The 71149-nt window shown below is 37.7% G+C and overlaps 7 protein-coding genes across 7 annotated transcripts in view; 5 read left to right on the top strand and 2 right to left on the bottom strand.

Annotated features, from left to right (window-relative positions):
* The first annotated feature begins 2842 nt into the window (after nucleotides 1–2842).
* Nucleotides 2843–7890, top strand: LOC145765263 (zinc finger SWIM domain-containing protein 3-like). The gene is made up of 5 exons (XM_082577062.1): nucleotides 2843–3093; nucleotides 3730–3844; nucleotides 4412–4640; nucleotides 5857–7224; nucleotides 7497–7890. Exons 1-5 carry the CDS (start codon nucleotides 2843–2845, stop codon nucleotides 7682–7684), a joined length of 2151 nt encoding a protein of 716 aa, XP_082433188.1. The 3' UTR covers nucleotides 7685–7890.
* Nucleotides 7891–8188: 298 nt separating this feature from the next.
* Nucleotides 8189–9898, top strand: LOC145780889 (uncharacterized). Its single transcript, XM_082592546.1, has 3 exons — nucleotides 8189–8344; nucleotides 8500–8652; nucleotides 8811–9898. Exons 1-3 carry the CDS (start codon nucleotides 8305–8307, stop codon nucleotides 9185–9187), a joined length of 570 nt encoding a protein of 189 aa, XP_082448672.1. The 5' UTR covers nucleotides 8189–8304; the 3' UTR covers nucleotides 9188–9898.
* An 8815-nt stretch (nucleotides 9899–18713) lies between these two features.
* LOC145776800 (uncharacterized) lies at nucleotides 18714–21107 on the top strand. The gene is made up of 2 exons (XM_082588024.1): nucleotides 18714–20231; nucleotides 20506–21107. The coding sequence occupies exons 1-2, from the start codon at nucleotides 18859–18861 to the stop codon at nucleotides 20762–20764; spliced, it is 1632 nt and encodes a 543-aa protein (XP_082444150.1). The 5' UTR covers nucleotides 18714–18858; the 3' UTR covers nucleotides 20765–21107.
* Nucleotides 21108–25671: 4564 nt separating this feature from the next.
* LOC145776810 (uncharacterized) lies at nucleotides 25672–28617 on the top strand. Its single transcript, XM_082588034.1, has 4 exons — nucleotides 25672–25724; nucleotides 26378–26512; nucleotides 26608–26888; nucleotides 27005–28617. The coding sequence occupies exons 2-4, from the start codon at nucleotides 26488–26490 to the stop codon at nucleotides 27311–27313; spliced, it is 615 nt and encodes a 204-aa protein (XP_082444160.1). The 5' UTR covers nucleotides 25672–25724; nucleotides 26378–26487; the 3' UTR covers nucleotides 27314–28617.
* Nucleotides 28618–46373: 17756 nt separating this feature from the next.
* On the bottom strand, nucleotides 46374–56143 carry LOC145777232 (body wall muscle protein HR-29-like). Its single transcript, XM_082588562.1, has 4 exons — nucleotides 55841–56143; nucleotides 52076–52173; nucleotides 49482–49626; nucleotides 46374–47090 (listed from the first exon to the last, which is right to left on the bottom strand). Exons 1-4 carry the CDS (start codon nucleotides 56065–56067, stop codon nucleotides 46922–46924), a joined length of 639 nt encoding a protein of 212 aa, XP_082444688.1. The 5' UTR covers nucleotides 56068–56143; the 3' UTR covers nucleotides 46374–46921.
* Nucleotides 56144–58640: 2497 nt separating this feature from the next.
* Nucleotides 58641–61272, top strand: LOC145772767 (uncharacterized). Its single transcript, XM_082584646.1, has 5 exons — nucleotides 58641–59038; nucleotides 59582–59960; nucleotides 60210–60342; nucleotides 60425–60590; nucleotides 60863–61272. The coding sequence occupies exons 1-5, from the start codon at nucleotides 58748–58750 to the stop codon at nucleotides 61022–61024; spliced, it is 1131 nt and encodes a 376-aa protein (XP_082440772.1). The 5' UTR covers nucleotides 58641–58747; the 3' UTR covers nucleotides 61025–61272.
* A 3105-nt stretch (nucleotides 61273–64377) lies between these two features.
* The window catches only part of LOC145776827 (gap junction delta-2 protein-like), an 8294-nt gene continuing 1522 nt past the window's right edge, over nucleotides 64378–71149 (bottom strand). The window contains exons 3-5 of the mRNA XM_082588051.1: nucleotides 70519–70693; nucleotides 66401–66551; nucleotides 64378–65290 (exon numbers count right to left, since the gene is read on the bottom strand). Of these exons, the coding sequence (XP_082444177.1) occupies nucleotides 65013–65290; nucleotides 66401–66551; nucleotides 70519–70693 (604 nt within the window). The 3' untranslated portion in view covers nucleotides 64378–65012. The remainder of the gene's footprint in view (nucleotides 65291–66400; nucleotides 66552–70518; nucleotides 70694–71149) is intronic.

Raw genomic sequence — 71149 nt, forward strand, 5'->3', positions numbered from 1 at the left:
GTTGAATTTAGTTATATATTCAGCTTTTTTCAGCAACAGCGCGCATGCGCACTAAAAGCGACGTAAAGATAAGAAAAAAGGCATGGAACGGCTGTATTTACGGCGCCGTAAATGCAGCCACTTCCTTTAAAGACAAGCATAGTAGAAACTTCAGTTTGTGACTGGGTCTGTCACAGCCTCTGCAAGAATGTAAAATAAACTTTTTAAAAACCTTAGTCCAAGGGTAATGGTTTAATTAACCAGCCAACCAACACTTGACCGTTCAGCGTTTTTACTTTTAGTTTTAGTCTTTTAGAGTTTACTGAGTTTCAGTCAGACTTCAATCTTCAACCAGGGTTGCCAGATTGATAAAACAAAAAAGGCCAAATGCATCCCCAAAAAAGGCCAAATTATAGAAAAAAAGGCCAAACCTAAGGTTTTGTTCTCTTTGTTGAAATCAGTGGTGTTTTTGCACTTACTTTCAACAACAAATTAGATAATATTTACCCAGTTTCTATTGTTGTACATGTTATCTGTTAAAGAAGAATCGCTTAGTAAAATTCCTGAAAAAATACAATCCATAAAATACAAACAGATAGGTATGGAAACAATTACAATACAACTGAAATATGCATACAACATTAGGCTAAGCGTCATCCTGTAGACTAAAAAGCCATTAACGTCCACCAGTGAGACCCAGGTGACTAGTGAGAAGGAGTTAATATTGGCATATCACTTAATGCAATATGAAATAGTATATATCTACAATATTTATACCCAATATAATTACTTGTAGGTGTTCCCGACAATTTTCACCAAATCAAACGTCATATAAAAACCGTTCAAGTCTACTGAATATTACGTCATGGAAATTCCTAAAGCATGTGCCAAAATTGCACCAGCGTTCATAAGAATTGTGTCAAACCTGTTTGGGCCTGTTTGGGCCTGTTTAAACAGGAAATATTACATCAGCTTTAAACACCTGTTGGAATGACTTCATAATTGTCTTTCATTATTGCGTCACAGTACTGCATACGTGAATTTGAGATATTGCTATCTATTCTGGTCATTCGTAAAATGATTGTTTGAAAGTTGGCCGCACATTTAACTGTTGGCTTAGTGCTTGCTAGCTGGACAAAAGTTCCGTCTTTTATCCAAGTAATCTGTTCTGTAGTGACAGTTTTCAGTGGTGTACGCGTTGCACCCCCTCGTTTTCGGTAGCCGTGGGCTAATTTTTACAGAAATACACTTTTTGAAAAGAAGTTCAAGTGTGTGTTTCTTCGGTCATTATATGCAGACGAAAGGATCCGGGAACTTTAAGTTACAATTTTCCCACGAAGAAATTATGGTTTACCGCTGTGACCATAAAAAATAAAAGACGGAACCTTTGTCCAGCTAGCAAGCACTAAGCCAACAGTTAAATGTGCGGCCAACTTTCAAACAATCATTTTACGAATGACCAGAATAGATAGCAATATCTCAAATTCACGTATGCAGTACTGTGACGCAATAATGAAAGACAATTATGAAGTCATTCCAACAGGTGTTTAAAGCTGATGTAATATTTCCTGTTTAAACAGGCCCAAACAGGCCCAAACAGGTTTGACACAATTCTTATGAACGCTGGTGCAATTTTGGCACATGCTTTAGGAATTTCCATGACGTAATATTCAGTAGACTTGAACGGTTTTTATATGACGTTTGATTTGGTGAAAATTGTCGGGAACAGTAGGCTACATTAAACACCCAACACTGCAAAATCAGAGAAATCAATTGCATTTATGTCCAACATCTTTCCACAATGAACAGTTGAACACTCCTTATTATAGGAAAGCTAGCGCCTCTGCCATTTCGTTACTGCTAGTTTCACCATAAACAATATCAGATGTAAAACGTCTTATCATTATGGCACTGCCATCAAAGTTTGTGCAACATTTTCCATTCAGCAGCCTGTCCGTTTGTATTCGCAAAATCGTTTCCAAAAGCTCAGTCTGCATTTTGTTTCGTGTTTATTTTCACTGCAGTAAGCAATGAAAAAATCCTCTCTACTACTGCATTACTGACAGGGATGCAGAGACATGTTAAAGCATAGCTAGCAAGGTCTTTGAAATGGCCATGATGTAAAACGCTTCACCAAAACTTTTCACTGTTGCTAGGGATAACCAAAAGAACTATGAAAACCAAAAGAAAAAAAGGCCAAACAAATGCCAATCGTGAAACTAAAAAAGGCCAAAAAAAGGCCAAGCGGCCAAACAAAAATTGTCCAGCCAAACACTTTTTAAAAAGGCCAAATTTCTGACATTTGGCCGTAAAAAGGCCAATCTGGCAACCCTGTCTTCAACCATCATCATGGCTTTCAACCAAGCAAGCACACTTTTTATTTTTTTTAACAATGTTGCCAAATGCCACCAAATAAATTTTCCATCAGGAAATTTGTAAACTTTCCAATCGTAGCTACATTTTACTGAAACTTGTTTTTCTATGTATTTATTTCTTGAAACTTCAAAAATTTTCTAATCTCAATTTGTTTTCCCAACCTTCTTAAAATTTTCTCGAACAGACACAGAACTTTCTTGTCTGGCAACACTGTTTTTGGGGAAAAAGGGTTACTTAGAACGAAGTGGCTATTCTTACAACATATTGTAAAACTAGCCTCTGAAGCTATTCTTACAAGCACCACTCAAGCAAGACGTTGTTTACTCGAGCAAGACCTTAATGCGCTCAGGCGTTTCATCCGACGACGCTCATACGTAATTTCGCGCGCATGCGTATTGGCTTGTGCTGCACACTTGATCGCAGAGTGGACCGCGGTAGTTGCTGATTTTGCTGATCGAAACTACACGTCAATGAATCCATCGTCATCATGATTACGAAGGGAGCATTATATTACAGTTTTGAGACACTTTCTTCGGCTATTAAGCAATGGGAAAAAGAAAACTTTGTCAATGTTTATGTGAGAAATTCCATAACAATTGAACGCGCAAAACGACGTCTAGCACTTACATCCACAAAAACCTGGAATGAACAGTTGAAGTATCGTACAATACAGTATGCTTGTGTGCATGGAGGAAAAACACCCAAATCATGTAGTCAAGGAAAAAGACCAAATCAAAGGTAAGTAATGATGGTTTTGTCCTTGGTGCCCATAGGTTGAGCTACTCATGTAGCCTATATGCATAAGTTTTGCTAATAGATTGAGTTTTGCATAAGTGCAAATTGCCTACATTCCTTATGAATGCTGAGAACTTAGCAAAATGCATATATTCTGCTGAACCATTCCCGCATGCTGTCTATTGTAATTTCCATTGAATTGTCATGCCCAGAATTATTCCTAAGTTGCATTGAATTACCGTAGGCTACCCATTAGTTTTGTCAATTTCCCCATAAGTTACGTCGAATTTCTCATCAGCACAATTTGTCGAATTACCCGTAAGTCTCATGGAATTATCCATAAAGACATGTCTTATGGGTCTTCAACGCAGCTTTTTGGCAATTTGACGTGACTTGTGGGTAAATCGACTAGATTTATGAGAATGCTTGGCTGAACTTGTGGTAATTCAACGTGACTTTATGGGTAATCCAGCCGGACTTATGGGTAATTCAGGTGGGCTTATAGGTAATTGGATGCAACTTATGGGCAATTCGACATGACTTGCAGGTAGGCTACTTCAACGTGAGTTATGGCTAATTCAAGTGTACTTATGGGTGATTCAACACGGCCTATGTCACCTCATCTTTGTTGTTTTTCAGTACTTTTATAAAAGGTTGTCCATTTGGAATCAAAGTAAATGCGACGTCAGATGGAAAAGCGCTATGCATCACTGAGATTAGTAATGTCAATGATCATAATCATGATTTCAATGAAGTAAGTGGAAATAACCCTTTGTAGTAGTCATAGCCTTTGAGCTATGGTCACACTAGCTCTGTATATGATGAGGCTTTCATCAGAAATTATGTGAAGGATAAAAAAGAGCAATAACATTAGGGGGGGGGGGTTAATCGGCTTTTTTTTTTCAAATTCAATTTTAACCGAGGTTTTAGGATACAACAGTACATTCTAAGAACTCTAGTAAAAAAAATTTGAAATTTCCGTCCAAAACCCCCCTCTATCCAAAAAATTACTTTCCGTGTACAATTGCATTTTGATTATGACACTTGAAGTTCAAATATTGTTTGCTACTGTACTAAATCACGTTAAAAATGTTGCAAGACAGATTTTCTGATCTTGACTTCATCGTAAGACACGGTAAAGTGGTCATTTCACTTTGCGCGCATTACTACGCACATGCTGAATATGACCAGTTTGTGCGAAACTGGTCATATTCAAGCCGTCGATTCACCAAACCTGGTGATCTTGCCCATCTCTGTGGGTTGGACACCTGTCAAATGATATGTCGTTTTCTTGATTATGTGCATATAAATTATTTTTCAGAATGCATTTAATTTGATGCCTAAACAACGAAGATTAAATGAAACAGAAAGCAGTGTGATCGGAGAAATGCTTGCCACCAAAGCAAATAAAAAGTTGGTACAAAAGCACATTGCAGCTTCTACAGGAAAAACAGTTATTCTTAAAGATCTGCATAATATTGCCGCAAAACAGAGACCTTTGTATGAAAACACCTATGATGAACTTATTAATGAAATGAAGAAAGAAAAAGGTTAGTCGACAGACAAAACTTTTTTGTCTGTTATACAAGATATGTTCATGCTAAATAGTAGAGATGACTTTCCATGTGCAGTATGATAAGTAGTGATAGAATGAGCTCCGGTTCCGGTCAAATTCTGGCTCCGTGCTGGAGGTGATGTGACTCCGGCCTAGAGCCGGAGGTGTGTGTGCAAGCTGTGGTCAGGGTCATGACCTTGGATAAATCTTTTTTTTTTTGCATCATTGTAGTACTGCAGCAATGCAAGAATAGGCTACCAGGTTGCCTGTAACATTGGTCAACACCGCAGGCGTATTTGCAATCTATAGGTCGCTGCTGCAGATTCATTGTCACATGATATTGTGTGTGAGCATTCTTCTTGAACCATTTCAGATATAATGTCAATTAAGCAATTCGCGATTGACCTCTCGCTGTAATGGTTTAGACTGCAGATGAATTATTTCGATGACGTGGGTTCAATTCCCCCCATTGCTAGTTCAATTTAAAGTGTTGACCGCCTGGTTTACCGGTCAATAGACTTCGTCTACTGCAGCGAACTGCGGATTACCAGTACGCACATCATAGTAGGCTACACAAGAAAAATATCTAATTTTCAGACGTTTTTCTATTCAGAAAACGTTTGTCTAGTATAACCAACACAGAACCCTACAACGTGTGGAAAATTTGCAACATTGAGCTATAAAGGGTCAATTGAGAGTATTTTTTGCTTCATTTTCTTCACAAGAATTCATTCTACTTTCCCAACCTCATGCTCCAAAAATTTTTGTTGCAACATAAGGCGCTATGGGGATTGTAAGATTGAAAGCGGGATCAAGGAATTCAATCAAAGGTCTTCAATATCTTGAAACAATTCTACATTGAGTGGATAGAAATAGAAAACATTGCTAAATTTGAAATCTACGTAAAAGTTTACTCCTAATGGATCCTTTTAACGGACCCTAAGCATTGCCATGTGGCATCTGCCGCATCTTTTAGAGAATTGGGTGAGAGTGGTATACAACCGCTCAGTTGGAACATTGATTATATGATGTAAATATTACCAAAGGCATAAACATCCTTCCTCTGGCCAATAATTAGAATAACATAGAATAGAAAACAAATTTCACTAAAAGTTGATGTTTTTGCTTTTAAATCTGATGTAGTCTGGCCCAGGATTGCCAAGATTCTTGCTTTGTAGGGTATACTAATCCTCAGTTTATTTTCATTTTAGGTGTCGCAGTAGATGTGTTTGCAGATGATGACAAACAATTGCAGGCGATATACTTTCAAACGAAAGACATGCGGGAAACCTTTGCGGCATATCCCGAAATGCTGCTGATTGATGCAACCTACAAACTTAATGACTTGAGAATGCCATTATATGTTATGCTGAATGTTGATGGCTTAGGTCAGAGGGAAATTGTGTGTCTGTGGCTTGTAGCCACTGAAGACAAACTGACTATCAGCAAGCTGTTAACTCAGTTTAAACTCCACAATCCAGCTTGGGATAAAGTGGAGGTTGTAATGGCTGACAAAGACATGACAGAGCGGGATGCCATGATGAAAATGCTACCTACTGCAAAAATTTTAATTTGCTATTTTCATACCCTTTGCACTTTTCGTACAGAAGTTTCCATGGAAAAATTAGGCATTTCTTCAGCCCAAAGGCAGGTATCACTTGAAATTTTAGGAAAACTGGCAAATGCCAAAAATGAGTCAGCTTATAAGTTAATGTATAACCAATTCGTTGAAACAGTCCCAATTGCTGTCACAACATATTATAACGATAACTGGCATGCTATTCGACATCAATGGGTGGATGGACTGAGCAACTTAAAAGCTAATTTTTTGAACATAACTAATAATCGACTGGAATCCATCAATGGAAAGTTGAAAAGTGTCATAACAAGATACTCAGGAATGACCATGTTTTTTAAAGATCTGATGGCATGTATCCAATCTCTTTCCACCGAACGTGACCACAAAGCGTCAAATGCTTTCCTTAAGGTTCCAATGGATGCGATTTCAAGTGTGGCAGAGAGACAATACCAACAGCTACTGACACCATTTGCATATATTCATGTGCAACAACAATTCAAGTTAGCGGAAAAGGTTGTCATGTCAGAGATTTTGAATGATTCTGCCATAGTAAAATCTCGTGTCCATGGGGAATTGGCAGTCACAACAACAGCATGTCCTTGTGGATTCACATCATCAATGCTGCTACCTTGTAGGCATGTCTTGGCAGTTAGAAGGCAGCTCCATATGTCAGAGTACAATCCCAATCTTTGTTCAGAACGGTGGACAATGCAATATTTTCTTAAATCCCATCGCCTGACAAGAAACTCACTGGACAACGGTCCTGCATCCACATTACCAGCTGTTGAGATTCTTAACAAGCCTCAAAGAAGATGTGTTTTATCAGAACAGCAAAAGTATCGCCGGGTTCAAGATATTTCCCAGAAGATTGCGTTAATGATATCTGAACAAGGAATGGATGAATTCCAATACAACCTGGATAATTTACGACAAATTGCAGAGTTCTTGCAGGAAGGAAAGAAATTCCAAGTTGTGAACTTTTTGGGTCAAACTCAGAAAGGTAGGCCTATAATTATATGCTAGCACTATTTACTAAATCAGAAAAGCTAGACTACTTTTTCAAATATCTGAAGAGATATGGGTTAGTTACTGCAACTTGCGTCGTGATTTTGCACTTTTGCAGTCAATTCTTTTTTGAGCAATGATTTTTATGGCGTTGAGCTATCCAATAGGTGGGCTAATATGTACTGCATGCGCACTAATTTACGATTATACAAGGTTGCAGATGCTCAGTAATTCTGCTTTTGTGAACAACTGCATGATCCTTTTCAGGCACTGATACTGGAAGTGCTGCTGCAACATCTTCCAGCAATGATCCTGGAATTGCATTTCCTACGGTCTCAAACAGTACTTTACAGCACACACCCGGTGACGTCTTGTCGACCGTTGATACCAGTGCGATTATGATGCAGACTCCGTCCAGTTTTGTTCAGTCTTTTACAAGTATGTGCTGTTTCTGAAAGCTTCATTTCTGATTAGTTGTCTTTTTTTTCTTGCATTGCATGCTGCGCTTACACTACGTTTCATGTTTCTTAAGATTATAGCACGGTCTGCATTATTTGATAACTAATAAGTTTATTGACAGGTGATGCAGCATTCTGCAAATAATCATCGAGAAACACCTAGCAGATTTTGATAGATACTGGATTGGTTGGCATTCGGTAACCACGCCAGAAGCATGTTTTGGCTGCAACAAAATCTTGTTTTCAAAAGGTTAATGTAGATTTGTTGACACCTCAAGTGCTCGCTTCCAACTCAAAATACGGTATACCACAATATCTACTGCCAGTGCACGTATTTACGATTATACTACATTATGTTCCGCCCAGGACCGTAACCTCGTCAGTTTGGTCCCCATTGCAACAGTGCAACATATCCAATAATTGTCCAGTAAAGACTCGTGCAACGCTTCTATTGTTTCTTCATTGCTCAGAGGTGATCCTTTTCAGGCACTGATACTGGAAGTGCTGCTGCAACATCTTCCAGCAATGATCCTGGAATTGCACTTCCTACAGTCTCAAGTAGTAGTTCACAGCACACACCCGGTGACGTCTTGTCGACCGTTGATACCAGTGCGATTATGATGCAGACACCGTCCAGTTCTATTCAGTCTTTTACAAGTATGTGCTGTTTCTGAAACATTCATTTCTGATTAGTTGTTTTTTTCTTGCATTGCATAATGCACTATGTTTATTAATTTTTTAATAAAAACGTTGAAATAGTGATGTTTTCTACGTTGTAGCTTATATTCGATTCTCGTTGTGTTTATTAACAGATGATGCAGGATCAATTAAATTTCCACCAAAGATGACGAAACGTGGCAGGCCAAAAGGAGCTGGATTGACAGTCATTGGGTTACCACGCAAGAGACAAAAAAAGAGCGGACCAATTCCATTCAGACTGAAGTCGTCTTTTCAGAAAGAAGCAGGTTTGTTGCATTTATGTTTGTGTGACTTCATTTTTGTTATAGCCTACGTTAGTTTAAAAAACTACACTTTGACTTCTGTGGGCCTGCCTAGCCGATAGGCTACGTCAAAGCGTACGTAGGCTACATCAAACAAAGTCACCCATGGTCATATTTTTCAGCAATACTCAGTTGGTTTGTCGATTCTGAGGTAATAGAAGAGGTCTTGCGTCCATTCAGCGATCGACTGATCGAAGAAAATGAAATTGAAACATTGCCCGAAAGAATTCCAATGAAGTGTTTAGATGAAAACATTGCCATTGCTTCTGTGCGAAGACATTTTTCTTTTGACGGTTGGAAGTTGATGGAGAACCTACTGACCACTTTGCGAAATAAAGGCCGCTGGTTGTGCACCTCCTGTTTTTTAGATCTTGATGCAGGCGACAGCAGCATGTGCGACTCGTGTCTGGATTGGCACCATCTGAGATGTCTTGGTAGAACAATGCCGCCAAAAACGAAGTCTTGGTTCTGCAGGAAATGCAACCTTATGGAGAAGTGACATTGAATGTTCAGGTGATACTGCAATCTCGGTTTGTCAATCAAACCAAGGATATGTAAACCGTGACCTACGAAAAGACTTATTGGCCTTGACGCGTTATGCTTGAAACTTGTAACATTTGATAAAAATCGTTTCTTCAATGGTCCTCACATAAAACGCTAACGATGTGTTCTTGAATGACTAATGAGTCCAATCCTGGCATTAAAAGTTCTGATTCATTAGGACATTTAACATTCTTTGGGAGAGCTGGCTGAAAGTCATGGACTAGTACAGGTTTGTAATGTAGTTGCTGCAATATACTACGGTCCAACAAGACCTTCAACAGTTCACCAATATTCAACTATTTTACTGTTTCCAACTTCACACAATTAGTATATGTTGAACTCTTTCATAGCAAATGGTAATACAGAACTTGAAAATAGCAAGTAAAAGGTAGCTCGAAGCTGCAGTTGTTTTTTTTGACTGACTCACCAGGAGCTGTCATCAGAATAAAACAAACCTAAATGTGGTGAAATAGTCTATTTATAGTAGAAGGAAAGAAGAAAAACTGGAGCTTCAAACTATCAGCTACCTTATACTCGCTAAATCCAGATTTGTTGCATGTGTGTAGTATTTACATTTCTTCACTGTAATCTTAGGCTATGGCATAAATGCTTTGATTTCTTATGGCAAAAAATGGGTGATGAAGATCCATAAGTTTATAACAATAAAAAATCAATTGTTTATTGTTGAAGTGGTTGGCTTCAGTTGAAGATGCCATGAGATCCATTGAAGAGTACGAAGCAAAAGCAGGAACGAAGCTTGTTGTTCAGAAACGAGCATACGCTGTTAATGTTGATTTTTAACATCCTGTCATTGTAATTCACTAGTGTAATAAGTGTTGATATTCATACTACAATAATAAGCCTTTTCTTTGTTGACAAAGATTCTGAAAAGGTTTCTGCAAAGCACAGTGTTTTCACCAAAGTAGAGGTTAGGCATCATAAAAGAGGAAACGGTTTACTAACTGCAAAAAATGCTATAAACATATGTAAATGTGTTCTGTTTCATCAACTTTTCATCTCGTTTCTTAAAGACACGCAGTTTTCAGGTGTAAAAGCTTTGTTGATTCAAAGTTAGCCTAGCCTACTTCACTGACCTCTTTTGTATTTTTTCCATCTAGTTTGCCAAATCCATACGCCTATGTGGTGTTATTGATTGGACCAAGTGACATGTCCAGCAGTAACCAAAGGCAGGGTTTGGGTCACAACCAATGTTTGTTTTGAGACAATTTATTTTTTACCATATTCACGTAGTAGGCTTGGTGGTTTTCAATGTTACGTAGTCTACAGTACCGTATATTATTTCTGTAGGCTACTATCATAAGATGGGATGATCATAAGATCATAAGATGATCATAAGATCTCCGACACCAGCCACCATCCAACCGGAATGCATTTGCCCAGGAAGGCCTGGGTGCGGCTCAACCGCCTTCGTACTGGCGTCGGACTATTTCGCTTCAACATGCACAAATGGGGGATGGCTCCATCCGCGATCTGTGAGTGTGGCATGGAGGAACAAACCGCAGACCACACCATCTGTAACTGCGCCATCTACCATGCGCCAAATGGTGTGCGTGGACTGCGTGAACTGGATGACGAATCAATTCAATGGCTGCTCGACACCTGCCCAAACATTTAAACCGCGTCGCCGCCACTGCCCAAGGGTGGTAAAAGGCAGAGCCCCTCGACCCTTGAAGTGGCGAAGAACAAGGTTCAAACGAAGAAGAAGAAGAAGATAAGATGAAAATTTAGTTGATTGTAACTCATCTTAGATGAAGAGAATACGATTGTTGCATCGTTACGGCCAAGGCATTTGCCTCTTGGATGCAACTTACAAGACGTCCAAGTATTCCCTTCCTCTATTTTTTCTTTGCGTCAGAACGAATGTTGGTTACCAGGTTGTTGCTACGTTTATTATCCAAAATGAACAAGCTTCGGACATAGCAGAAGCACTTTCTGTTGTAAAAGGGTGGTCAGAAAACTGGAACTCTTCGTTTTTCATGACCGATAAATGTGAGGCGGAAATCAAGGCCATCGAAAGCGTTTTTTCAAGTTAGTGAATTGCATTAACATTTTCGTTGCTTGTGTGCTGTCTCCATTGCTCACGCATTTGTGTCGTCACTGTTAAGTTGCTACTGTACTTTACCACTCAGTGCCCACGACTTCTTGTTCCGCAGATTGCTACGTGTTACTCTGTGCCTTTCATCGCGAACAAGCCTGGGAAAGGTGGATGAGGAAAAGTGACAATGGCGTTCGCGATGATAAAGCAATTGTGCTGACATACTGGACGCAATGAAGAAAGCAACTACATAGAACAGACTTGTTTGCAATCAAACCAGGCGACAATGAGCGATTGGCAAACGCGATACCCCCCTATTCAGGGATAATATGCGTGTCTGTGACCGCAGGGGACCTGGAGCCGAGTTGTTTTGCACGTTGATAGCACCATGCAGTTGCAAGCAAAGTGGGGCGTGTTGTCACAGCACGATTTCCATGTGATAACCTAAGCGTATAACCACAAGTTTTCAATGGAAGGCATAGTTTTCAGTTCTCTTTCGTACAAGCAGTGAAGGTTAATAAATTTGTCACCACAGCAGAAATTATGAGGAGTACCATTGAATTTTGGGCAAAATCAGGTTTTATAACTAAACTAAAAAATGGTCTGGCAAACTAAGGGCTATGATCATAACTGATCAGAAAAGGTACCATTCGTTAGCTTTAAGCCTGTTCTTTTCATCATACCAAACAGATAAGACATGCAAGTAGAGATGTACACATGGTTGTTGAAACCACGTGATTTCATACCACGGGGCGTGTTGTCACAGCTGTGACTACACGCCCCGTGGTGTGCATTTTTAATATTAAGAAACATAAAAATTATTTATGCTTATACAACGAGGTAATATGCGTATTTGTTAAAATACAACGCTTTTTTAGGTAATAAAAATTAATATTAGATAATGATACACACATATATTCGATAGTGACAAATAATTCTCAAGATGACATTTTTATTGTTTTTGACAATGGGCATAAAATTTTTACCAATATGTTGAAATTAAATTTTTTTGCATTTCGTATATTTTTTTTATTCGTTCAGCCTGTATTAAAACCATTTTTTGTTGGTTTCTGTCATATTTTAGTCATAAAGCATGTGCAGAAATTTTGTGACAACACGCCCCATGCTCTGTGACAACACGCCCCGGGGTGGGGCGTGTTGTCACAGCCCATTCACTTGCATTAAACAATTAAACATGCATTTACGTAAAAACGAAATAATCCAGAAAAACTTTAGCTGTAGCAAAAAGAAGTCGAATGATACCTCTCTCAATTGCACTATCTAGCATCTCGATACTATTGGTAGCCTACAGAACGAGATATATGCTGATTTGTAAAAATTGTGACAACACGCCCCACTTTGCCCTAATAGGCTACTGAGCTCACATTTTGAACAATTCTGTGATCTTCACACCAAGGTTTTTTTCAGTTTCTAACACGACCACAAATCGCAGCGCATATGCGTGCTTAGTGTTAAGTAACAGCCTTGTGGAAAGTGTTGTGGATTGAATTTGCTAGTTCAAATATATTGATTCCGGTACCCAAAGCCTCAAATGAATTCACGAATATCGCAATTGTTAACAATGGCATATAAATTAGGATGTTAGTGCACACAAAGTAGGGAAAGTATTGCTTGAAAAGTTGATTCCTGGGACAAAAATTGAACACTGTAGGCTATGTCGAGCAGAAACTGGTTTAGTGTTTTAAGGTGGTCAAAAATGTAAGCATGCGTCTATTTGCATCCAACAAATAACGAAACTCTAAACTTCTCAGTTTGGTCGGGAAACAAAAAGGGTTGCGAGGACAAATGGCAGGTCTCATCTAGGCAAGGAGAGGAGGGACACATGGGTGATGATCTGGCCTAACAATTACTGTGCTGTGCTCAAAATATGTACAGTTTTTGTTTAACATGTGCGGTATTCACTTTTTGTAAATAGTCAATGCACTATGGTACTTCCACTATTATAGTGGAAATACCATAGTGCATTGGTTATTTAAGAGTCTGGCTTACCTTTATCTGGGTAGACGATAGCTTGTGCTTTCCAGCAATGGTTCAATTGTTAAAATCGAAGATGAAACAAGCAACTTACAACTAATTTAATAAAGACATATAATCATCGCAGACCGGGGAGACTTGTATACTTGCTTCGATTCGGAAATGCAACGAGTCATCGGGCGCTATTTGCTTGTGTTTGAAGCCCGGTTGCTCGCTTTGTGAAAAAGCTATCAACCTCAACTTTTACTTGTCAATAGACAGAGATGTGTTCTTTAGATTAGCGTTTATTAAATGCTGGTATATTTAAAAGGTATTTTTGGAATAAATGGTTAAAGTCGGTCAAGTTCAACTCTTTACCTAAGAAATATTTTTTTTAACTTTTAGAGTCTGGCTTACCTTTATCTGGGTAGACGATAGCTTGTGCTTTCCAGCAACGGTTCAATTGTTAAAATCGAAGATGAAACAAGCAACTTACAACTAATTTAATAAAGACATATAATGATTGCAGACCGGGGAGACTTGTAGCCTATACTTGCTTCGATTCGGAAATGCAACGAGTCATCGGGCGCTATTTGCTTGTGTTTGAAGCCCGGTTGCTCGCTTCGTGAAAAAGCTATCAACCTCAACTTTTGCTTGTAAATAGACAGAGATATGTTCTTTAGATTAGCGTTTATTAAATGCTGGTATCTCTAAATGTATTTTTGGGATAAATGGTTAAACTCGGTCAAGTTTAACTCTTTACCTAGGAAATATTTTTAACTTTTAGAGTCTGGCTGACCTTCATTTGGATAAACGATAGCTTGTGCTTTCCAGCAATGGTTCAATTGTAAAAATCGAAGCAGAAACGACAGAGATATGTTCTTGATTAAATGCTGGTATCTTTAGAAGTATTCTTCGGATAAATAGTTAAACTTGGTCAAGTTTAACTCTTTTCCAAGTAAAGGCGGACACCTGCATGCTTTTTTTTGTCATAGTTGACTGATTTCACCCCACTTTTACACCATTTTTTGGTGGATTCCTCCTCTGTGACGTCATCGCCTTTTTAACCAGGTTGGCGACTTGTATACCAGCTCCAGATCACGCATGAGCGCATATTGATGTCAAACGTAATGCTTGAGTGGTGCTTGTAAGAATAGCCTCTGAGGCTATTTTTACAATATGTTGTAAGAATAGCCACAGCCTACTTAGAAATATGAGATATGAAAAGCGGAAATTGGTTGATTGTTGAAATGTTTATCTTTGAACAGGAAAAGTTCAGTTTATTTATTTATTTTCAAAAAATCTGCTTTGAAAGCTTAATCCTGGCATTTTTTTATGCTTGTAGACTCATGTAGAGGCTTTGAACTACGTCTACAGACCCAGTTCTGATCATCGAGATCAACAAAGTAAAGTTTGCGCTTGTTGAAGTCAGGGATATCTACAACTACGGGATTGCTAACTCACGTTTAATGACTCAGCAATTTTGTCATAAGCGGGCCTACGGTATTTTTGAACTTTGAAGTGTTTCCACAATTCCTTTGCAAGTTTGCAGTGTGCTGACCAGAGAATTCATAACTCTGTGCTTATTAGATTGTCACTGCAGAATTAGTTTTGTTTCTTGGTTATGATTTAAGTAAAGGGAGTAAATGTAAAGCTTTGTAGTGGTTCTTTGCTTAGATTGGCTGGCTACTAAAATGGTGTGCTAGGCTAGGGGTTCAGCAGAAGCAATATATGCAAGTTAGGATATAAACTTTCCTGCTAACTAGTCAAAAATTTTAAAAACTTGAGTTTAGGCTATTTATAACTATATAGAAACATCTATTTTTGTAATCTGACAATTCAAATAGACTTTCCCCCTTGTCTTTTATGCGGCATTAAATGCCATTAACTTTTTGTATGGTACCGTAGCCTACTACTACAACAATCCTATGCCTGCCCTGCATGTACTAATCGTAGGCTACTCTGCAAAGTTGATGGCAGGTTGCATCAGTACATGCTCACACTATGGGGTTATTAGGCTTACCAGTACCAACATTGTTGCTGATTCTCACCAGCTACGGTACGTTGATAATCAAGTGGCTAGGCAAGTTTCACTGAAGGTGCTGACCTGATCACAAGTTTGATTCATGGCAGTAGGTATCACTTGTTTTTATGAATGAGCAGACAGGAAAGGCCAGTTCAGCTTCTGGAGTAGGCCTGGTTAAACTAGACTTCAAGAATTTTGTGTGGCAGTCACCAGTAAAGTGAAACTGTCACTTTACTAAAATTACCGGTAGCCAGTAAAAATATTTCATGACAGCCTACCTTAAAAATATTTACACTGCTTGTACCATTATCGATCCATGTATATTGCTTTCAGCTAAATTGCAGTGTTAACCCTTTGCTTTTCAACGTTTTTTTGGAAGTTAACTGCTCAAGGGGGGGCCATTTTTGGATCAAATTCAATCAGCTGTTACGTGTTATCCGCTGGTGCTATTTCAACAGAAGTTGCACTGGTGTGAGAGCAAATCATTTGTCTATAAGTTTGAAAAGTCATTATTTTAAAATTTTATATGTTAAACTTGATATTTCAATTTTTGCAAAGGTACCCAAAAACGACAATTTTGATTTAACTTGCCGCTATTTAATTACCGTGCTAATCCGATTTCATGCAAACTTCTGAATAACAAAGAGCTCGATCGAACGCACGAAGTGTGTGTGCGGTGTGCCGAATCATTGCATTGATTAGAATTTACGACTTGCGAGCAAATCTTATTGTAAGCTACTCACTGATTCTAAAATAGTTACAATCAGAGTAACATTGTTACACGAATTTGAAAAAAAACAAAACTGCGTTTGTGGTCTTACATTTTTATCCTAAACTAATGCATTCCGAAACTCATGGCTGGCTTCTAGTTTTATGGAACCAAATTTCTCATAAGTAGCCTAACACCTTAGCCTGCCTGAATAGCTGTTTACATCTTCGTTTGTGTATTTTATGTCTACAATTGAGTTTGTAGTATGAATATTTTTAGTAGAGAGAAGACAATTGAGCAAGTTGTTGAAATTATCTGAAATTTCTAAGTTCAAATTAGGTGCTTTTGAAATTGTGGAGTTGTGTCAAGTCGCAACACAAATATCATGCAGGCTACATCATAAGTCATTTCGCTTACGGGTGTTTATAAACATGACTCATAAATTACATCCACAAAAAATACAGCATTTACATCAACAAAGCTAAGTTCGAAGCTCACTTTTTATTGAAGATTGTGTCAATCAATTTGAAAAAACATTTTTAGTCCGCCAGCGTCGAAACAATGCAACAGCGAATCGAGGAACATGCGTAAACAAAGGAAATGTGAAATAACCCACAGTCAGCAAATCTACATAAATTTAACGTTTACAAATGTTGAATCAATGTAAAAGGACTGGATTGCTGACTGGGTTCTTATTGTTTGAAGCACAAAAAATACGCGTAAAGGCGACAACATCAGCAAGGCAGCGATTATGTTTCTGGCCAAAAAAAAAATTAACTTTTGACTTCAAAGATAAAAATGATTATAACGAAGCTTCAAAGTTTGTCCTAAAAAATATTGCAGAGATACAATGAACATAATCATTTTGTGCCAGATTGTGAGAAGACTTCCTAGATTCTTTCCAAACATTTGCATGATTGCAAATTATTTTCTATAACTTTATATTGCCAAAAATGGCTTCTTTGTTGAAACAACGTGGCTACAATTCTATAAAAAATTCTTAGGCCTACTACATTGAAGTAATGAAATTTTTTTGTGATTTTGCTGATGACGTTTTACAATATCCGAGAAGTAAAAAAAATAATAATGATGAATTATTTTACAAAACCGTGGTTTGCAAGCGCTATACAAAAAATTGTTGGGGGAAAATTTACTATTAGACGTAAAATGTTTGTAAAAGAAAATTGTCGGTTTACGTATTTATAATGTTTATTGCGCTGTTATCGAATTATAAACTGCCTGTATTGTCTACCTTTGTGGTTGCCGGCCAGCTTAGACCAGCATGCAAACTACGCGTTTTTGGTATTTGCATCGTGTTATGATTCTCGAAAATTTCCCACAAGGTCTTTATTTTTATCGTGATATTTTTGTGCCTTTTCTGTCCTAAACTTGAAGTCATTGTGAAGCACAATCCACATCGGTTTTTAGACTCAGTCTTCATTGAAAATCTTCTGTGTGGTGCATCATTTCAAGTAGTGTCTTCCCCTAAGCTGTTACACAAACCGCCCAGAACCAGGTTGATTATTATGTATCTTACAGCCGTTGAGAGCCCGTTATTGTATGTATGGAATTATTACTGTAGATGTCTGACTAAATTCATGCCAAAGTCGAGCGAATTCTGCTTTCGGGATCCTTGCCGTTATTTACTGTATTTTTTGTTGATAAGTTTAGGCAGCATTTTTCCAAGATAAATGAAGAAATCGGTATTGTTCGTCACTTAGATTTAGTTTCCTCAGCATTGTTTGTTCATTCTTTGATCCACTAGTTTGTCTCACTTTTGGTATAATCGGATCGTTTATAAATGGCGGGTCTTCACAATAGCCGGCCTCTTATACTGTACATTGGCGCAACGTATTCAGATGTTGAATCAATGATCAAGAAAGCTGATGTGTTTTTGATCTAATGTGACGCCTAACTTTATGCCTTGTCTACATTACAAAATATTTTGTAATGTACATGAGGCATTATCATCTTTATTTTGCGCTCTTTGGAACAACACACAGTGCACGGTGAAACAAAAATGCAGGACATAAGAACAAGCGACATAAAGCAGGGAAGGGACGCCATCGAGTTATCTGCTACGTGTAAATGGAGCCTATCTCATAATTTTGAGTGTATCTCACAATTACTGTTTGCAAAAACGCTATTTCTCTACGGCTTCTCCCAAAAGCATTTGCAGTCATACATTTCCGCAATTGCAATGCTTGTCAATGAGAGTATTTCCATAGAACATTTATTTCGAAACCAGGTTTTCGTGCCTTTACCCAAGATTTCATTTTGTAACGTTTTTTATTCGTCAATGAATATTATCTGCTTGAAACAACTGTTTTGAATAGTTTGTGGCCTACATAGCCAACTATTTTGATCATGGATTGCTATTCTTCTTTGTAGAGCTGATAACGCAAAAAACGTTTGCTATTATTTTTTCTAATTAACAGCTTTGTGATCACTGGCTTTTCTTTTGTAGCGTAAGAAATAACGCGCTTTGTATTATTGAGGTCAAACCAAACAAAGGAAAACAAGAGGACGTTTCTCTCTGCTCGCGCATGTCGATGCACGAAGCAATTATGAGCTTATGGCTTGTTATCGCAATGTAATCCATTTCACGCTTTGCTGGAAGTTAGCTAGAAATAGCAAAAATTCACCAAAATCTTGAATTTACAAGAAAACTACACAACTTTTAGCATCAAATTTAATATCATCACATCCGCCTGGCAATTTTAGGAAAAGTCAAGAAAAACCAAGTGCATGGCGTTACTGTGCTTCAAATAATCAAAGGAAATATGAGGGGGGGGCCAAATCTGGCCTCCCTTTGAGGAGCAAAGTGTTAAGTTTCTATCTGTATTTAATGTAAACTGAAAGATGGTGTATAAATGTTGTGTACCAGGTTGTAAAACTGGTTATAAAACGAATGACAGTAAAGAGAAAATTGCTTTATATAGGTTTCCTAAAGAACATGAGCTAAAACAAAAATGGATAAAAGTAATTCCGAGGAAAGATTGGATTGTCACAGAGTCATCCAGAGTATGTTCCCTGCATTTTCATGAGAATGACTTTGTAACGGATTCTTGTGATACAAGAATTGATCGAATGGAAGTACGGGGTTCAAGTACATTGCAAAGAAAGCGATTAAAATCTGTTGCAGTTCCTCGTGTTTTTTTGGCTTTACCCCAGTATCTGACAAAGGCAAGTTCTGTGCCTCGCAAAACTGCATCATCTGCATCTGCCAGGTTGAAAAAAGAAAATTCTGTCATTGAACAACAAAATCAAAATCTGTTCCAACAAGAGGTGATCAAAAATTTTGCTTCATTTAAGACAAATATTCAGAATGAAGTATTACCAAGTGGTTATGTCGTTATTTTCAAAGAATCAAATATCCAGTTTCATTATATTGCCATTTCTGAAGACTTCACATTTGCACCCAAACTTCTATCCTCTGTTGTTGTTACTGATGCTTTGGAAGTTCAAGCATATGTGTGTTCTGCAGTCCTGCCTCGCATAGTTTATAAACATCTCTTCGCTTCTCAATGTTTAACAACCATTTCTGAGCTTACAAATTTACTGGCATTATGTAAATCACTATGCAGCAAGTCATTTGATAGTATAAGTCATACTCAGTTGTTGGAGTTAGCTGCATCATGTCTAGAGCAATGTGCATCCATAGATTTGACCATTTGCAATGAAAACACATGTGTGCCTTTATTAAAATTTATTGTAGAACAAATATCTTTACTCCAAGTACCAAAAAATGCTCGTCGCTATTCCACCAATACTATCACTACTGCATTTTTATGGCAACTGACCAGTTCATCCCTTTATAAAAAACTACGAAATTTTTTTGTATTGCCTTGTCGAAGCCGTCTTCGTCAGCTTTCTACTGGAATGACTGTTGACTTTGCAAAACTGGATTTGGAATATTTAAGATTACGAACATCTGAATTATCTCAACAGGAACGAATTGTCGTTTTAATGATGGACGAAGTGTATACTGCTCAGCGTGTTGAATATACTAGTGGCTCTTTCATTGGTTTAACTGAAGAAGGTCAGCCTGCAAAAACTGTATTGACATTTATGGTCCAATCAATAAGTGGAAAGTACAAAGATGTTGTTTGTCTCATTCCTGTAGAAAAACTTGACACTAATTTGTTGAAGAGTTGGTTTGAACGTGTGATGCTTGCACTCAATGATATCTTTTTTGTAGTTGCTGTATCTGCAGACAATCATGTCTGTAACAGGTAAGATAACATTTTTCTAATTACATCATAGTACCGGTAGTTTGTTTGGGTACTTACTGCGTAAGCTGTTCATATATATAATTGTTTAAATAAAATATTTTATTATGCTTTCATTCTCATATGCTCGATAGTCTCTTAGATCTCAATGAAATAAAAACTCAAACTTTTGCCTGTTGCATTTGCAACTTTTTATAAACATTGTTTAAAAACAAAGTGACATCTATTGCTGTATATACCATTTTCACCACTTTAAGCTGTACTTTTTGTTTTATAGGAAATTGTTTGTTGATCTGTGTGGTGGAAAGCTTTCGCACAGCATAGAGCATCCATTGAGAAAAGAGGAAAAACTGTTTTTATTTTTTGATTTTACTCATAACCTGAAGAATATTTACAACAATTTTGTAAAAAGGAAAAGGATGCATCTCCCTTGTACTGGCCATGAGCACCTGCTTGGTCAGTCATGTATTGCAGAATTTCATCATTTGTCTCGCCTGTATGCTATGGAAGAAGACAAGGCATTAAAGTGCCTCTGACAGATAAATAAATTTGCGAAATTTACCTAAGATACCAAAAAGGTGACACTAACAAACTTCCCTGACCAGAAAATTGTAAAAAATATCAACAGGCTACTAAGTTACACGCTTGCAAACTTTCGTTGACATCGGCGAATCTGACACTCATTCTATTGCGAAAATAAAAACGGCAACATCGCTGTGACGTCACCGTAAGCTGTAAGGATACAACAATCTGTGGTGACTGGTGACTTGGTTAGGTGTAGTACGGCTACTGCAAAACGTGAATGTGTTGGGCTCTGTTGGTCTAAAGCAGGGCTTCTCAAACTATGGGTCGCGACCCCAAATGGGGTCGCGTAATGAAATTTTGGGGTCGTAATGAAATTCTAGTGCCGGTGGGTTGTAGTCTTGCCATGATGTCAATTGACCGCAACCGTCGGTGCGAAATGTCGAACGATAAAATATAATCAATCGTAACAATTGATGCATTGTTACGCTATCATTGCTGTAACGTGCTGACCAAAAGTAACCTTATCGCTCGCATTATGATTTCAGAGTAGCTTATCAACTAGTTTCTGAAGGAACCAGTTACAAGATTAATTGACTATGGATCAGTGGTTAGGTTCCGTAGATTCATGCGGTAACAATTGCAAGCACAAAGAAAACAATTGAAAAGTCAGAAAGAAAAAGAAAATATAATGATCAAAATGATCCGTTTTAATGTCATTAACGTGGATGTCCCCATAATGCAACAAAACTTTAATTGCAACAAAACTGTTGGTGTTTTATTTAAATCCAAGATGTTGAAACTTGACTTTAATTCGATCATATATTTAAATGAAAAACGTATCTGCTTTGAGACCTAGTGAAATATTTAGGAGTAATAATTAACGACTTGCTATCCGATGATGAAGACACGAAACGACAATTACGGTCGTTGTATTGTGCTGGAAACATGTTAAAAGCAAGGTTTTCCAAATGTTCGATTGCTGTTAAAAATGTGTTGTTTCGTTCCTATTGTATTCCTTTTTATGCCTGTCAACTATGGTGCAACTATTTTTCAACCAATAGTAATCGCTTACGTGTTGGATACAATAATTGTTGCAGAATGTTGTTTAATCTGCGGAGACGACGCAGCATCACCTCTGCATTCGTTGATAACAATACCACAACTTTTCAAGCTCTCATTCGTAAAAAATTATACCAGTTTGTAACACGATGTAACTTGTTTTCCAATCAATGAATTAATGAAATAATGCCAACAGACTGTTACTATCAATCTTTGTATGTGGTACAATGCAACTCAGCTCTCCACAACTTTGCAAGCTCTCATTCGTAAAAATTATACCAGTTTGTAACACGATGTAACTTGTTTTCCAATCAATGAATTTATGAAATAATGCCAACAGACTGTTACTATCAATCTTTGTATGTGGTACAATGCAACTCAGCTCTTCGGAGTTGAGTATCTGCTTTGTTTCTACATTTTATGTTTGATTGTAAAATGGACCATGTTGAGTCTGATGTAAATAAATAAATAAATAAATGGGGTCGCATAGAAATATATTTTTCAAAATGGGGTCGCAGAGCAAAAAAGTTTGAGAAGCCCTGGTCTAAAGCATGTGCAAATTAAGAATTACCGAAATAGAAAAGTGAACTTACTAGTACTACCAGGTTTTGATCAAATAGGTCGAGTTTATTTTTATCAAACAGCATCTCAATTCAATTGAAATTGCAGTTTCATAGGGCTACAATTTTGATACTTTTTTATTTGTCCTAATCTGGCTATAGCCATTTGCAGTGTAACAACAGTATCTCACAAACAGTAGGCTACCTTTAATTTATGGTTGAAGCAATGCCTAAAAATTGCTGTTCATGTATAGCCTATTGCTGTATTTAAAAATATCTATCCAAAATTTCCTTGCCAACTGAAAGTATTAAATGCAATAATTCTCATTGTTCAGATGCTTCTCATGTTGCCTCAATAGACTCTTTCTATAATATTATAACTGATGCTCTCAAAGCAGCTTCTGATAAAATCTTTGTTGATGTAAAGAAGAAATGTAACATATTTTCTGTTCCTGGTTGGAATAATCATGTTAAGCAAGCTCATGCTACTGCCAGAGAAAGTTACATCATGTAGGTAAAAAATGGGAAACAGTGAAATGGTTACCTATATGAGTTAATGCAGAGCAAACGAAAGGAGTTTAAAAAAGCCTTTCACTGTTGTAATCATGCCTCTGAACAACATAGAGCAAATGTGCTTGCCTCAGCACTCAACTTGGACAGCTCACATAAGTCATTTTGGCAGAAAGTAAAAAAGTCTACTTGCAAAAAGAGTTCTCTTCCTGTAAATGTTGGTGGAGCAAAAGGTCCTGAAGCAATTGCTGAGATGTGAAAACATCATTACAGCTCCTTGCTAAATTCTAGCAAAACCAACACTGAAAAAGAATTTGTTAACTCATGTATTTCTTCTAGGGATAAATATTACAACTTTTGTTGCAACATGGACACAATTGGTTCCTTGCTTGTCAAACTGCAATTAAACCGCGCTGCTGGTGCTGACAAAATTTCAGTTGAACATATTGTTTATGCTGATTATTCGTTTTTATATTAGTGTACTTTTTAATATGTGTCTTAGTCATGGCACTGTACCAAATTCTTGCTTGAACACTGTCTTAGTCCCGATTGTAAAGAATTTGAATGGCGACATTCAAGATTCAGGTAACTATAGACTTATTGCTCTAGCTACAGTAATCTCAAAACTGTTTGAATGTTTTATTTGAATCATCTATTGCCTTTCTTGAATACCAGTGACAATCAATTTGGGTTTAAGTCTGGTCATAGTACTGACATGAGTGTTTTTTATTAAAACAACCAGTGTCCTCTTATATCAGTCATGACACTCCTGTATATTCTGTCTTTTTGGATGCTTCAAAAGCCTTCGACAAAGTCAATCATCATTTATTGTTTAAAACGCTTATCACACATAACGTGCCTACTGCCTATCTATTTTGTTCGCTTATTGGAATACTGGTGACCTTTGTGCCTTTATAGTAAAAAAACCATGCAAGTGAGGTGGGAAGGTCACCTGTGCCAATCATTTACTGTGTCCAACGGAGTCTGACAAGGTGGGGTGTTCACTGTTCAGCCCCTATCTTTTTGCCGTATATATTGACCAGCTTTCTTATCTCAATAAAACAAAAGTTGGTTGCTATGTTGGCAACTTTTGTCTAAATCATATTATGTTTCCTGATGACATTTGCTGCATCTCGCCTAGTTTGTGTGGCTTACAAAATTTGTTAGATGTTTGCCACAAGTATGCTGTTGAACATGAAATTACTTTCAATTCTAAAAAGTCATTTGGTATGTTATTCTCCCCAAAAAACTTTTATCTTTTACGTGCTCCTCTGCTACATCTAGGTAAATCTGAAATTGTGTTCACAGACTCTGTAAAATACCTGGATGTATTTATTGATAGTTCTCAGATGAAAATTATATTTCAAGGCAAGTACGTTCTCAGTATTGTGCTGCAAATAATGCAAAATCTCAATTTTTCTAAATGCTCACCCGCTGTAAAAAACAGTTTATTTCGTTCTTATTGTATGTCGTTTTACTTATCCCAGTTGTGGAACAAGTTTAGATCTTCTAGTATAAAACAATTACGTGTTGCTTACAATGACTCTTTCAGAATATTGCACAACTTGCCTCGTTAGGTCAGTGCCCGTGAATATCAAGTAATGAATAATGTAACTACGTTTGATGCTTTATTGAGGAAAAAACATGTTTTCGTTTATTAACCGATTGCATACACTCCTCAAATCGCTTTATATCAGACATGATGTCATCTGATTGTTTTTGTCGTTCTGAATGCTTTCAATTCTTCCAACGCTCATTGTATGTAAATTTGTAAGAGTAGATAGCCTATTTAGTGAGCTTTTAAACCGACGGCATCCAAGGTGGCTCTCTGTGATCTTTGTGCATTTTCAGTTTGTGTATTACAGTATTTCGTTGTTTTGTTTTCGATGTGGACAGCTTTGTCTGACGTAAATAAATAATATGTGACAGTGTCAGTGACAAAGACCGTGTGCTTTTCACGCTTTCCCACAAAACAAGGTGCTGAGAAGAAAATGGTCGAAGTTTTCTTCAAGTGTTCAAAAGTAGGATGGGCCATACAAAACTAGTCGTATATGTTCTCTTCACTTCACTGAAGATAATTTTGTTAATACCACTCAAGTAAAAATGGGCTTGAGCAAACTTTACATTTTGAAGAAATCTGCCATAGGCTACCATCTATAAAAGCAAAGATGCAACCAGTTGCTGATGATGATTTCAGCACTTCTAAACAACAACGTTTACAAAAACGTACCCTTGTACAGGTAAACTAGGCTTTTACATGTATAGACTCTGCTATGTACGTACTGAGGGCACATCATGAGAGAGAGAGAGAACTTTTATTTATTTTTGAATAGTGATGATGAATTGAATATGAATGATGATTCGTACAATTTCTTCATTTTTCACTTCAAGTATATTTTAGGTTTTGTAGGAACGTATCCAGTACAGTTTTATTAAACTGTAAAAAACAACAGATCTTTGAAAAAAGCAACCGCTTGTACCAACTCCGACTAAACTGTGATCCAGCAATTACATCTAGGAAACGTATGTTTCATCCGTCGCTAAGAACGCCGACTTACAATGACGTAATACCACCAAAGTCGTCCCAGAGCAGTGAAATATGGAGTTTCGCCTGTGGTGGCGCTGCGGAGCAGTCGTTTGATTAAATTACGCCCTAACCAGTCGAGTTACGAGGTTAAGATTAAAAAGTTCGCTAAGTGTAATTCTGCGCTAGGAAATGGTTTAAAAAGTTACTATACTTGGATCCAACCTGTCAGGGGCACTTTAAAGGTTGCTCACAAACTGAAGAAATCCTCATTAAATCCAAGCAGCATTTCACGGACATCTCCACTACATGCTCTCAGTAGGTGTTTGGTTAGTGTTCTTATAAATGCATTATTGTACAAATGTACAACTTGGTAGAAAATGCATTCAATGTAACTTCTTCAAAAACTTGAAGAACATGTAATCAAGTGCAAATTGTATAATAGTGTTGACCAGATATAGCATTTTAAGATCCTGAGACGAATTGGTAATTTTAAACGTTGATTGGTTAAAATATTTTTTCGTTTTTCCAAATGTACGGTAGTTCTTGCAATTTCTATCCGTCTCAAAATTCCATGGTCACACCTCCCATCTTCAGTTATTAAATGTCCAAGATAGGAAAAAGATTTTACTTTTTGTATAATTTCATTGTCAATTATAATTTGGAGTACTGGAGTGTCTGATGATTTTGAGATTATTATTGATTTGGTCTTTTTAGCGTTAATTTTCATATTAAATTCTTTACCAATTGGCAATTGAGTTAACATTGTCCACTATTTCTTGAAGATCTTCTTGTGATTCAGCCAACAGAACAGTATCATCAGCATAGCGTAAATTTGTTATGTTCAAGCTATAGCTATATAGCTGGTAATAAATTTTATGTATTTATGTGCAAGGTGTGTGTTTGTGTTCATGCCAATGCTTTACTAGTATTTTTGTGTGACTATTGACTAGTTATTTTTTGGCATGCAGGTGTTTTCAATGAATCAACTGTTCGTGGCTTGGATCATTACAGCACAGCTTGTTCAGCATTTTCAGAAACTGCTCGATATATCAATTTTGTCACCAACATTTGGAAAGTAATGTCTGTTAAAACTTGTTTTAAAGGTATGTACAGTCTATGGAGGTCAAAGAAACAAGCACTATAGTGCAGATAAGCTGAGCCTATGTATAACCCTATAAAATTTTGGTACTTTGTTTAGGAGAGAAGAAAAGAGATCCTATGTTCATTCCATTAAGCATCAGCCATGAGACAAATCATGTTGGGTTGCTTTTTTTGAAAGAAGCAACAAAAATTTTTGAAGAATGGCGTGTTTGTGGAACGGCTGGGCTTTCCAACGAGACATTCACAGCTTGCATTCAGTCCATGGGAGCAGTAGTTGAACTTGCCACCTACCTTCAAACCAATCATGGTTTTGATTATCTGCTTTCAGGCAAGGTTATGTCGGATCCTATTGAAGGCCGCTTTGGCTGGTATAGGCAGGTCAGTTTATATTATTCTGTACTAGTATTATTAGAGATCACTGTATGGTTTGCTAAGGATTCGCTGGTGTTGCTTTTAGTGCGTTACATATATTGAGTTTCATTTTTTGTATACAGGTCAATGGCGGCAATTTCTTTATTTCCGTCAAGCAGCTGCTTTTGGCTGAAAAGAAAATACGTTGCTTAAGTTTGCTACAGCAGCAAACTCTGTTGGCAGCCTCAAGAATTTCTGACATTTTTTCTAATGATGACGATGGTAGTGAAGTTAATGAAGAGCAGGTTTGGCTTGCAGACTTTTTTCTTGGTATTGTATTAGAGGATAGCCTATGTCAGAATCGGATGCTGCTATTGCCTACTATGTCAGCGGATACATTGCACGCAGCATTGTACGCCGCACGAAGTGCTGTGCTTGCAAGGAGTTGCTAATAAAGGGAGATGATGAGCCTGATTTGAAGAGCTCCATCCCAAATGAGCATAAGCATCTGTTTGAAATGGCTAACCGAGGAGGTTTCTATGATGAGAAAGTTTTTATCTTTAAACAGTCATCAGCGTGCCTTTGTTGATGCAATCAAAAAGATGCTTTGCTCATCAAAGATTCTTGTTAGTTTACTAAATACAAAATGTTCTACTGGGCATTGTAATTTTGACTTAATTGTGCAATGTGCTTTTAATTGTTTTTCAAAAAATCAGCTTAAACGTTTTAACAGTCAACCAACTGTTGATACACCACAACCTAAACTGCTTCGAAAAATCAGAAAACTAACATCAAAAGCTTCTAGTAGCAGCTAATTTTAAGTTGTAGGAAATATGCTTACATATCTTCACATGTCATTTGTATTGAACTTGTATTTTTCATTTTTTTCACACTATATGTATTATGCGTATGATTGTCACCAGACTTCTATCCAGTATTATTTGTGCATAATGTTATAATTCATTGCGATTAAAGGTGGGAAGTACTTTTCCGATACCGCTACTGGTACCAACAATACATTTTGAGCCAAGTATGGAGTACTGAAGTACTTTTCAAAGCTGATTTCAGTCGATGCCGGTACTTTTTCGGCTCTTGCTTAGCTAGCATTATATCCACATTAGCGAGAATGCTTTCAGGTGTTTGGCTCATGAAAGTTGGAATTTACGCAATATTATCACACCTTTCAGGCTCCTCGGTTATCAGTAGTCTGCAGACGAGCTAGTCACTGTCAACGCTTATTTTGGCACTAATGTCTGTGTGTGCTTGGTTATTATACGTCTTTACTGTATTCGCTATTCCAACCACGCCACTGCTCTATTGTGTTTTAGGGTAGTATTTTTATGCTTTATTTTGTGTAACTAAAAGAAAACTATCTGTTTTATTGCTTCATATCTACTGCACACGTTTTAATTTGAATTTATGACTCCTGTTACGATGCATACCCATTTTGTTTTCTCTTATTGCTTACCGTATTCATAATTAACGTTTGTGGTAGAGCTTTCTTTAGCCTGATGGCTACATGCCGACGCAAGTTGAATATTCCATAAATATACGGTTAGTTACATGGTACACTTTTGTACTTGTACATAGATGACTGAGTGCAGTGGCGTTGCCAAAGGGGGTTTAGGGGGTTACAACCCCCCCTTTGGCACGCGTGTGACGTCACAAGAGCGAGTTTTGCCAATACCAAACATTCAAATATCTCAGCCAGGAATTAACAAGGAAAAAACATAGAGACTTAGCTTTATTACCGAAAAATGCCCAAGAAAACATGATCTTATCCTTTTGCTATGCCACTGGACAGCACCATTTTACAGGAATATTTATACCAACATTTTTGTTGAAAATGCTCTCAGAACGCACCAAATTCAAAGTAATTTTTCAAATTTTTCTGAGGGAGTTCCCCCAGACCCCCCGCCGCTGGGTGTCGCCTTTCGCGAAGACAACGTCGGGCTTCGCCCGCCGGCCGTCAACCCCCCCCCCCCTTTCAAAATTCCTGGCTACGCCACTGACTGAGTGCCTCCTGATTGCATCGTATCTTCACAATGTGGTGATTTTCACGTCGGCCCGCTCCTGTCATAGATATTTTCTAGTTAGCAATCCCGTAGTTGTAGATATCCCTGGTTGAAGTCTCTCTGAATTATTCTATCCACTAGGTGACACTGAATAAAGAGATGTTATTGACCTGCCTTGTTCAAGCGCACACCCCGAAATTGGACAATCTCGTTGCTTGATCTTCTGGCTTGTTTGTGAAGAAAGAAGCCGGCGCTGGTTCGGCCTTTTACGTGTTCGTTTGAGCAAGGCATTTCAGGACTGCTCTCCATTCAGCGGCAACTAAGCTAGTGGATGAAATAAATCCCGGGCAACAACACTTCAACAATCGGAAACTTCATTCTGTCATTTTCGGTAACCGGCCCTGAGTCAAAAGCCTCTACAAGTAGGCCTACATGTAAAACTACTAAAAAAAAACTACCAAGACTTTGTCAGTCCGAAGACAAAGATTTAACACCAACCACCCAGCTAGAAAGCTACGTATATTACACGTTGATTTTTGGTTGATTTTAGGTAGTATGGTATCTTAGGTAGAATTCAGGTGTTATTAAGGAGTTTGTGTACACCAACACAAATTCACTTGTTTAAAAAATATTTTTTTAGAGACATATTTTAGCTATCATTTAGTATGACTAGTTTGTAAATATGATTCTAGAAGTTTTATCAGGGATTATTTTTTGAATATAACGCTTGCAAAAATAACAGGTGTTTTCCACGTATATTACACGTGTTCAAAATCCTATGATTATTTGACTAATTTTTAAGGTATATAAGGTAAAATCACACCCAGAAGAGGGCATACAAAAGAGAAAAAATGTTTACCCGAGCAGAAGGTGTTTTACCGGGATTTTTTGTATTTTGATTATATGTTGTTTCCACGTGTATTGCACGTTTCCATCTGTTGAAAAGTAACACGTATTTTCCACGTATATTAAACGTGTTGAAGTTCTTTCGTTCATTTGGGCAATTTTTAATCTGTGTTAGGTAAAACTACCTCCCAAGGACGGTATAAACAGAAAGAATTCTCCACTCAAGTGGATTGGTGTCAACCACGCTCCTCCGCATTTTTTAGGATATAAGTTAGATTATGTGTTTTTGTAGGTGTCTTTACACGTTTTTATTACGTTATGTAAAAAGGAAACTTCATGACATTTTTTAGTCGCAAATTAATGTGATCTTTTAACGATAGTTCTTAGTGTAAATTTAAGTGGTCTCGCTTACTGATATTAAACAATTACTTACTAAGGTTTGGTACGGTAGCCACTTTAACAAGTCGAAATTCTGCCACTAAAAATGACTAGAATGAAACCGCCAACCAATCATAAGCCCGGTTTAAGTGACGTAACAATGACGAAAAGAAGATGATAGAAAGCAAATTAAGTGATGGATTTTTTGTCAGCTGGTTGGTTTAGGGGTTTTGTCAGCTGGTTGGCTTTCATTGACGCGGGTTCGATTCCCACCACTGCTATTGCTCTTTTTCTTCTCTAATTCCAAATAAAGTTCAAAACAAGCGTTAACCCTATTTCCTGTGGGGGGGGGGGGTCGGTGGGGACTTGCTCCTTTTCAAAGCAATATCATTAAAGAACTACGCGATCCACAGCTTTAAAATTTCTTGACTTTTCCTAAAAATTATTCAAGTATTTATTCCGCTTTAAATGACGTTGCTATTGTCTATAGTTTTAGAGATATGGCATGATTTTCATAACATACTCTGATATTTTAGCTAGCTACTAGCTAGCCCTTTTGTTTTCAAATTATACGGATTAACAGGATTACTGAGCGCCGCCGTGCGTGGAACTGCGACGCAGATATCTCATCAGTTGGCTTTGTTGTAAAGCATTCAACCGTAATGAGTCCGCCTTTTGTTTGCAAACTCGAGTTTTGAGTTGCTTTGATTAATCTTTTAATTACATCTGAGTTGCTTTGAAATTATCAGAGAGCATCCGATAAGCTATACTGAAAAAATGTAATTTTACGTTGTTTTCTATGGCAAATACATTTTGTTTCTAACTTATAACAAGAAACAGTCGGAAAATTCTTGCCAAAACTCTGTTTATCTCATAAAACAAACAGACTGATGTGGTAAGTTTCTTGATTTCTTGTCGGAAAGCAAGGAGTGCGTTTTTGCCCCGCCAATAAACTTTTCCATGTACCTGAACACTTATATTCACATGAATGTTGTGAAAATGTTTTATGAAAACGAGAGATTGATGGGTATTGAAAAGAACTTGACACAGACTATCTAAACTGCTTGGCTTTTGTGGAAAAACACGCGCAGCTAAATTATTGTGCTTTGACAAGCATTGTGCATATTGTATCATCACTGAATCTTTACCTAAATGGTAATTTTGCAGTTGCTTGAGAGATTACAAAATTATTTTTTTATACGAGGATTGAAAATTTTTGATATATCTCAGCAGAAACACTATTAGGACCAACTCAATAATTTCAAACTTTTCATTCAAATGTTCGTCTTCAATAGCTTATTTTCACAAAACGGTGTAGGCCTACATCTTTTTCTCCATAAATTTAGACGTTTGTGTCATTTGGAGCAAAGTTGTTTGTTGGGTTGAAAGAATCTGAAATCAATGCCTCGTTTGTGTAACGTATCGTAACGTAATCTATCAGTCAGCGCTTTTGCGCCTTTTTGTTTTCGAATACATTTCCGTGACAAAAGATTGGCTTTTGTAATAACGCCATCAACCATAGAGTTGTATTCTCTGACTGCATCTCAAACGCTATGCCATACTCAGCAATTTTTCTAAAGCATTGTTACACAAAATGCATGTCTGACAAAAGAAGGGAAATATGTTGAATTGATTTATATTTTATACGGATCGTTTTCCTTGTCCTTGAAAAAAAGAAAGAACGATTTTTATCGTTTGGCATAAAAATATGTATATTGAGGTTCACCTTGGTTTGCATAATGAAAATCACCCCAAAGAATTGCTTGAAGTGATTTTTGCAGCTATTTGATCCTTCGCGATGATATCAATTATAGTTTCTATCAGATGAAACCTGTTCAAACTATTTTTTTAAAACTATGGTTCATTCAAGAATATAATACTTTGTAAATATAGCTTACTTCATTTTTGCGTTTTTACTTCGATTTTTTCACAAGCAAGACTTTACACAAAACAAGTTATTTGCAACGTGAGTTGATTGACCATAGTAGCCTAAATGGACCAAAATGCTGTGGCCAAAACTTGATTACTTTTTATCAAAATGTTTGCACATTGGACACAGCAATCACTTTGTTTCAAATCAGCAAATCACTTTTTGTCATTGGTTCAACGTCTGCAGACGTCTAATCTAATATACGACAAAATTGGTTTTCTGGGTCTTCGGTTCGGAAAAACATCATTATGATGTATTGTGACGTGGTCTATCAGCCAGCAGTAGTTTATGCGTCTTTTGTTTTTGGATGTGTGTCAATTACAAAAGATGGTTTTTGCAGTAACGCCATCAACCGCAAACTGCATCTAAAATGCTATTTCAAAATTTGAACAGAAAGAAATCTTCTAATGCGTAATAAATAACTTGACACAAAATGCATGTCCAACAAATCAGAAAAAAAATGTAGAAAACGTTATTTTGCAAATCTAATTAACAACATGAAAAAAACACTTCAATCATATTGACACAAACGTGCATTTTTAAAATATCAATAACCTTCAATTTTGCCCAAGGAAAAAGTCAACACTTTAGTGATTTTTTGTTTTTTTACGACAATAGCACTCGGCCTGAAAAATAATTTTTTTCTATTTTTCGTATCGTTATGCCACGACTTTGAGTTTGTCACGCAGAACGGGAGTTCCATTTGGCAAACGACCTGTTCTATAGCCTACCAACACGATTTGACTAAACGATTATTATCACCACATTTTGTCACAACTGTTTGCAAAATTGTTTCATTCAAAGTGATCATTGTTGGTAAGTATTGAAACATTTCACTTTGGAATGCATCGTGACATAGTTTATCAGTAAGGAGTTTTAGACGCTCTTTGTTTTTAGAGTGCATGATGGCCTAAAATGGAACAAGCTCCTATCGAAGCAAGTCACTACCTTTGGATAGGTTGTTGTTCAAATACCACGTGACACCACAGGCTACCTTACTTTTCTGTATTCAACCGCTACCCAGACAGCAAATCAGACACTTTTTACATCGATTCAACGTTTTTAGACGTTGAAATAATGTTAAAAACGAATAAATAGCTTCCTGAGATGTGCTGTGAAATACAAAGTGTTTCTTGATCATGCATAACCAAATTCGACAGTGTGAATGTGAAAAAAAATTTGCTTGATTTAGTTCCAATATCAAGTAATGACAGTACGTTTGAAAAAGTGTAGACTATAAACATGTGACTCAAAAAGAACTTGAAATAGTTTTTTTGTGGTGATTTTGTCTCATTCTCTGCAAATGTTGAAACAAAGCAAATTTTTTTTACAATGCCTCCGGCAAAACAACAAGCAAACGCGAGTTGGACGCCAATTACGATTTCATTGAAGCGTGGACGACGTCTCCGCGTAAGAGATTAAAATCTACACAATGGAATTAATCCGTCACACTCAATTATAAGTTAATTACGAAGCAATTTCTCAAGTCAAATAAAAAAATATGACCAACCATCAAATTAATTGATTTTTCAAGTTGCGCTGTTGAACAAATTGCAAAAGAGTTTCGATGTTATGTTGTCAGATAAATTATCTACACCATGTGAAAATTTGATTGATCTATCTTGCGTAGTTTTTGAGTTACACGAGCTCAAAGTGATAGTGTCGAACCGACCCCCCCGTCCGCAAGTCAACTGGCCAAAATACGTCACAGGATAAAGGGTTAACTCTCCGAATGAGTGCTAGAAGGGTCACAATTGGACAGTAGCCTCTTATAACAATATGTGTTATACAAATGTGTTAAATAAATACAAATGTGTTAAATTGTTGATTTCAGATACGGTACGCGGAAATTAGGTAGAATGTGGGTGTAAAAACACGTAAAATCCACCACCAAATATACGTGTAATACACGTGAAATAGTGTCGACACTTATACGTGTATTATACGTGAAAATTAACGTATAATACACGACCCAAGGAACTTAGAATCTACGTGTCAGATACGAGGAAATTAGGTGTAATGCGGGTGTAAAACACGTAAAATCCACCACCAGATATACGTGTAATACACGTGAAATAGTGTCTACACATATGCGTGTAGTATACGTGAAAATTAACGTATAATACACGACCCAAGGTACATAGAATCTACGTGTCAGATACGAGGAAATTAGGTGTAATGCGGGTGTACAACACGTAAAATCCACCACCAAATATACGAGGAAAACACGTGTATTAGTGTTGTCAGATACGAGGAAATTAGGTGTAATGCGGGCGTAAAACACGTAAAATCCACCACCAAATATACGTGTAATGCACGTGAAATAGTGTCTACACATATTCGTGTATTATACGTGAAAATTAACGTATAATACACGACCCAAGGTACGTAGAATCTACGTGTCAGATACGAGGAAATTAGGTGTAATGCGGGTGTAAAACACGTAAAATCCACCACCAAATGTACGTGGAAAACACGTGTATTAGTGTTGTCAGATACGAGGAAATTAGGTGTAATGCGGGCGTAAAACACGTAAAATCCACCACCAAATACACGTGTAATGCACGTGAAATAGTGTCTACACATATGCGTTTATTATACGTGAAAATTAACGTATAATACACGACCCAAGGTACGTAGAATCTACGTGTAATACACGTGAAATTTCTAGCTGGGCAACCATCATCAAATTAAAACTGTGTTTGTAGAAGTTGAGTTGCAAAGTTTGGTGTTGAGTTAGCTTTTAAATAATTTCTTTTCACTATCACAAAAATTTTAATCTATTTGTTGACGAAGACTTATATAGACCTAGTGCTGTAAAATTTCAAAAATCGGTCTGAGGTGTCCTTTCCATAGAGTATTCAACAAATCTCAACTCGTACCTTTACAGTAGGCTATAGGCTACTAACATATTTCATACCTCCGCCCTTAGGCTATGGCTCAGTTGGTTTGTTTTGATCACTTTTTGTGTATTTTTAGGCCCAATTATGTTTTTTGCTCATGATGTTGTTTTTTTTTGTATTTCAGCAAATTCATTAGGTAGCCTACGGTACAAAAACTGGATTTTCGTAGAAGTTGAGTAGCAAAGTTTGGTGTTGAGCTAGCTTCCAAATAATTTCTTTTCACAATCACTAAATAGAATAGATTTGTTGACAAAAATTTGTATAGGCTAGGCCTAGTTCTGTGAGTCTTTCAGTAAAATGTCGAAAATCGGTCTGAGGTGTTCTTTCTATAGCCTACCTTGTCCTTTCCATAGAGTAGCCTACCGTATTCAAGCATAGTTAATAAATATATCTTTATGGCATTCTTGGTCAAGTGCTCCAAAAATAAAAATATTACAATTAGGCCTACCGAGATTGCAGAGTAAAGTTTCCAATTGTTGAAGTGTTCTTGCCGGAGAATTATTCCAGGTAGCCTATGAGTTCAGTTGAGGCATATCAACATAGAGATACGACTTGAGATAGGCTATGCCTTGAATACGGTAGGCTACTCTATGGAAAGGACAAGGTAGGCTATAGAAAGAACACCTCAGACCGATTTTCGAAATTTTACTGAAAGACTCACAGAACTAGGCCTAGCCCAGGGGCACCGGAACGATTTTTACTGGGGGGGCAAGATTACAAAAAAGGGGAACTTTTGTTTACAAAAGGGCCAATTTTTTTTTCAAGTTTTAAGATAAGATATAGCGATAATGCTAATCTATCAGCTCACTATGTATTGAGTAATGATAGCCTACAAGTGTCCGGTATACAAGGAAAGGCATCATGCTATGTTATAATGATGTAACCTACTATCAAGCCTTAAAGCAGCCTGCGGCCATGGCCGCTAAGTAGTGCTTGAATGACCGCCGGTGCTACCTCTTCAATCGGCCAAGTTTGGCCGCCGGTCTCTTCTAGCCAATTATTTAATTTCGTAATAGAATGATCGTGGATTAACTGTCGAAAAGTATCAAAGAGTGACGCAAAATTAGGTCAGCGCGTTATAATCGCCACTGTTGCATTGTATATTTGTTATTGATGGAATATATTCATCTGCGATCACCAGCGCTGTCAGTCTTGTTTGTAATTCCCAACGTTTATTTTAACAAAGTCTTAATCCGAAGTGCTAATTTACATCGGCTGGCAATATTGTCGTTTTTATGTCGATTCGATGTTGTCGGACATATTTTGCAAAAATCATGCTTCGTTTAGTAATGTCCTTCACATCATTGAAATACTTATTTTATTACCTTGCCGTCATCGTCAACACATGTCGAACGTTGTTTTTCGTTGCTAAGCAGAATTCTAGGGGAGTGGCGAACTTCTTTAAAATCTTGCCACATTGAAATCAAGCCACATTGGAGACACTCGTGCGAGTGTCGTTAGATGGTCCCGCAGTACTGGATTACAATCCCGATAAAGCAGTTATTGCGTAGTGCAACGATTCTATTGTAGGACGTCGCCCAGGCCCAGACTTCAACAACGCTAAGTGATCATTTTAACATTGTTGCAAGTTTAATTCTATTTACTTGTGATATCGTTATTTTTATTTTGGCCTCCAAGCACGCAGATTTGGCTGCCGAGAAAAAGCTCCCGGTAGGGCACGACGGCTGCGGGAAAAAAAACGAGTTTTAAGGCCTGTACTGTGTTGCAAAATTTTTTGCCGTAAATATTATTGTGAGGCAAAAATGAAAGATTATAATTAGGCTAAAAGCGAATAGCAGAAATTGTTATATTGCAAAATGTGCAGTACCAGTAGCTTACATGACTTTAAAAGGGCACTATTGCCCCCCCTTGCCCCTCCATCTGCAGAAAAATTGAGGGCAGGGGGGGCATCCGCTCCCCCCCCCCGCTTCCGGCGCCCCTGGCCTAACCTATACAAATTTTTGTCAACAAATCTATTGTATTTAGTGATTGTGAAAAGAAATTATTTGGAAGCTAACTCAACACCAAACTTTGCTACTCAACTTTTACGAAAATCCAGTTTATGATGCCATGTAGCTTTAGGGAGGGGGGATTTTAGGAAAACACTATGATGTGTAAGTATACATTAATTGAACCTTGCAAATTTACTGTAGGCCTAAATAAAGTTATTGCTTTTCTCTGTTATAACGGGGTGATGGCTCAATCGCCTCTCCACTGTGTAGGCTATGTGGGCCCGCTACCATTCCAACGGAATCAATAATTGTATCACAAGACAATAGGTTGCCTATACCCTGCAGTGGCCTAATGTTGCAATAGGGCAAGTGATATCAGTTGCATCTATAAGTTATAGTCGAATGATACGATAAATGGTTGGTCTATTAATAGGCTACCACAAAAGAGAGCTCATTGCCAAGCGCAATGATAAGTAGAGTCGATTCAAATAGGCTTAAATTGAATCACCATTATCTACAATGGTGTCCGATATTTTTTCATAAACAGTTGTTCGTAAAACAATTGTTCGTAGCCTAAACACTTGTTCGTAGAATTAATTCTTCGTAACACAATTTTTCGTAAAGCATTTCTTGCATGCAATTGACCATAGCCTACCGGTAATACTAATAGTTCCCAAACAATGAAACAATTGTTCGTAAAACAGTTACAATTGTTTGGGCTACGAACAATGAGGGTAGCTATTGTTATGCCGAAGATGTGCCAATTGTGCATAGTTACTTAAAGTAGGCTAGCTTATTGGTAGTGTAAGCAAAGAATTGATAGACGCAGACAACTGTTGCATTCGTACAAATAACGTTATTCAAGAAAATTTGCATTATGCACCTTCATCGGAAATTTCAACACAAACCTTGCTGCTGCGAAAAATTGTTAACGTATAATACACGACCCAAGGTACGTAGAATCTACGTGTAATACACGTGAAATTTCTAGCTGGGCACCTGTTTACGAACAATTCACCTATACGAAGAATCGATGTAGGCTATATGAGGAGATGCTTTACGAAGTATTGTTTTAACTCTTTGAAGGTTGGGGGGGGGGCTGTCAATTCAACTTTTTTGCATCAACAGTTGTATCTCTAAAACCACTGAGGCTGCAACTACGAGATTTCTTGACTTTGCCTAACTTTCATTCACCTCTATTGAGCTGAAATTTTGAGCGAATAAAGGTTATAAATTGAGAGATATAAGGCATTTCTCAGCACATCCTCTGAAATATTTCATATTCTATTGTTCAAAATTTTCCCACCAGCTGGATGAAAGTAATTAATTTGGCCCGTGTCTCGTTAATCCTAACTGCTTCACAGCGTGAAGGAAATTGGCGGTATGCGTGGACCTTTTGTTCTCACCAAGGCTTATAAGCGACGTCGATACAAGAAAAGCTTCAACTTTGATAAGATGAGTTACCGTCGCTTGCGGTTGAAACTGCGTAAAATTAAACATAAGACTTGGTGCCAATGCATCTAGAGCGAGAATTGTTTTTCGCAGACAATGATGTCCTTTCAATCAACAAAGCATAGGCTACAACGTTATTGCAATGACTCAGCGTCATTTGGAGTAGATTTGATGTAAAATGTGAGATAAGTATTGAAAGTGATCGACTTGTTTTGTTTCACTCTCATTTCTCGTGACATATTCAACGTTGTGGACTGTTTTTAGATTGTTCTGTTTGGGCGACAACGCTTTTTTGAATAATTAGAAATTTACCTACTGTAGAAGCTGCGCTGTAACATATTATGATTTTGGTTTCAAATCTTTCCTTTTGTCCGACACACTATGAAAAGCAGAAAAGGCGTCGATGTTCCCAAAGCTTCTCACATATAGGTACTTGTAAACATTTCTTTCCAAGTCGACATGTAAAGATTTGAAATGCAATACGCTTCTCATTTGTGTAGGATAAACCAGAACATCACGCTTTTGTGAAAAGGACGATCGTTCCACCACGTTTATACGTGATGCGGCTTAGTTGAATCAATATATTCGAGGCTTCTTGTACCAGGTTCACTGTCACTGATAAACTAAACCGCAATGCAGTACCTCGCAAAGCAATTGTATCGTAACATTTCCATGTGCTATAACTCGTCATAAATTGTGAAAACTTGTGTATTTACTTGTCGAGTTGTCTCATGTGAAATATAAGTTTACGTAGCAATGTCACAATAAAATCTTATCTCCGTTTACCAAACTAAAGATATGAACTTATGCGACGTCTTGCAACGTTGAATCGACGGAAAGGCGGGTAACTGCCAACTTGAACTGAGAATGCATGAAAGAAATCGTTTATTGTCGAATGGACGTGACGTCAGAAAACGATGAATCGACATAGGCTAGCGGCGAGAGATATTTTAGTTAGATAATGACACGCGGCAGCGCGTTTACATTGAATAAAAATACCTTTATTTTATCCATTTCTATTTCCATTCTTCCTATTTTCGTCTCACAATAACAAACAGATGAAGTTACGCATATTTACTAAATTGTTTAATAAACAATAATGCATCATCCAGCATTATGTTAGCGCTGATTGACTAGACTAGACATATTCACGAGTTGTGTGAGAATTGTATTCGATTAATCGCATTATTTATTGTAGGTAACACCTGCAAAAATTCAAGTAATTGCAGACTCTTCCTTCATAAGTGTAGTTTAGAAGTAGCCATCTCATATTGAGCCAATCGAATCAATGTAAAATAGAACGCTTTTACTTGATAGCGCGTGTGATATATAGGTTTTATCTAACAACTACTTTCAATTACATTGAAAGTGAATGAGTAAGCATTATGCAGTCTGTGACAAGGACTGGAAATGTATAATCAGAAAATATAATATCATAAAGTATACTGCGTTATGTTCATCTAGTAATTTTTATGAACATGGTATCATTTTGCAGGCAGGCGTTTTTATAGGGAAACAAACTTATTCCATAGTTTGATTTATGGCACTTATCCAACTGTTTCATAATGCGAATAGCTGTTTTAGTTGAATTTAGAAAAAATATAACTTATAACCGCAGACAGATGCAACTTTTTTCATGCTTTAGGTAATCGGCAGTACGGTGAACTATAGTGGTACATAACATAACCCATATGCGGAGTAATCGCAAGGGCCAACCCAAGTAATGGAAAGGTTCTTTTTGAATTATGGTGATGGAATTCTTGTAATGCTATTGAACTTCATCTTGTTATGAAAAACTTATATTGTTTGCATTTGCAAGAAATATCAAACTTTTGGATTTCTGTTATCACTGAACTGTCCGTTAGTAGAATGTTTCTTTATTACCTTAGTTAAGCCTATTGGTAAGTCAGGAAAGTATTTGTTGATGTGACATATGAGGATATTCTAAGAGACCGAGTTATTTTGTAAATAATATTTGATTTTTGGACACCATAATTTTCACACAATACACAAATGTGTATCGAGATATAGTGCTCATAGTTGGGAAAAGTTAGATTGTGATAATTACAACTTGCCTGAGTAGGCCTACAGCAAGGGACAATCAAAATAGATGAAACCGCATTCATGGTAATATAGACGTTTTGCAAACTGCTCTTTTCATTTTCAATATAATAACAAGAATGACAGCTTATTTTCACTAAACATATAAACAAATATCAAAAACTATGGATGAACAGCGCATCTATATTTTTCGGTTTAGGTTCAACAATGCATTCTAGCTGTCAAAATGATGGAATATTTGGTAATTTTGTTGAGACATACCATTGCCCAATCGTTGAATTTACATCAGAGATAATTTTATTAGATAGATTATCAGTTTCATGCACATGGTTTCATTCAGCGTTATAATGTTGTTTTTCAAGCCACGTGGCGTTCATGGTCATACCGCAACATTGCAGAAACAGCCAATAGTAGGCCTACTAATTATTACGCCGCTTTCGTCGAATCTACGTCGCTAAACGACGAAATTGTGCAAACGCCTGTTGGATTTCCCTTCTACGTGTAGTTTATCATAAACGTGAAGCATTGCTCAAGAAGCTAATCTGAATCACCATAGATAACCATAACATTCATATAGTTTCATCATCAGTAAATATGTAGAGTGCACTTCACAATTTTTGACAACGGTCTGACAATTTTGCAAAGTTTTGGTTTATTCTTGACTTTTATAATTCTGTGTAACAGTTTTTTTCTAACTAGTTTCTATGTGACTAACAATTTGTTTCATTATACATTTTCTTTAGTATTTCAACCAGGGAGTCGAACCAAACCGGATTTTTGTAAACCGGTTTTGGTGCGATTTTGTCTGAACCTTAACCGGAACTGAACTGAAAATTTGAGTTAGCTTAAACCCTAACCGAACCCGAACCGGTTGAAAAAAGCGGTTCACTCCAGCATTACGTCATTGTTCGCATTGTGGTAAGTGAAGTTGTACGTAGCATGTTGTTATCTTGGAGGCCACATTGTACGGATGAATTATAGCCTATTCCGTAACACACGATCCACTATCATCGATGCTTTGGAGAGGAATTTTTTGAGGTAAACAACTTCTGTTCTGTGACATCATAGACAATAAGTTTGATTGTAACTTGTGCAACAAACAACAAAGGCAAGTTAATTGAGCAAAGCAGTGTTGAGAACAGTGTTGCCAACCTTGCGGTTTTCACGCCCAATTGGGCTAGTTAGTAGTTGGGCAATAGTAGGCCTAGGCCTAATTTTATCGGACCCGAACCGGAACTTATAAAACCGGTTTTAAGTTTCTTCGAACCTGAACCGGAACTGAACCAAATTTTGAAACAATCTTTGAACCAGAACCAGACCCGAACCGGAAAAATCAAACGGTTCGACTCCCTGATTTCAACGCCATTATTAAAAAAATTATTTCCTTTTCACTTTTAAATAAAACATGGCAAGGCAAGGATTCAGTGCTGAGGAAATATTGCAACATGTTTTACTGGATTCTGACGACGAAAGCCAGGCGGATGATTTGGAGGATTTATCGCACTCCGATTCCGACGAAGAAGCGGATTCTTCTCCGTCAACTTCCGCAACAGCGATTCCGATCGAGATTGACGACCAGTTACCTTCCATGGGCGATGTTCAACCGGAGTTTGCGCCACCACGCCGGATTATAACATCGAAAATACTGGTGAACAGCATAGATTCCTCTCTCGACATGAACAACTATGATGCTGTTGAGTTTCCCGACACACTGAAGTCTTATACAACTTTTGTAGAAAAGCCAAAGAACAGACAAGAGGGCGGCGTCAACATTACTTGGTCTAATGCGAGACCGGTGCACAATGGGAGAAGGGGCCGGGCCAGGGACGTGCAGTCAGGGGAGGCAGGTGAGGCAGTGCCTCACCTGCCAACATCTGGCAAAGCAAAATTTATATCAAAGATATGGTTATCACAGAATAAATATTATTTATTAAAAAGTAGTAAATATTGCACGTTTTTAGGTGCTTTTATTAATGTGAATTGCTGTAGTCGTGCCCCCTTTCCCGCAAATTTTACGTTTCTACACCCAAATTGTGCTTTAATTTTTTCTGTTTCTGTGGCGATATTCATATCGAGCGTTCACGTGGTCAAAATCGTTGAAATACGCGAGGAGAGGCAACGCCAAGCTGTGCCTCACTTCAGATCAGAAAACTTCCATACACTGCATTATGCGTGCCTTTTTCTTTCGCAAAGTCGCCCAGAAATCATCATGAACGATTTAGCTACGGTTTGAGGCTTGCCTCAAATGTGACGTCACAGCTATGAAACCTTTTTCGTCAAGCTGGAATGCCCGCATAGTACGTGGTATGTGACTTCTTGCAGTGTAAAGGATTGTTTCTTATAAAATTTAACTAAAAAATGGAGGAAGATTTAGTACCGTATCAAATCTGAGAGATTTTTAAAAAATAAACTTTCAATCCAAAGTTGAAGTCATAAATAAAGGAAGACCCGTTCTAAATTTATAAGGTTTGCATCAGACGACTGAACAAAAAAAAAATAACTTGCAACTTTCAAAGAGATTGCTACTCAAAAAAGAAGTGGCTGTGTGGCTATGCTTTAAAAATTGCCTTTTCTGCTTTCCCTGTCTCTTGTTTTCAATATCTAGTGATAATGTTAGGACTAAAGAAGGGTCTATACAACAAAGTCACAAATGTTTTAGTCCAAAAGGATAGGCGCATGGATTTTATTTTTAATAAATGTGAAAGCATGCTGCTAATTTTTTTGATTACTATGATACCATTTTTGTTGTTAAAAAATTTTATTGTAAAAGTGACTTAAAAAAATTAGTGCCTCACCATCTAGGAACCTCACCACACGTCACTGGGCCGGGCTAACATTATATCTGGCCCGATTGGTGTTAGAGGAGAAGCCAAGACTCCTCGGCAAGCATGGGAACTATTTTTTTCTTTAAACATTTTGAACATTATTGTTCAAGAAACAAATAGAAAAATTGCCACACTCATTTCTCAATTGCCAGAGAGAATTTTAGATGACAGCAGGTACTGCTATTTTGGCCCAACCAACAACGAGGAGATGCTGGCCTTTGTTGGATTGGGGTATTTTCGGGGGCTTTTAGGACAAGCTGGTCATTCCACGGATGTATTGTTCAATCAACTGCAAGGACATCCCGTGTTTAGTGCAACAATGAGCAAGAACCGCTTTAAATTTTTATTTTCGAACATTTCGTTCGACGACCAAAATACTAAGCCGCAACGTTGGAAGAATAACCGGTTGGCCGCATTTCGAGTAGTTTTTCGAAATGTTTAACGAAAACTGCGGCAAACATGTCATTCCAGGTGACTACTTGTCGTTGGACAAAACGCTATACCCCATGAGGACACAAATTGCCTTCAAGCAATATAATCCAAACAAGCCTGCGAAATATGGCCTTCTGTTCAAGTCGGTAAACGCCAGCAGATTCCCATACACATTTGCGGCATCGGTCTATTCAGGTAAACCGAAGGAAGAGCCATTTAATTTTTACGTTCGTGGAACAGAAGAACTGGTAAAAGGAATGGTGATGAGCCTGGAACAACACGGTGACCTTCAAGGTCGGAATATTTTGTATGACCGCTTGTACACCTCCATACCACTCGCGCAGTGGTTGCTTGACAGGGGTATAACGTCAGCTGGAACCCTCAACGCTATACGTAGAAGAATACCCCGGAAGTGAAGCAAGTGAGTGGTAGAGAGAAATTTTCGTACGAAATTTATTGGCAGACGAGTGAGGCTGATCTCAGCCTACATTCTTATGTAGTAAAAACGAAGAATTCTGGCATGCGGAATTTGTTGATGTTGACGACCATGCAACCTCTATTGGGGATTACCAAGGATGACGGCAAAAAGAAGCCAGGCTTGTATAAGCTTTACGACTTCACAAAGGGTGGCACCGATATCATCGACTAAAGGATGGGTTGGTTCATTCACGTGCAAAGCGAAGTCCCCACGGTGGACAACTACTGCGTTTGCTTATTGAGAAGGTGCCAAAGCCACAAAAAATAAACTACCAAAAAACCGTGGCCAATGTCAGTGCTGTGAAAAGCCTTTATGCCCTGCACATTCCATACGAGTATGTCAAGCTTGCTTTTGCGCAGAATAAACTATTTGAATGATTGCGGTTTTATAAACTTTGGCTTCAACCACAGCCTAAATAAAACGCGGAGCTCAATGAAAGATTTTCCTTTTTTCCTTTCATTAGACAGATAGCTATTTTTACGTTGATTCAACATATCAAGACGTTGAATACTTGTAAACATGCGCGGTTTTGCAATTAGATTGCTTATCAAAATCATCTATCCTTTTTTGTATAAAAAGCGGGTCATAAAACTAATCGTAATACTCGATGTAAAATTCAGCATTTTTATATGCTGAAACAGTATTGTATTCATATTTTATAAATCCATTTTCTATTTAGAAAATATCTATATAATGCGGTTTGAGCGTAGCTGAATTTTAGCACGGATACAAGGACTGATTTTATGACTTTTATACAAACAAGGACAGAGAGAAGTAATCTAATTTCAAACCCGCGCATGTTTACATCGTCTTGCAATGTTGAATCCACGTCGAAATGATTGTATTAGCGTTGTATTCAATTCCTCGTATTATCGAACTGTAAATGTGCATCATCATCATCGGCCTTGCCTGAATAAGGCGTCGGCTACCGTGAGTCTCCACAACGATCGATTGTCCATACTTCTAATTAGGTTTTCAAAATTTTGGTTTGTCCATGTTGAAAGATTTTTGAAGATTTCCAAACGTGGACGTCCCCGGTGCCTCTGACCAGGAAATCGCCCCATCATTACCGAAAGTTCAATTCCGCGTTTGCGGTAGACATGCCCGATAAATGTCATTTGCCTTTTTTTGATAGTTGTGATGAGGACGCCAGGGGTGCACCCAGAGCGTCTCCACACTTCTTCGTTAGTGATTTTATCCATCCAGTTAATTCCCATCATTCTACGAATGAACCAAATTTCAGCACTGTTGATCTTCTTCTCCATCTTCGGGCATACAGTCCAGGATTCACCGCCATATAGCAGAACTGACCAAATGTACACATGTAAAATTCTTATTCTAGTGTTTAGAGAGATTGATTTAGATTTCAGTATTTTGTCCATTTTGATAAAAGCTTGTTTGGATTGTGCAATTCTATTGTGCAAATGTGCAGCCACTTGTAATTTCAATGTGCCTCATTGCATATTCCTAAATATTTCTGAACTTCTGTGTACATAACCTGACAGAACACAGGTTGCTTTACCATTGAATCAAGTTGAAAAACGTTGCTGCAAGAGCCTTGTGCCAATTGCTGCAGTCCGGTATTGCTGTAACCAAATCAAAATACTTATCATATTTTGCTGCAAAACTGATATTTTTATCGCATAAACGCCCATTAGACAGCTAATTCTTTGTAAAGTATTTCTCCAGGTTCACAATGATTTGACGCATAATAAATACTACTTTGAATAAATCTAAATATTGTTTGGATTTTAGTGTGTGGCATATGAATCTTAGAGAGCTTATTGAATCCACAAGAAAATGACCCGAGGCATTACAGATTTTCCTTTTGATGAAAAGCGTTGTGACGTTCTGTTAATTAATGAACCGTAACTGTTTTATTTTGAATTTCTTTCTGACTTCTGTTTACGTAGAGCATCATCGACTTTATTGGGTAATTTTACTCCTAGTACTAGCCTTGTATGTAGCCGAGTTCACATTGAACTTACATTGAGAGACGCTGTTGCAACTACAATACATTGCATTTAAACCGCGTTTTTTGTTGCATGATCTTCCATTCGTTTCGTGGATTACATAATAGTATTTGATAAACGCCACCCTGCTTCTTCAGCTGGTCTACATTTGTTAATAAAGCGTAGGAGTTGCTGTTCTTGGAACCGAGGTCACAAGATCATAATCCAAATTGGTGTGACACGCGTTCAGAAATCTCATTACTGCATGTAATTGATGAAGCATTGTTCTTTTAGTCAAGGAGCGAGCTTTATTTTGAGCGTGGGAAAAGTTATTATTTTGCATGAAAAATATAGATTCAAATTGAGATTATGTAAAAAAAATTTAATCACAACATTGCAATGCATGTTCTTCATTACTCTACCAAAACATAATGTGTAAACTCACGCTACAATTGCTTTAATCGCAAAATAATCCAAAAGTCATAAGTCACCTCAACATTTCAATGTCTATGAGCAGTTCTAAAATTCACATAGGTTTAATTTTCGGATATGCTCAGCGTAAATAATTTTACAAAGTGAATCCCAAAGTTTGAAACCGTACCTTAAAAAATAACAGAGATATCACTCCTAAAGAATAAGAAGAATTGACAGCCCCCCCCCCCCCCCAAACTGAGCAAGACTCCAGGGAGCCCAACCTCGTAAGGGTTAAGAAGATTTAATTTTTCGAACAACTGTTTAGGAACAATTGTTTTACCAACAACTGTTTACGAACAATTTACCAAGTTGATTATAAACTGGGTCCACATTGATATATTTTTGTGGTCATGATCTCAGTGCTATTTCTTTGGTTCTATTGCTTCATGCACAACAGCTATGGGTATTTCTGTTGCTGTTGATTTGATTGAGTGGGACCCTTCGATTTTTAAAATTCCGTCATCGGACAGAGATGAGGAAACATCTTCAGTACGCATTCCTTTTGGAAGAGTAAACGTTCGACGAAATTCTCTGAAACAAATGCAAAGGCTATACAGTATAGGCTATATTAAAGAAGAGTAGAAATAATGGGAACGAAAAGTAAGGCGTGCAGTTGAAGTTGCACTGTGATGGATTTATAATAACCTATACCCAGGGCCGGATTAACCATTAGGCTAATAAGGCTATAGCCTTAGGCTCTGGAAAAATTCGGCCCTCAATTTTTTTAAGGTTAAATTTTTGTAAGGCTGATAGTGATAGGCCTACAGATTCAGTACCAGTAGGCTACAGCACAGTTTTTGCTTAAAAACGAATGACCGAGTTGAGTCAATACATAACTTATGAAGAGCCCATTTACAAAACCACGTAGGCGCCACTTTTACCGAAATTGAGTTTAGAACAGGAGTTTTCAACCTGGGGGTCGCGACCTCTGTGGGGGGTAGGCACTTTTACGTATTACACTGCCCGAAAAGGTAACCGCAACCATGCGTGACATACGACATCGCTGATGTTGGTAGCGCTATCATGCGTGACATGACTCAACACGTGATTAACTGGTCGTCTTTATCGAAAGATTTTGATACAAAGAAATTTAACTGAATGCATCGCCACAACCAACGTCGCCTAATGGTTAGGGCAGAGGAGTAGTAATTTCGATTGCATGGGTTCGATTCCCACCCTCAGCTAATACTATTTTTTCTTCAACTGAACTGAGTGCAAGAAGAATCGTAGTGACTGCAAACAATGGAGTTTATGAGAAAAGTTGTGACTAAAACACCAGTAATGTCATATACGATACGCATGGTAGCGGTTACCTCTGCGGGCAGTGTAATACGTAAAAGTGCCTACCCCTGTGGGGGTCGCGAGGCGCTCGAAATTCCGGTGTTTTCAATTCTTTTTTGCCAGAAAATACTACAAACTGTGTTTTTTTCGCAATCGACCATTCCTCTACTCGAGGTTAATATGTCGTTTAAGCTTTGAGACGTTGCAAAAGGCTTTAACGATTATATAGAAAAGCATTCGATATTTTTTTTATCAAGTTCTTGCAGGCTACGTTGCTTTGTGCAGACTAAAGTTAACTAGCAACCACGCTATGGTAAAAAAGCAAAATTATGTAAAATCCTATGCAATTGCAAATTATAGGTTTCTCAGTATTGTTTTCAATGGCATTGAAAAAATTAGTGTCGGCTATTTTGTTTGAAAGTTCTTTCAGCAACAGGTGCACGCATTGACAAACTTAATAGTTAAAATATGCAGCACCAACCATCTCACTGAAATTGATTTAAATAAATCCATAAAAGATTGCAATAAATTCAACTCGTGAAAGTGCGAAAACGTAGATTATTCTCATTATTTTTTCTCCTATTATCTAGCTAAGATTGATAGAAAATGGAAATAACAATCGGAGGAAATGTAATAAAAGCCGTAATAACATCGCAAAAATTGTTTTTCGTTTTGGAAGTTTACATTGGAACAGCAAAACTAAACATAACTGGATGTCGGCATGAATCAAATTTGGTCAAATTTTGCATTAAATATATGCTTTTGTTGAATACTTTTATGGGGTCACAAGACTAACTTACATTGATTGCTCTGAGGATGTCGCGGTGGGAAAAAGGTTGAAAAACCCTGGTTTAGAGTGTCATTAGGTAGAGTATTACAATAGGTATAGGCTACCTACCACCCATTTCTTCCCAAAATCTTTTCCATCTGCTTCAAATTTGACACAAAAAATTGTGTTTGTTTCCAAAACCAATTACGAGCCATCATTAGCCAATTTTCTGTTATGTTTATGTTATTTTGCAATAAAATAATTTGAATTTTTCATGTAGGCTATGACGACAACGACGATGATGTAGGCTATGTAACTATGTTTATTACTTTTTGTAGCTTGGTTTGCAAAATTAGGCCCTTCTCTAGTAAACAGCCTTAGGTCTACAGTACCCTTAACCCGGCCCTGCCTATACTCTGTTAAAAACTTCGGTTAATTCTATAGCAATTCATTGATTGATTGTATCTTTATCCTCGAACTGGGAAAGCTTTTTGTAGGGCTTAATTCTGGTAGTTTCGCATACTTGTAGAGTCTTTGAATCACTGACGCAGGCCCGGTCACAGAGATTGACAGAGTGAAGTTTCAGATTATTGAAGTCTTGTTGCCGGGGAACTATTCCATCCATTAGATGCCGCTGAATGGAGAGCAGTCCTTAACATGAGTTGCTTAAGTGCACATCGCGAGAGTCGAACCAGCGGCGCTTGATCTTGAAGCTTCTTCGTTCCAGAAATCTCGCGCTATCCAACTGAGCTATCTCGGCTGAAGTTAAAATTCTGAAGTTAAAGGCCAGTCGAAGTATAAACCATTGTTAATCTATTTTCGTTTTGTAACACCTAACACTATAGCCTAATGATAAAATCATTATGGATCACCTGAACGTGTGAGCATACATTCCGTTTTCTTCGTTTTTGGTCTCACGCTTGGCATGCACGTGAGCTTTCCCACCTGCCACTTTGACGGTTACTTCTTCTGGTTTGAAGTCTTGAACATTGATATCGATTCTATATCGACCATTTTCTAAACAAGCAAATTGCTTTTAGGCTAACCCTTTACTTCTCAAGCCTTAATTTTTTTCAAATGAGGTTTGGTTTTGAATCTTCATCATCGGACTGACAAAACATTGACAGGCCTAGGTTATTCCTGGTAGTTTCGCATACTTGTAGACTGTAGAGGATCTTTAGGCAGGGCCGGTTACCGAGATTGGTAGAGTGAAGTTTCCGATTGTTGAAGTGTTGTTGCCGGGGATTTATTCCAACCACTAGGTGCCGTTGAATGGAGAGCAGTCCTGAAACGCGTTGCTCAAGCGCATACCCCGAGAGTCGTGTAAGGCCTAAGGCTGTTTACATTAAGAGTAGACATTAAGAGTACTGTAGGCCTAAGGCTGTTTACTAGAGAAGGGCCTAATTTTGCAAACCAAGCTACAAAAAGTAATAAAAATGCATACATGAAAAATTGAAATTATTTACCGTACTATAGGATAGTAGGCACCTATGGTAATACTCTACCTAATGACACTCTAAACCATGGGTTTTCAACCTTTTTTTCAACAGCGACCCCCTCAGAGCAATCAATGTAGTCTCGCGACCCCCCATAAGAGTATTCAACAAAAGCATATTTAATGCAAAATTTAACCACATTTGATTCATGCCGACATCTAGTTATGTTTAGTTTTGCTGTTCCAATGTAAACTTCTGAAACGAAAAACGTTTTTTTGCAATGTTATTACGGCTTTTATTACATTTCCTCCGATTGTTATTTCCATTTTCTATCAATCTTAGCTAGATAATAGGAGAAAAAATAATGAGAATAATCTACGTTTTCGCACTTTCACGAGTTGAATTTATTGCAATCTTTTATGGATTTATTTAAATCATTTTCAGTGAGATGGTTGGTGCTGCATATTTTTGACTCATGGACTTCTAAATAGTAGAATATTCTACTATTCTATTATTTAGAAGTCCATGTTTAACTATTAAGTTTGTCAATGCATGCACCTGTTGCTGAAAAAACTTTCAAACAAAATAGCCGACACTAATTTTTTCAATGCCTTTGGAAACGATACTGAGAAATCTATAAGCTTATTTTGCATAGGATTCTACATCATTTTGCTTTTTTACCATAGCGTGGTTACTAGCCTACTGGTTAACTTCAGTCTGCACAAGACAACGTAGCCTACAAGAACTTGGTGAAAAATATAGAATGCTTTCCTATAGTTAAAGCCTTGCGACTTCTGAAAGCTTAAACGATATATAACCTCAAGTAAAGGAATGGTCGATTGCGAAAAAAACACAGTTTTTTGTTGTTGTTTTGTTTTATTATCTTTATCCTGCATTGCGGAAAGCGGACTAGAGCGCTATGCATCGGTGTACGCCTTCCGATGTACTTCTGACCCACGCTGCAGCCTTACTGTACCCAGGCCCGGATTAAGGTCATATGGGGCCCCTGTGCTAATGAATTTTATGGGGGCCCTTACCAGCTTACGTGGAGCGTAATGGAAGTGAGCTGGTTTCGCTTGCAGTGGAAACCGAGCCTTGCTTACGTAAGTTAGATAACTTTGAAATAGCACGTGATCGATGATTAAATAAGCATGTGCAAATTAAGTCAACAATATTTACGTTATAATGGATGCAAAATCACACACATTAAATCAACGAAACCGTGCAAGGGAAAACATTGTAGCAAGGGACCACTGTTAGTAGCCTACTGCACACTACACTGCAAATTGCAATGAAAGGTTATTCTGAATTTCTATTTTAAACTGCTCTTGAATTCACTACTAACTACCAATAGGATTTAGAAAACTAACATGAAATTCAGTCGAACGACTTTTTTCTGGCTTTCTTTGCTGCAAAGTCTTTGTTGCCAAAGAAAAAATACAAGAACCATATTTTTATTTCACGTGAAGGGGAAGATATATTGATAAATGTGTTACTTTTTTCAGACAGAGGGGCCTCACTTTTCTTAATTTTTTTTCTTGGAAATTTTTTTCAGGAAAAGTTTGTTATTTTACTTTATTTATTTCATTTTTAGGAAAAGTGGGGCCCTCTGTCTGCGGGGCCCCTGTGCTTTAGCACAGCCTAGCACAATGCGCCGTGGTAATAACGAATTGTACTATAGCTTTCGGAAAGTCGCTATTACCACAGTGAACTCGCAGCATCAGGCTAAAACAGGTAGCTAAAATCTACGACTACATTGTGAAGTAAGCAACGATCATGCTGCTAAAAGCAAAACTCAATCAATTGCATTTTGAATTAAATTGAAAATCATTTCGCAATGATGCTCATTAAGTAGGGTGAGGTAAAAAATAACAATTTTGCTGAGCTGAGATGCTGAGCGCAAATGAGTTGAATATTGACCAGCATGCAAAGTTGTAGCCCATTGACTATTGTTAGTAGGCTACCACTTGGCTATTTTCAAATTATTGTTATAATTTATTAGCAGTTTGAGACTATATACGCCGACTAACCGCTTTTTGGAACAACTGCTTCAGAGCTGTCGTGTTGCACAGGAATGGGAAAACTTGGGTCCGTTTCAACGTCTACTAAACTCAGCATTCCACTGAATCTAAAAACATAAAATCAAGAGATTGATTTTTGACCTAGCCTATGTGTGTAGAAGATTGTAATAGAATGGCGTTGCCATTCAAAAAATAGTTTATACGCAGTAATAGGGATGAAACGAGGATCACACAAGCTATGTGCTAGGATAGGGTTGCCATACGTCAGGATTTTGCCTGTTATGTCAGGAAATTTAGTGTTTAAATCTGCGTCAAGGAGAAAAGTTAAAGAGTGCTTAACTGTCAGGATTTTGACACTCAAATTACCCAGTTTGTCCATGTTAACCATTCATTTATTTGTATTTCCGCCAGGCATCACCTTTTTTGCGTATTACTTTATTATATATTAGGTTGTCGTATCCAGGCTTTCACTCAATGGTTGAAGATGTAGATTACGTGGATGGGAAGGCAAGAAAGCCAGTCTTCGTGTCCATCTTCAGGCATCCCTGTGTCCTGCCAGAGGCACAGCCATATGCTCTTGTGGTGCCGAACCAGCGCCCTTTTGAGTGCCGAGCTAGGGTTCTCACCGGTCACCACTCGGCTATGTAGCCGACCTTTTTTGCTGAAACTTCTTGACAATTGTTTTGTTCTTACAGTATAACGTTGATTGCAGGGGAAAATAAACACTTCACTTTGGTTTCTCCAGTCTAGAGGAGAATAAACTCTCTTCCTTTGGAAAAGAATGATTAGGATGCAGACCAATAGGCCTACAGTAGTTTTAGAGTCTGTTAACTACAGGCTAGGTTAAATTGTTTCCCTTCTGCACTTCAGTTTCAACTGAACTTCATTTATTGCACTTTGTCACTTTGTTTACACTGATGCTCGTCTTTCAAGGAGCGTCAGACACACAAGGATTGCGTCCCCATGCCCAGTTTTTTATTTGCTGACACCTCAAAACGCAAAAGTTAAGCGTTTTTTTTTTTGGTTGATACTGAGTCAGTGGACAAAATAAATAAATAAAATGGACTGTGTGACGACGAAAATAGTTTTAACGCTTCAGTACAACTTCAAAGATATGTCTTGTGAGCAGTGCCGGTCTTATGGTATTTCGGGCCCTGTGCGGAATATGCTTTGCGGGCCCCAATGACAATGATCCAATTCAGTAGCGTAGCTAGGTATTTTGAAAGGGAAGGGGGGGAGGTCAGCGGACGAAGCGCGTGATCGCTGAAGGCGACACTCAGCGGCGGGGGTCTGGGGGCCTCCCCCACAAAATTTTGAAAAATTGCTTTGAATTTGGGGCATTCTGAGAGCATGTTCAACAAAAATTTGGGTATGAATATTACTGTAAAATGGTGCTGTCCGGTGGCATAGCAAAAGGATAAGATCATGCTTTCTTTGGCATTTTTCCGAAATAAAGGCTATGTCTCTGTGTTGCGTCTGGATGCAACCTATTTCGTCCCCTAAAAAATTCGTACCCTAAAATCGTGTAACAAAATCAAATTTCGACCTATTTCGTCCCCTGAAAAGATCGAGAGAAATTTTGAAATGTTTCCGGAAACTCCGATCAGCGACTTCGGCTCTGTTTTTTTTTTTTTTATCTTTTCAGGGGACGAAATAGGTTGCACCCATTGAGTCTCTATGTTTTCTTGTTGCTAATTCGTTTGTTGAATTCACTTGTTGAATTTTTCCATTGGAAATGACAAAATTACTGCATTTTCTGAGTAAATCGCGGGCCCTGTGCGATCGCACGGTTTGCACACCCCAAAGACCGGCACTGCTTGTGGGAATTCCTACATATTTTTGAAGTCAAAGAAAAGCTAGTTGAAAATACATCCGATTTTCAGAAAAATATGCTCGAAGAAAGAGTAACCTATGCTATTGTTTATAAACTGCATAATTTCCTTGGAGCATGTTACAAAATAATTCTGTGCCAGTTTTCCTTTTCATAAATGTTAACCGATAGGCCTAATGTTCACATTGTTCAGCCGAAAACTGACATTTGGTGTAGTAAAATGCAATGCAAAATACATCTTGCTGCTTTTGTATTGTTTCATATTTTTCCTCTTTTCACAAAAAGCGATAGCAGCAATAGCCTATATATGCTTTGAAAGTATTCAAAATTATTACCATAATGAAAGTGTTTGGCACGCAAAAATTCGTCAGCGTGACAGACAAATTTGTCAGGGATTGTGCATCATCAAATATGGTAGGCCTAATCCTATGCTAGGTCTACCGGCAAGGTTCTGTGACGGTGTGAGTACCAACTCGGGACTCTCCAGAAATCCATTAGTGGGCCCCTATGTTTAATGGATGCTCTTAAAAATAAAACCAGAAAGCGTTTAGGGAAGCAAATAGGGACAAAATTTACATTCATCATTGTAGCAAAAAGTAAACGACTTTTAAGATCTTATAGAAAAAAATAGTTAATAGGCTACGCCAGGCGCGGATCTAGGATGTTTTTTGGGGGGGGCCAGAAAATTTGAAAATGAATTAAAAAGAAAGAAAAAGATAAAACAGATATGAACAATCAGTGGCGTAGCCAGGAATTTGGGGGGTTTTGACGGCCGGCGGGCGAAGCCCGACGACGTGTTCGCCAAAGGCGACACCCAGCGGCGGGGAGTCTGGGGAGCTTCCCCCAGAAAATTTGGTGCATTCTGAGAGCATTTTCAACAAAAATATCGGTATAAATATTCCTGTAAAACGGTGCTGTCCGGTGGCATAGCAAAATGATAAGATCATGTTTTCTTCGGCAGTTTTTCGGTAATAAAGCTAAGTCTCTATGTTTTCTTGTTGCTAACTCCTGGCTGAGATGTTTGAATGTTTGGTATTGGCAAAACTCGCTCTTTTAATGCAGTTTCGCTTAAAATTAGGCAAACTTTGTTTTAGAGACATAAAGACTGAAAGCATCATTCTCAATGTCGTGACGTCGCACACGTGCCAAAGGGGGGTTGTAACCCCCAACCCCCCATCCCCCTTGGCTACGCCACTGTGAACAATGATACTACGACATATACGATATGCTATAAAATATAACTTACATTGAAACAGCCATGTTGATCAATAAATTTTGCTGGAATAAAAATTGCTAAGCATGCAAAGTAAACTTGAAATCTGGTTTAAAACCTTGTGTGCAGTGTACATGACCACTTTGATATCTGTATGTTTGCAGACATATAGCCTACGGTAATTGATTGAAATTATGATGAAGACTAAAAACTATAAAACAATTCAGGTTTCAGATTGTTTCAACTGACGTGATTTGGCTCAGTTTTGGTTTCAGCTGAGTCAGCTCCAACAAATGTTGCTACTAAAATGTATAATCGATGGATAATTTCAACCTTAATAATAACAAAAAGTAATCCCCCCCCCCCCCCCGGATAAGTTAAGTCCGCTGTGAGACTAATATCAGCTGTTTAGAAGCATATCAAACCATTCAACAATTTCTTACAAAATTTCGGGGGGGGGGGGGGCCGGGCCCTTTGAGCCCCCATAGATCCGCGCCTGGGCTATGCCGATAATGCAGAAGGGGATCTAAAAAAAAAGTTGGGAAAGAACCAGAGTTTTAACAAAGTAAAATTTATAACATAAATGAACAATGCACTGCAAAACTTAATGTCCAAATTAATGAAACGGAAAGGGGGTGTGGGGAACTTGCCCCCAGAAAATTTTGACCAATAAACTATAATCTTATTTTGGTCATTTTTTAGGCATTTTGGTCATTTTTTCAATGCTAACCTTCCATCCACTTTTCTCATGAACTCTTCGAAGCGCTTTTCCATTTCGAAAAATCTTTGACGACTTTCTTCAAACCAAGCGGAATGGCTTTGATGAAATAAGGGCCACCTGCAATAGTCATCATCCCAGAGATTTGGCGTGCGAGGCCACAAAGAAACCTTCTTTCGTCCGTACCCCTGGTATCTTGAAGGGTGATTAACCCAAGAGTCTCTGGGCATCAGCGCCATGCGGATTGTAGGTAATCAAAGCTAAAACAACTTTAAATGCTCGACATAATAACTTTATCTCAGTCCTATCACTGTCATATACCTTTGTCAACACAGGGCTTGTTATGCATATTGACAAATGGCCTAATGTGATTGAAAACATATTAACATATTTGCATATAGGCCAAATCAGCCTAGAATCATTTTTATAAGCTAAGAAAATCATAGTAGCCTATTTAATTTTATTTTAAAATGGCTTATATAACAATGATAAGACTTTGTTTTTTACACAATACAATTTCCGAAGTTTTTCTTGAAATAGTAACGGGTAGCCTAGCCTATGTAAACTACTGCAATAATTTTAATTCAAAATAGCCTCAATTGTTTTTCTCTAAAAAAGATGACTTATAATTATTAATCAATGTTTGATGGTAGCCTCATAATGAACTTGAGACGTCGAAGCTTACGTTTAAGTTGCAGAAAATCAGTTTTGATCGAACATCTACTATTCTAAACAGAAACAATTCTCTTGAGAATTAATTATTAAAAGTTTACTTCATTGCATCGGCCGTTGTTTCGAATGTACTGAGCTGATTCTTCTGTCAATAGGCTTCTGTATTTCAGCAGTTGTATTGTGAATAAAATTTATCTTGGTTAAAACGCATTTATAAAGCAAAAGATATTAATGATAGCCAACCTTATTTTTCAAATATTCTCAAGTCGAGTTAGAAACATTTAAAAAACTTGTTCTTAATTTGCTCGCAGTAGGTTCTGCTGTGTAGATTAGCTATCATTGATTCTATTCTAACCTTTTCGGTAAAATTAAACAACGATTAATCATGATTAATTTATCGCAATCTAAATAAGTTTGGATGGAAAGCTGATTATAAAAAGGTTTCAAAAATGCTAATCCTACTTGTTCTATATGATAGCATTTACAATAATCTTGAAGTAGGCTAAATCACAGAGTGGAGACATGTCTGGACAGTCCGGCACACCTATAAATAACCCTTAAAAAACGACTGATACAGTGCATGTTGTTTTAGCGAAGTTAATTTCTGGTTAAAATTTTGAGCTACTGGCTACTTCTATGCATTTTGGACATAACGAAATCTCCTGAAGTTGATTAAACACCATCAGAGTGTGCCAATTAAGAATCGTTGCTGCCTACGGGTGTACTGTAAGTTACTCTTATAGAGTAACAGAGAAAACATTTACTAGAACCTTTTCACCCTGCAATTGTGTTCCACTCTTGCATAAAACTAACAATATAGCCTAAGGATTAGATAAAGAGTATTTTTTACTTCAATCAATGCATTTACGTTTCTTCACCAGTATCAACAGTAGGCTAGGCTTCAGCACTTAAAGTTCCAATAACACTTGGTTTACGGTTGAAAAAAAAGACTAACAACAATAGTTCTACTGATTTGTTAGTTGGCAATGGCACATCAGCTTTACAGCATTCCCAAAGGAACTGTATGACCTTCATAGAAAGATGACGTAGATCAGCTTACTCTGTCAATTATGCCATTGAGTAAACGTCAAATACCAAATATAGAAACTATTGTAATAACTACAGCATGTATTTATGCCACAGTCTCTTTAATCTGGTGTAGCTGTTTTATAATAAGTCTATTAATTGTACGAAGTAGCCTACATCATTTTTTTTTCAGCCTAAACATTAATTTAGTCCCTATAGCAGATCAAAGGAGATAGTCAACAACCGGATGAACAGCCTTACGTATCCTCCGATCTGAGGCCCCAAAGTAAAAAAGTCCCTCATAATCTAAATAAGCTTTCCAGATAATCAGAGATTACAGCACACCCACTAAAAGTTGGTGTGCTGTAATTCTTAAAGTTGTAACGGATGTTGTGCGCCTGAAAGTTATCGTTTGCCATCCACTTTGTATCAGATAGCTCATCTCACTGATTCCCACGCCAATATTTTTATAATCTACTGATTTTCAATAGAAATTTGAAATAGAAGCCACATTTTATGATGCCAAAGTCCTAGTTTCTAAATCATCAGCGCAGTAACAGATCTATAGGATGGCACTTTGTCAGGTGGCCCCCAAGACCGAGAAAACAATAAGAACATTTTTACAAAACTGTCCCGTTTGCTTCGTCCACTCACACACGTCATTCTCACTAGTGACCGATTATGGGGTAGGCTACGTGTGCGTATGAATAGTGGACGTAAACACGGAATTTGGCAATGCGTCTTTGATCATAGACATAGACAGAGTGAAGGTTTTTGCTTGTTGTTGTCTGCAAGTCTTTCTTTTCACCTGGTGCCGCTGAATGAAGATTTATCTTTCAAGAGGCTTTTTTTATCACGCTTGAGACAGTGGCGATGGTCTGTACTAACGTTACGGCAAGCATCTAGCGGCTATAGCGCCCGTTGTGCTGTTTAGTCATGCAATTAGCGCGTTGGTAGCTTTACGCCAACTAGAATTTGGTGAAAAGGTTCAAGAATGAAGAACAGTCTAAATTTTTCAATTTAAATATTACGTAACAAATTTCTTTTGTTTGTCACAATTACAAAATACGCAATCCCATCAAATAATTTGGTTGTTAGCATTTAGACAGCGAAAAGGAAACCTTTTAATTCTGGTGACAGGGAGTTATATATCATAGCTCCTGGAAAAATAGGCTAAAAAAATGAAAACCAGAAACAAGGATGTGGAAGTAAGCGCTTAAAATGGAAAATTCTAGCAAACAGCCTCTAAAACTCCAAGAAGGGCTTTCTCACTGCAGTCATAAAGCTAAACGACTCAAAAAGATTTCCCGAAGCACAAAGATCTTCGCTAAACCATCAAAAGCACACAGTGAGAAAGTACACCTGTTTGCAAATAAAGCTGTTGCTGCTGTTACAGTTCCTTCAGATTTTTCACATACCCACAACAAGCTACTGCCAAGTGAACCGACGGTCGAGATACAATCAAAGTTGCAAGAACTATTTTCAAACTTTCCAAACGATGATGCAATAAAAGTAAGGGATATCATGCTTTGTATTGTAAATAGTTTTTTCCTCATTACGTTGTGACTACTCGTTCCTCTTTCAACAAGCCCCCTTTAAATGCATCAGCCAGACTAAGCCTCTTGTTAATGTAAGATATTTTACCTTACTGAGCGTTTTTCTCACTGTTGGCTCAAACTTTGAAAAAAATGTTGTTGTTTTTTTATACCCATGCTATCGTCACAAGAAGATAAGATACGGTTTAATTTCTCGCGTCAATTTTATAGTTTTTAAATCTGTAAGCTACCCCCGCACCATATGCACAACTTTATTTCAATATCATTATTTTTTTTTCTGCTGCTACCCAAATACCAGCCAAATCATTTATTTAGAGTTCAGTCGTTTAAGAAAAAATTTGAAGAGGGCACAGACCAACGTTTCCCCTATTCCGAACATCAATGCCTAGAAGCTATGTGTTTATTTATGAACTAGTTTCAGACAAAACTTACAAGATTAGAGACACATCATTTGCATCAACTGGGAAAGACACAATTTAACCTATTTCTTGAAACGCAGGTAGACCCGCATTGTTCAACCAGCAGTAATCAAACTGGATTGCCGGAAATCATCAGTGAATTGCGGCTCCCAATTCTTCCGACAGCATTTGCTTGCTCTTCATGCGACGAAATGTGTAACGATGACACCAGTGACTGCGAATCTGATTTCTATCCTGATTGGTCAAGCGTTGATTCTTGCACCAGTAGCATGGAATCAAGGTCAGGGCGCCTAGGAAAAAAATGGAACAGGCACGATAAAGACGATGTATATTTGAATGATGAAGATCTCCTAAAACTTTCCGACGAGGATTATGATTATCCGGTTTACGATGATGATTGTGACTTAATACCAATGGACCAAGGAAAGCCGATTTCACAAAGTGACCTATGCCAAACTGGTTTGTACCACAGTGCTAGACCGTGATTTCTACTGCCTTAAATTTAACATTTCCACATTTATTTTTAAAATGTTTAGGAACTACCTTGGCCTACTTTATAACTTTCTAAAACTCTTATTCTTCGATATCATTATCACAGCCACATTTTTAGGCTAATTAATTTACTCATTGGGTCAATTTAGAGACTATTGGAACATTATGTTAAAAAGGTTTTCGTATTTGAAGTTTGTAAAAGTTTTTACTTTGTAGGTGGATTTGGAAAAGGTGAGGACGAATTCACAATCTCTCAGTTACCGGTACCGGTTTGCGGGAACGATGTTCCAGGAACGAGCACACAATCGCCGGAGAAAACCACTTCTGTGGCCGACAACAACGTTATGAAGTAAGAACACACAGTTTAAGTGCAACGAAATAGGCTACTTTGTTATCAAGATCATAGATTTTCATTGCTTTTCTGTGTCCAGACCACAGGCACTACGTCGAGTAAAGAGCATGGTGGTCGAAAACGATCTTGAAGACGGTGTTGAGGTTGGAAAGAGAATGCTCGTGTTTCAACAAAAGCGAAACATAACTAGCATGACGTCGCAACCTTCTCCTTTGTTGTCTACTGATGACGTCACGTCGCTTAAAGTAAGTCGATATTCAGCCTCCAACTCAGTGGCGGATCCAAGGGGGCATTGGCGCAATCGCCCCTTAAAATACAGAAAAGTAGCTTTATTCACGATGTATTTGGAAGGTCGGATTAATACAAGCCTACACGTGATTGTGCTTGTTAAAATCGATCCTCCTAAGGCTCCATTGCTGGATCCGCCTCTGCTATACTACTGTAATAAAAGTAGTGGCACATTTCACTATGTCAAAGAAGTATTTTTTGTCTCACTAAATTGTTTGATACTTTTCAGAAATCTCCGTCAGTGACAACTCCAAAGTACACTTTAAAGAGATCTCGTTCCAACATCAGTGCAGAGCTGCCTTCGTACAAGCGAAACAATGATAACTCTATGCTTGAAGGGAGAAGCGTCATTTTAGAAGAAAACGAGTTAGAGCACTTAGACGAGTCATGACTTAAGAACGTAACCGAACCATCACATAGTGCAACAGACGATTAAGCTGCAACTTGACAAAACGATCGAGAATGTGAAAGAAGTTTGAATGTTCAATAAATAGGCTATTGTATATCGTTCCAATTCTTATATCTTCTTCCCATATATTTTATTTCACAATACTGAACTAAACAGCTCACAATTGGTTGCAATGTTTGCATCGTCACTCGTCAGTCATTGGCCTTTTTGTTTTGGTCACCAATTTGAGCGGCTCCATACATGACAATCCTTCTTCATAATCTTTTTTCTTAATTGCACTTTAATGTACAGTATAACGATAGCACTGACAGCCACGTAGGCTAATGCTGTCACTCTATATCCTTCTTTAAATTCAGGAAATTGGAATATTAATGTTTGAAGTAAGCCTTGTTGGCCCGATGCGAATTCGAATGCATTCTTGTTTGAAGTCATTTAGATGATTTAGCTGTTCTACAGTGCCTGCCCAATGTCTACTGTCCAGCAGTGCCCAGTAGGAAACCGTTCTGGTATAGTCTACACGGCCACAACGCACAGTCTGTGATCTAGTCCAAGGCTTCCCAAACTGGGGGTCGCGAACCCGTAAGGGGTCGTGTAACGAACTTTAGGGGTCACAGAAAGTGTACCGATTTTTCACAAAGTACTCTATTTTAATACTTCTGTGCAAGTTGTTAACTTTGACAGTCGCACACTCAATACTTCTATTTTTAGAAATTAATGTGGTAATATGAAATCAGAATTTAAAGCCTTTTGGTTGCAATGTGAAGTAAGATAGCTTTCAAAAGTTAAAGCTTCAAAAACCTACTGGTGTTGAAAATTGCAATCGTGATTTTTCTAGCGAAAAAAAATCAGACTGAGTCCACCCATGCCATGGTCCACCATTTTCGTAATGACATCTGGTTTTTAAAATTAAGCTATTTATCAAATTTGCTTGAAAAACTGAACGAACTTAACTTGTCTCTTCCAAGCAGAAAACATCAATGATTTTACATTGAATTTTAAATTTGAAGCGTTCATCAAAAATAAGGACAAAAAAATTAAACATCTGCTTGAAAATGCTTGAAAATGAACACCAGGTTAAAATGGTCCATTTGAAATGTTCTCATTTACTGAAGAGTTTTTGACTAACAATGATGTAAAAACAAATGTTATTAGACCTCTGGTTATTAACCATTTGTCAAATCTGTTGAAACAGTTTCAGAAGTATTTTGTACCGAATTATATTGGATCCAAAACCTAATCTATTTACAACGCAAAAACAAAGTAGGCTACCGAGCACCTCTCTCAGGAAGAACTTATTGATTTATCTTCTGATTTGAAGTTTAAATTGTCAGAAAATTTATAAATTCTATGCAAAAATGCTTCCCACTTATTGGCTTTGCGTTAAAGCGGAATACCTATAGCCTACCATTCTCTGATTCAGCAGTAGGGCGAACCGCACTCCTGCAGTTTGTATCGACGTATTTATGTTGGAAGTTTTCAGACGCGAAAACTGAAGCAAATGCTAAGCACTAGTTGGGAGGATCGTCTCACCAACGATTTAATTACAATGATCAGCTAAAGGCTTCCTCAACCAAGCAAACATTAATGTAGAATCGTGGAAACAACTTGCCAGTGACATGTCAATCTGGAGGAAAAAACTAGTGAAAGCACGGAATTTTTCGAAAAAAAAAAAGCATAGGCTACAAAGGCTCAGGAAAAAACAAACATTACAAAAGACAAGCTACAAAGACAACGTTCCCCACCCTCCATACAATGTGACTTATGCCCACATCTGTTCCACCATAGACTATGGGATTCCAAAGTCACATCCGATATCGCCATCTAAAGCGAAACTCGATTTGATGACAAAACGAATGTTCGGACACGAGCTGGAGCCGACAATAATTTGTACAAGCCAGTGTTTCTTACGTTGATGGCAATCAAAGCAAAACAAACACAATCAACACCAAACAGTCTAAGAATCTTTGAAACAGCCTTGGGACTAGCATTAACAAACATTGACCCACGGCTGGACTTGCTTTGTAGTAAAAAGCGGTCGCATCCATCACACTGAATAAATGTATTTGGTTTTAAGTTTTTTTTTTCCTGTAGGCTACGTGTAAATTGTAAAATGTAAAGTGGTAGGCTTCGAGTATCGTTAAGTTGTTTTTAGTTTTCATTCGAATTAAACCATTCCATAAATATCACAAATGTAGGCTATATTTCGCACGGCTTATCATTTTTACCATGAAGGGTCGCGGAAAATTTTAGGAGATTGAAAGGGGTCGCGAGCAAAAAAGTTTGGGAAGCGCTGATCTAGTCAATTAATCATAAAAGCTAAAACCAATTTTGTGATGTGGTATTCCAAAACAGAGCTTCCAAAATGTGTTAGTTTATAGTGATATAGCTTACTAATGGTATTTCTGTTATATGATCACACTAGTCGCTTTGAGACTCCAAGTCGAAAAGTCGAAACCAGTGGCAGAAAATTTTCATAGAGTGCGGTAAGGTAAAGGTCCCATACTCAGATACTGAGCTTTGGGGAATGAGAAGATAAGGTTCTCATTATACTAAGCTTTCGGCACTAAGGAGAGTAGGGTGGCCAGTTTTTCTCGGCCGCCTTTACTTCAGCAACTGCACCCACCCAATTTATTACACCCTGGGTAGAAGTGAGCGGTGTTTTTCAACAACCAGCTGAAGCCGGGAGTCGAACCAGGTTTGCATAAATGCATAATTGGAAAGCCAACGCTTTATCCGTTGCGCTGAGGACATAAAATGACGTATGAAGAGAAAAGGATACGATTAGCCAGACTAGAAAAAGTGGGGGGAGGGTTGAAATTGCATGAAGCTACGTAAAGCTTTCGCAATCTACTTTTACACGGTAGAAACAAAAGGCTAAAAATCATCAAGGCTACAGGATTGTCGGGTAAGCGTTACCAACATTACGTTTTCTGGTTAAAAAAATCGTAAAATTGTTGGTTTAGTGAGCAATGCAATGCAGTCTACGAATGCAATCCACTGTCCACAAGTAGCCTATATTGCATTCGGGATTTAGTTGGTTTGCCTGAGGAGTAGCCCAGTCGGGGACTTTATCTGGTTCAAATCCAGTAAAGATCAGGACCAGATGAAGTGGCTTTCTGAGAGGCTACTACGTTTTAACCTACAAACCCTAAAAATTCTTTCACTCTTGTTGATACAGCGTTTCGACCATTCGTATCATTATCTAACATGACAAAACAATATGGTTTTCTTCCTGATTTCGCAATTTTTACTAGCCGCAACCATCTGATTGTATTTGTTCTTGTGGTGGATTACTGGATAGGCTATTACAATTCTTCTGCAACACAATGTTTGAGAAAGTTTTGATTTATTTTATCACAAAGCATGTGGAAGACTGTTGTTACACCAGAAAACACATTAAAAACTACAGTGAAAAAAATCATGTAATAGATGATACGATTTTAGGAATTAGCGTTTTCTGGATGAAAGTAAGCAAATTAAAATAATCTCTAGAGCGATTGCTTATTATCAGATTACTTCATTATTTCAGATGATGACATTGCCTTTTCCTAAAACTAACAAGTTGAAAATGCAATTATTTTTATACAATTTTTAAAACCACTTTTAGTAAATTTTTATATTTTGTTTACTTGCAAATTTTCCTCGTGTTATTTAAGCTTAGTCAAAATTCAGCTAAAATTGAAGAAAAAGAAATGCGATTACCCTAAACATATTAAGCAAAAATGAACAGGTTATGCAATTTAAAAATAAATAAAATTATATAAAATTAGTAAGTTTTGTAATGGTACAGTGGACACTTTCGTTGTCTAAAAAATCCATAATTTGCAATTTTCCTACTGTTTATTGTACACAACACAAGGTGCATAAAAATCAAGAAATTAAGTTGTCCGCCAGCACAGCGCCATCCTTGCTTGTTTCGGCTTCGCTCCAATGAAGCTTTCATGAAAACCAGCAAAGCCAAACCTGAGAATCACACGCTTTCGACTGTAGTCTCGCTGCTGAAGCTATCGAGGCTGATCTCACTCGTAAATCTACCACCGGGACGAACGGTTAAGATTTCATCTTTGAAAGGTTTTTGATAATGAGTTTGGTGGTCGTGGTTGTGTTTAGATCCTTTTTCTAGTCTGGCCAATCGTATCCTTTTCTCTTCGTACGTCATTTTGTGTCCTCGGCAACAAACAGCATACTTGAACCTTTCCCAACCCAAAGTCCAAAATTCTCCGATGCTAAGAGCACACGATATTGCGCCTGCGCATATAAACATCATCCATTAATTTACTAATAGCATTTATGAACTACAAAAATATCGTAAAGCACTATTTAGCAAATTACTAGAGTTTGTCGAACAGTCAAATGCTTTTCCTGCACTTTATTCAAGACTAAGACTTTTTGTCTTTGTGTGTAGGGTTCTAAATATGTTTAGAGACTAGACCCATATTATGCGCTTCTATATTAGCCTTTGCGTTTTACGAAAAATACTGAATTACCATAAGAAGGTTTTTGCAGGAACAGAAATTGTGCGCACTATTGGCGCCCATGGGCTGCTTAGTTCAGGAGAAGTCTTACTGGGCCAAGGAACACCTGCCATCGGTGAACAGGTATGTTTTCACCACAGCAGATATTTTCAACAACGTATAGGCCGATAGGGAAATCGTACCCTTGATTCAAGGAGCAAGAAATTCCAAAGCATATAATAACTATTGTAGGCTGGGATACAAAGCAGTTTGATATGCAGCGACATCGAAGTCGAAAAGAAGGAAAAACAATCGTCGTAATAAATTATTGCTCTCGTTAGTTGAAGGCAGATATCAAAACGCTTAATTTCTCTTCCAAATAGCGGTCTCTCAGAATGCAACCGCCATTTTGTTGTAGCCTAGTGACCTCTTTCAGCCTATGCAGGCCAATAAAACTTCAGTTTAGCCTTGAACGTGCGTGGTCAAAATAATAGGTTACAAGCTAACTTTTTATTGTTTTCTTTTCGAGTCAAATCAGGTAATGTGATGGTTTACATATTTTTAAGAAAAGCCCTTTCCTCGGTTTAAGCTCACAGGCTTCAACAAGAACGAAACATATTTGCAAGTTTAGCTCACTTTAGGATAACTTTATTGGAATCAAATATCAACCTAAGACCACCAAGAAACATATTTTTTAGCTCATCACTTGTCGAAAATGGGTTGATATTTAATTTCAATAAAGTTATCCTAAATTGAGCTAAACTTGCAAATATGTTTCGTCCGAGAAACATTTTTATTAACTCATTACTTGTCGAAAATGAACAAAATTCACTTGCTTTAATTTCAAGTGGAAAAAACAGCAACAAATTAATGTTTGTAAAAACTTATTGGAAGAGTCACTTACCCAGCCCAAACATAAGAAACATGAGACAGGTTTTCTCCATCGGCCTGGACACAAAACAATCAACCGTTTTCGGACAAGGCCATCTCGTACACTCAAACAGTTCCGGTACAAAGAACCCATACAGAAAATACTGACCAACAAGAAATCCAACCTGCAATTCAAACAGAAGCAATAGTTAAATATAATACATTGTAACCAGCATTTGTCGTTAGATAGACTAAAGTTAAACCTCCGGTATGTGGCAACGTACCGCAAGAAAATTGTTTGGTAACACAACTAACTAAACATTTTCTTAACCTACGTCAATCAACCAGAATCAGTGATTCTGAGTAGGCCTAAAGCTAAAGGCAGCTAATAGCTGAACCTGATTGAATAGAAGGTTAGCCTACTGCAATCCCTTTCGCAAAGTCAAATAGATCTATTGCACTTTCGAGTTCAGGTTAAACAAATTTTAAATAGTCATTTCCTTTATAGAGTTTATATAATACAGTTTTGGCTTGATGAATTCCCGGGATGAAGCGTTTTAAGTTTTTTACAAACCGATAAGCTGGCAACTAAACGTAGCTCCAGGTCCGCAACATTTCATTATAACCGCAGTCCACAACTCGCAGCCTTTGGCATCGCACGAGCTTTCAGGTTAGTGTATGTAATCAATGAAATTTCATTAAAAGCCAAGCAGGAGTTGGAATAGGCATATAAAGTAACTTCTTGTCTTGAAGTAAGTATCTGCGAGTAGCCTGCAAAATTAGAAATGACGGGGACCAGCTCAGTGGCCGAGTGGTTTCGCCTTCGACTCTGGTGCTGGTAGATCTGAGATCGATTCCAGGTCGGGTCAAACCGAAGACTTTAAAAACGGTACCGATTGTGTTCTATCCTGCATAGCGCAGTCTTCTTCTTCATCGTGTGTCACACTGCCGTAGCCCAGAGCATCACGCAGGCTCTTGCTCTATCGTTGAACTCGGCCAAATCCTGTGCAGAGCACCTTGCTTTTAGGTCAGGGCATTCGAGTAGATGTTGCATCGTTTGCTCCTGTCCGCATTTGCAACTTGTGCTCCCAATGGAATACCCCCAGTGTCTCATCAAGGTTTTACACCTGCCAATACCAGTTCTTAAGCGGTTGAGGCATCGCCAATACTTCCACGGTTCACGTTTTCCGGGAGGAAGGCTCTCCATGGGTGTGAGCTCCATATTGGCCAATGTCGGTCCGGCTGCCAGTCTCTCCTGCCATAGTTGAACCCGCACATTGGCGGCGACATCGTCATGACCTAATGGGACAACTGAAGCAAGGAAACTTTTTCTTGACTTCAGACGCCTGTGTGCTGGAGTTTGGCCATACAGTGGGTGTCTCAAATCTATGTCCTGACAAGATCTTTCCTTTCTGCTGGTCACGCTTCTTCTGATATTGGGGGGAGCAATTCCAGACAGAATGTGCAGCGACGTGATGTTGGTTGGTTTGAGACAACCTGTAATCAGACGGCAGCTTTGGTTCAATATGGGGTCAATTTTCTTGGCATGTGCTGAGCGTTCCCACACTGGGCAAGCATATTCTGCAACCGAATAGCATAAGGCTAAAGCAGTTGACCGTATTGTGTCAGGGAGGGCACCCCAATCAGAGTTTCCGAGTTTTTGCAAAATATTGTTTCTAGAAGCCACCTTAGCTCTTACTTTTTCGATATGGGATTTGTATGTGAGGGACCTATCTAATTTGACACCGAGGTATGTGGGATTGATACAGTGTGCCAGTTTGGTTCCATTCCAGGAAATGTTTAGCGCAGTGAGAATGAGTCGGGTAATAATGTGATAACATCGTAAACCTGATACAAATTAAAAATGAGCCCTGTCGCTAAAAGACCTTAGCTGTTGTAGAGCGACAATAAATAAAACCATAACATTATTATTAGAAATGACGGTATTGGAGACTAGCCTACAAGATGGGTAACTGCGGTCTTTATCAAATCGTTTCACACATTTGAAAAGCAATAAACAGCGAAGTACTCAAGCATACATTTATTTAACGCTCTGGGTGGTTGTGTGACTGGTATTTCAATGTTTTATTAATATCTAACTTAATGGAAAAGGGAAATGAAGCGTGCCTTTCTATTGGGTGACCACTTTTCTCGATCCATATTTAGATAGGCTAGTTGGGTAAGCAACTTAGAGCACGTCTTATCAAAACAACACGATGTCACCAAAACAAATTCAGAATAAGATGAGCGGAATCTTATTGGCTGCCAACATAAGGCTGAGCACTAATTTGCTTTGCAATATTAGGTTTTTAATAAACTGCTGGTATTCTTTTGCGTATATTCAACAAACTGTGAACATTGCAATATTGAACCAAAACTATTTCTTAAATGCATTGCAAATTTCAATAGCAAACAAAGAAAAATGTGTGCTTTTGCAACCTTATATTAAATATTTGTTAGGGTCGGTTTTCTGATCATTTCTTTAACGGAACCACGTCACTTCATAAATTACTATCTTTGCCACACCTCAGCTTTCAATTCAATAAAGTTCAAGCATCATTGAAGCCTTCTCTGTCGTTTCCAAGCATTTTAGTATGGAACGTATCTTTCCTTTTTGTCTGCTAATCATAGGCCGGTCATGCATCACATATTCACACTTGAATAACTCGTCATGGCACGTGTGGTTACCAGCCTATATAGGCTTGTGCAGTGCTGCTCAGGGACCTCTTAATGCAAAACGATGCAAACTTAATCGGGACTGGCTAAATAATTCGGTTACAAATCCCGTCTTAAGTTCATTAGGCTCTAGTGGTGGGTTTGCATAGTACCGTAATACTTTTTATAAAAAATAGCACTTGGTAAGAACTGATACTCTTGCCTTGCAATTCTGGCACATAAACAAGCTATACAGCGTAGACCTTTTAGATTGCAAAAGTTGCTAATTTGCTTCCATTTTATGCAAGAAAATGAAGACTTGAAATTAAATAGATGTCATATTTCCAAACTGATATTGCAATGCAAATAGCATTTTTTTTTATTTAGTCATATCATAAAGATCATTTGATGTTTAAGTAAAGCCCAGATAAATACTACAAATTTTAATATTGAAAAACGTATTGAATTTAAAACCCTTTTATCACAATTTTCATATTATATTTACCAAGTTGAACGATTTAAGCTTGGAGAAAAGGAAACACCGTATAGAAATTTGGCGTTGATCAAAATCTATATTTAATTTTCCAGTTGCATGCGTGCTGTAACAACCCATGCATTGTTGTCAAGTTGGCTGAAAGTTTGATGTTATTTACATTTTACACTCTAACGACCATAGCCTATCGGTTTTAACAGAAAAAGCAAAAATATTATGAAGGATGATGAAATCTATTATTTTTGGATTATATCTTTGCTGATGCAAAACGTAGATTTGACATGACAACGTATTTGCAATCGAAACGTCAACACAGATTTCTATTGCAGAATAAATAAATGGTCGAGATAAAAATCAACAAGTTGAGCGATTTGACATTTTTGTATTGAATTATAACAAGGACTGTGAAAATACTTTTGCTTTGTCCAAGCTGATGCGAGGTTTCAAAGGTGAAGTTTTAACCTATACAGGAGACCGATTTACCGGAACTTGTTAAATCTACAGCACTTTGCAAACGACATTCCAGCTGAAATGAGATGAAAAAAAGTTTATTTTATGTGCTGCGATAAATAAAATAAACATTTTAGCTCATTGGATGTGCTGTGATAAATCAGGTCCATTGTCCACCCCCACATGACGTTACAGTTCCGCACGTTTATTTATAAATGCTACAAAGTCACAGAACTTGCTCTGCCAGAAGAATTAAAAACAAGATTTGAGCAATGAAGATCATGCTCTTTCCACAAAATTCAGCTTGCGCTATTTTTAGTCACATTTTAAACTTTAAAACACGGTAAATAATGAAACAGAAGAGTTAGAACAAAATTTGAGCAATATAGGTCATGTTTTTTCTCAAAAATTCAGTTTCTCTAAAACCAAGAAAAATAATGTTGGCTATAGTTATAGTTTGGTGATTGAACAATATGAAAATACGTCACAATATTAACCTCTCAAAAACTCAAGTAGCCTAGGTCTATAAAATATTATTGCTCAACAAAACGTACTTCTAAAAGAGTGCGAATGAAGACGTGCCACCAGTAAGCTCGATATAGCTGAGGATTTTCAAGCATTCTCTTATTTTCTTTATTTGCTTGAAGTTCGTCGAAAGGCTTTGTTTCCTTTATATATGCCACCTTTCTTCCTCGGGCATCTGCATAGACGGGGTATCCTGACCTTGGGCTGTAGTTGAAAAAATCAAGTTAAAACAACTGCAGCAGTAGACCAAGATTTTTTTACAATTCAAAGATTATCCCATGACGCAGATTTGTAATTGCCAATATTTCCCACGGATCCGTCAATTCACTTTTTTATTTCCAAATTGATTCGTCTGAAGATGTTGAATCAACATAAAAAATATTGATTTACTGGCTGGGTAAAAGCCCAGAAAGTTATGGCAACCCGGCTTGATTTGAAATAACGTTGCTAACCATAACTTTGTAACCATTGTTTTTTTGTTCAAGAATCTTTATGCTTGTTTCCATACGTTTATCTTTCTATCACTGACAATGGACGAAAGCGTACATTTTATTTATTCAATATGACCTACCTAGACTTTTAACCCTACGAGCGTATTGGTTTGTTTCTCTTTCTAAACAGTTTGTCACTATTTCTTATCCCACGCAAATTCTACGTCAC

Source organism: Aplidium turbinatum, chromosome 1 (genome assembly GCF_918807975.1).
Source record: "Aplidium turbinatum chromosome 1, kaAplTurb1.1, whole genome shotgun sequence".
NCBI classification, from domain to species: domain Eukaryota; kingdom Metazoa; phylum Chordata; class Ascidiacea; order Aplousobranchia; family Polyclinidae; genus Aplidium; species Aplidium turbinatum.

Coding starts and splice junctions, on each gene's coding strand:
- LOC145765263 (XM_082577062.1), top strand. CDS start 2,843: ATGATTACGAAGGGAGCATTATATTACAGTTTTGAGACACTTTCTTCG. Junction 3,845..4,411: donor ATAATCATGATTTCAATGAA/GTAAGTGGAAAT, acceptor ATTATTTTTCAG/AATGCATTTAATTTGATGCC. Junction 4,641..5,856: donor TGAAATGAAGAAAGAAAAAG/GTTAGTCGACAG, acceptor TTTTCATTTTAG/GTGTCGCAGTAGATGTGTTT.
- LOC145780889 (XM_082592546.1), top strand. CDS start 8,305: ATGATGCAGACACCGTCCAGTTCTATTCAGTCTTTTACAA. Junction 8,345..8,499: donor TTCTATTCAGTCTTTTACAA/GTATGTGCTGTT, acceptor GTTTATTAACAG/ATGATGCAGGATCAATTAAA. Junction 8,653..8,810: donor GTCTTTTCAGAAAGAAGCAG/GTTTGTTGCATT, acceptor CATATTTTTCAG/CAATACTCAGTTGGTTTGTC.
- LOC145776800 (XM_082588024.1), top strand. CDS start 18,859: ATGGTGTATAAATGTTGTGTACCAGGTTGTAAAACTGGTTATAAAACG. Junction 20,232..20,505: donor GACAATCATGTCTGTAACAG/GTAAGATAACAT, acceptor TTTGTTTTATAG/GAAATTGTTTGTTGATCTGT.
- LOC145776810 (XM_082588034.1), top strand. CDS start 26,488: ATGTCTGTTAAAACTTGTTTTAAAG. Junction 26,513..26,607: donor TGTTAAAACTTGTTTTAAAG/GTATGTACAGTC, acceptor TACTTTGTTTAG/GAGAGAAGAAAAGAGATCCT. Junction 26,889..27,004: donor GCTTTGGCTGGTATAGGCAG/GTCAGTTTATAT, acceptor TTTTGTATACAG/GTCAATGGCGGCAATTTCTT.
- LOC145777232 (XM_082588562.1), bottom strand. CDS start 56,067: ATGGCGCTGATGCCCAGAGACTCTTGGGTTAATCACCCTTCAAGATAC. Junction 49,627..52,075: donor AGCAGTTGTTCCAAAAAGCG/GTTAGTCGGCGT, acceptor TTGCTTGTTTAG/AAAATGGTCGATATAGAATC. Junction 47,091..49,481: donor ATGTATGCTCACACGTTCAG/GTGATCCATAAT, acceptor CATTTGTTTCAG/AGAATTTCGTCGAACGTTTA.
- LOC145772767 (XM_082584646.1), top strand. CDS start 58,748: ATGGAAAATTCTAGCAAACAGCCTCTAAAACTCCAAGAAGGGCTTTCT. Junction 59,039..59,581: donor CAAACGATGATGCAATAAAA/GTAAGGGATATC, acceptor CTTGAAACGCAG/GTAGACCCGCATTGTTCAAC. Junction 60,343..60,424: donor GCCGACAACAACGTTATGAA/GTAAGAACACAC, acceptor TTCTGTGTCCAG/ACCACAGGCACTACGTCGAG.